A 72,089-nucleotide genomic window follows, 5' to 3' on the forward strand; every position below is an offset into this window, starting at 1 on the left:
CCTTTCCATGCTCCTACAGGAACAGGTACAAACACATATTATAGCACTAATCACATTTTCATTGATGCCTTTGTCTCCCCACAAGGCTAGAAACTTCTTAAAGGCCCAGCACTATGTCTTACCTTGAAACCTTGGCACCGAGACATGTATGGTACACAGCAGGAGCTTAATAAATGTTTGCTAATGAGTTCTCCAATGACCTGTTTGGGGCCATATCTCAGAAGTGCGGAAGCCACTCTTCCAGAACTTCTGAGCAGAGATCCAGAGATCCCTTTTTCCTACCTCATTGTCTCATCTGCTAAAAACGTTTGCACAGTGATTTCAACGTCACTTTTAGCGCTTAAAAATTCTAAGGCTTTTATAAAGCGATTTTGTGGAGTAAATCGGTTTCATAAATCCACCTACTGCAGTGTTCTCATCCAGGAGCCACAAAACTTAAGGAGCTGCATTGGGCTGCCCTCTGTGACCAGGTATTTAACAAGAATATTACCTCGGTAAGGTTGATTTTCATCTTGTCTTCATTTTTCTGTGGCAACGAGAAGCGGGCAAGTATTTTTCCTGCTTTCATTCCTGACACTATATCTTAATAAACTATATGTTCTGAGAACTTAAAGTGCAAGGGTCTACAAACCAGGTTAGCCGAAAACTAGGTTCGAAGTTGACAAAGTGAGGTCACTCAATCACTTAGTCCCGCCCCCCCCCGCCCCCGCCCTCCCGCAGCCTTTTCCTGCGCCCAGGCCAGGTTGCAAATTAGGTAACTTCTTATCATAATTACCTAGTCAGCCTTAATGGCTTCACACACTCCCCTCAGTCTCTCTGGTCCTGCAGGGCCGCTTTTCAATTGTTAAAACAGCTGCTGAGTTTCAAACCCGAGGAGGCTCGGAGTGCGCAGAGGGGGAAGCGCTCCCCGGCTGAAGGCTGTGGTAGGCAGGCGGCCGGGTGAAAAGTGGGACAGGAATGCACAGTTTGCACACTCTGCTTCCGCCTCCAACCTCTCCATTTAGCTCGTCTCCCCACCCCGCCCTCAAATCAACCCGAGTTCCCCCTTATTGTGCACCCAGGTCTCCCAGACAGGGCGATGGTCCCGTTATGCGTCTCTCTGGGTTTCGTAGCTTTGAGGGGGTCTCGGTGGGCCTCCCTCTGCTTCCCCGCGGCTGTCTGGGAGGTACGGAGGGGAGTACGCCTCCCGCGACGCCGCCCGCGAGGGTCCGTTTGGGAGGGGGGGGGAGGGTGTGTGTGTGCGTGTGTGTGTACGCGCGCGCGCGCGCGCACGCGGTGGCGCGCAGCGGGAGGGAGGGAGGAACGGAGCGGGAGGCAGCGGGCAGAGAGGGAGGGGGCGGGCGGGCAACGGTGGGGCGGGAGGGGGAGCGGCTCCGGGCTTCAGCAGTGACACTCGGGAGAGATCACACACTCCCAGCTCCGAGCCGCGAGAGAGCGGAGCGAACTGAGCCGCTTACACGCCGCCGCCCCGTGCGCCCAGCTCTCCCCGCGCGGCGCTCCAGCCCGGAGCCGGTGCCCAGAGCGGCCGCCCGTGGAGCCCGCGCCGTCTCCTCTCTCAGCTGCAGCATCCTCCCGCCGCCCGGCCCCCGCACTCTCCCTGCCTCTTAAAAGGACCTTCCGCCGCTCCCTCGCTCTGCCCCGGGATCCCCCCAGTTCTGCGCTTCTCCCCGCGCCACTTCGCAGCAACTTCGGCGGCCGCGCGCCGCCAGCCCCCGCCCGCCTTTGAAGTTTGCAGCGCCGGCCGCAAAGTTGGGACACTTCGGCCCATTTCATTTTTCTCCTTTATCCGCTTCCTCCGCCACCCGCCTCCCACAAGTCCCTCTGGTTCCTGAGTACTGGTGCTTAGCATCTTGGCCGGAGCCGGGGACGTGGCCCCATCACACCTCGGGAAGGGATATTTCCTCTTCCCCGCAGGAAAACATTTTTTGTAAGGTAAGTTGCGAGAGAAAAACCCCCGACGTCCGACGCCTTAGCCCGCCACCCGAGACCTGGCGCAAGAAGCGTTCGCACCCGAAGGCTCGTCTGGGATGGGGGGTGGAGGCGCGCGTCTCCTCACTTGGTGGGGCCCCGCTAGGTTCTCGGTCACAGCAGGGCGAAGGCGCCGGCTCCCGAGGAGCCGAGGGCGTGAGGGGCGTGGAGCAGGTCTCCCTCAGTTCTCCAGGCTGGCTTCGTGGCTGGGCGGCCCCAGCGGTGCTGGGAGGAGACGCAGAGAGTGCATAGGCCGGGGGCACGGGGTCCGGTGCCCAGGGGGCGGCGGAGTCCGGGGAGCCGCCCCCGAGCCCTTATCCCCGACTCGGCCTGGACACTTTCTTTGCCCGCCCGCCGGGAGGGCTGCTGCCTCCCTCCCCTGGTTCATGCCCTCCGCCGGCCGCTGGAGAAAGCCTGCGGGGCTGGTGGGGTCTTGCAGGGCGCGTCTGCGTGTGAGGCGAAAAGCGAGAAGTCAGGACAGCGCGCGGGGCTCGCCCGCCGGCGGGGCGGCGCAGGTTCCTGGCGGGCGGTCCGGAGCCGTGCAGCCCCCGGGGGCGTTGGGATCTCGCCGGCCTCGCCCGGCGGACCCCCCACCGCTCTGGCTCCTCGTTTGTCCTCTGCGTGGTAGGCGAGCATCGTTAGAGAAACTTCCTGGAGCTCAGCGGGGTGGCCTGGGACCCGATCCTACTTTTACCGGGAAAGCAGAGCGGCCACCGAGGGGACGCTCCTTCCCGCCCCAGATGGAGCGACAGGGCATCCGGCCGTAGCACCGTCTATGAGGGAGTCTGGAGCTATCTTCAGGACTGCAGGCGGGGCAGCTCCGACCCTCAGGAATCCGAACGATTGGCTCTAGGTCCCAGCTGTTCTCTTGGGGGCACTTCGCAAACTGCTGAATTTGGGGTGCTGTTTCGTTTCCTCCTGCGCCCTTCCTACCCCTTCCTTGCTGCACACTCCCGCCCCCAGAGGTCGAGGCGGGAGAATTCCCCGCAGCCCCCAGCCCCCGCTCCGCGCGGGTCGCCAAGGCCCTTGGAGCTCACCGCGGGCACGTCGGCGCTGCCGCTGAGCTGTCCTTCGGGCCAGGTCGCGGTTCCTCTCCCGGTCCCCTTCGGGGCGCTGTCCATCTCCTGCTCTGTAAAAGTAGTTCCCTGAAACCACCAAGACCTTGAGCGGGAAATGAACCTGAGAAAATGTTTCTGGGTTGGTTGGTTTGTGTGTTTTTAACAAAGTTCTTTTTAGCAACTTAGTTGGGTTGTAAATGTTTATTCCTCATCCCTCGATCCCGCTAAATCACGCAAAATACATATGTGTATATATTCATTTCGTTGCTGATCGCTCCGAACACGCTACCCTCTCTTCCCCCCGCACCCCTCCTCCTCCTCCCTCGCTTCCTGAACCCTTTTTCTTTTCTGAAGGAGGGAATCTCCGCACCTCCTCCTCTCTTCCTCCCACCCGATCCCTGAGCGCCTGTGAGAACCAGGGGAGTTATCAATGGAAATAAATAGGACCCCGCTCCATTCTCCGCCCCCTTCAAACAAGTAAAATCCTCCCTGGGCTTGCAGAAGTAGAGATAAAACATCCCTCCCGAGGGAGCGGTTTTGAGGATTTGATGGGATTGAATTGTGTTATTATCCTGAAAGACGTGATGGATGGATGCGAGAGCAAATATGCGTGCAGAGCAGAGGGTACTGAGGGCGATCAGTATTTATTATTACTCATTATCGTTTATTAAGAGTGATAATAAGGCCGTAACCCTGGCTGAAGACTATGTTTATATTTGGTTTTAATTTTACGTCAGTCTCTTATTACAGTGGTTTCAGAAAGTGAAAACACCAAAAGGGTATTAATTCCTCACACTCATGCTGCACATGGAATTAATCAATGTCAAAAAGATACTGTCGTTTTACCAAAGTTTTAACCCATGAACTTTTATAAGGTTGCAGTCTTATAAATGTCCTCATTTGCCTCAATCTGTCTCCTTAAAGTTCAAAAAACTTGGCAACATAATTAATTATGGTCCCAATTCCCATTTTCAATCTAAACCTATATTCACGATTATATTAAACTATCCCATCATTTATCCTTTAAAAGTGACTCTGATGAGTTTAAATTCTTGGATGGGGAGCTGGGAATGAGGGCCCCAGAAGTTAGAGAAATTAATACTATTTCAGATTTCTCTCAAAAATCCTTCACTAATTCCTTAAAAAAAAAAGAAAAAAGAAATTACAAGTTTTTTTCTCTGCACAGTTCTTAACTTCAGTGAATCTACTTAATCTTTACCACACACTGGGAACATAACAGCTTGCAGCTTTGTCTGTATTATTGTTTTCATTTTTATGTCAGGCTGTTTTATTCATTAACCTGTATGTCGAAGTCACAGGCTCAGCGTGACAGTAACACTCTGTTTTAATTAGTAGCTATCATAAAAAAAGAAGCTAGAACTCTGTAATGGGCCTAAATTGGTATGAATTATGTGTGGTTTAAATTACGCATTTATTTCAGCAGAAATGAAACCATGAATATAAAACATCTTTTAATCACTTGCAGATACAGCTTTTATCTCTTTAAAATGTAGCAAAATATATAATTGAAAAATACCCTTGTAAGAATGAGGGAAGCCCCCGCCCTCAGCTTATTTGTCCTGGGTTTATTGAACATCCATGTGGTGAAGTATGAATGTTAAAGAGTAAAGAATAATAGCATGCTGAGGGAACGCTACATTCGAAGTAGCCACAGTGGGTCAGTCTTCAGATAACTTAATGCAGCAACTCTTTCAGTCGGCTTCATGAGCCTGGTGATTCAGATTTTCGTTTCCTCACTTGGATTTACTGACCAGGATCTCTGTGTGATAGTGGGGGAAATGTGTTGTAAAGCTCCAACAAATTATTTGAAATAAAGGGGGGAAGGGTAGAAATAAAGCGTAAGCTGTCTGTTATCTTCCTATGTTCATTTTCTATTTAGTCTATGTAGAGGTCAGAAGTTTTATTTTAAAACCGATTGTGTTTTTGTTGTCATTGTTAGGACAGAACTTATTTTGCATTTTGCTATGATGGATGAGCAGTTATTGGAAATGGAACGGTTCTGCCTGAATTAGCAGATAGTATGGGAGTCGTGTGATTCCACATAATTTGCATTGATTGAAATTATTTTAATCCCTCTTCCTTAGTCTTCCCAATGATTATGTGGTTGATTCTAGTAACCAAGCAGGGTTCTCTGACAGTTACTTGTTCGTTGTCTTCTTGTCAGGTGTTGCTTTGGGCACCAGCGCATCCATAGTAGCAGCCTTGTATTAACGAAACTTGCCAGGGTCAGTTGCCATCAGCAAGTCGCCAGAAGGAAGGCATTTCCTATGATCTGTACTGGGTCAAAGGCAAGCGTAACCTGCAAGAATCATTCAGAGTATTCATTTGACCTTGAAATGATATCGAATACCTCTAAGTATTTATTTTGGAACGATTATTCTGAAGAATGTAATTTACTCTTCCCCATTGGTTCACAATCATTTAGCAGAAGCAATAGCTTTAAAAGTGACAGTTGAATAGTCAGTCACACCAAGTCTGTGCTTTGAAGACTGTTTTTAAAATTAAAGTCCTCCAGTATTTAAATACCCCATTTAAAGATACTTTGCAATTTAAGTCCTGAATTTAGGCTAAATTCTGCTTTATTTTCCCACTGTATTACAATGCAAATTGACACCTAGGATACACGAAGTTATGTTTCCACATTGTTAATTTCTACCTAGGAAGAAAAGTAAATACTGCTGTTTGTTGTTGTGGTTAAAGAAAAAAAAAAGAGAATCGTATAGTATGACATGGAAAAACAGAATTGCTAATATTTTATTGAATTACACAGTGGTATATTGACCATAAATTCAGTTATATTGCTGGGAAAACCAGCACCCTTTTAGTGTGAATCTGTGTGTGTTTGGTTGTGCGTACAGACTTATGTATCTATTGCCACTTCTGAGATGACACCTGAGATTTGCTGTTCTATATCCCACCAATGCCCAAACCAGTATAGGAAGCAGGTGGTTTCGTGGCTGCTTATTTCCTAAACACGCTTCTTAAACCCAAAGATGCTATATCTGCACCTTTCCCCTTCGTTTTGGTATTTTACCAAAAACTGCAAACCAACAAATCCACACATTTTAGTCTTTTGAAATATTTGGAACATGTGAAATATATAATTTTAATTCACCCCAAATAAAAAAGGCATTGCTTGCTCTGCATTTTAAAAAGTAAGAGTGAAGCATTTGATCAGTATGGAATAAAAGCAAACTAGCAATATATTTCTGCAGACTTTTCCCTTTGGGATGAAGAATCAGATTTGACCACAGAACAGCTGGATATTGGGTCCTGTTACAATGTCAATTTTTTAAAGAACTCATCAAGCTAGATTTGATTTAAAATTAACTTTAAAATCTGCAGACCTCAAGTTTATAAGTATAGAAACTTCCAAAATTACATGTTATTACTCCTTCAATAAGTTCCGGATCCTTTGGAAACTGATTTATTTTAGTAAGTTGGTGAATAGTTTTTGGTTTTCATTTGTTAATTTTTTCCTGTAGCAAATTTGGACATGACATATATTTAATGTTTCATATATCTCTCTGAAGTATTTATTTTTAGTTTCACTTGTAAAAACTCTGAAATGAATCTTTTCTTTGAAAAAGAAAAATGTGGCAGAATGCATATGGTTATCAAATATCTCTTTAAATTATTCTTTTGAAAGAATTTGCTGCCTTTTATATAGTTATGAGAAAAGAAAAAACATTTTTAGAAGTAACGGGGTTATATAAAGCTTGGAAGGAACACAACAAAAAACATGATTACACATGATTGAAAATCAGTTCATTTGAGTGGGACTCTTACACACTGCCTCTGCAGTGTGGAGACTTTATATATAATAACCAAATAACAAAAAAATCAAGTTATGCACTCGTGTCTGTTTTCTAGTTGGAATGATTTCACACAATAGCACAAGTAGTGGAGACCGACTGAAGTAAATGGTGACTACGTAAGATTTTTGTCTGTTAGTGTTTCTATTCCCTAACATGAAATCAAGGTAAACGCCCTCTTCTTCCAGCTGTGTGATCAAAGAGCATATATTCCACAATCTAAAGACATAGCCAAAAAATATGGGCTATATTCAAATGGGTGTTTTACCAACAACAAAAGATTATCATAAGTACATCTTGTTCGCTGAGGCAGGTCCTTATATACACAGATCTAAGTAAAATATAAGACTGAAATTTATCATTTTCTAAAATAATTCGTAAAAACTGAACCCATAATTAGAAAGATCTGTGAGATGTGACACCTTTTTGATTATTTTTAAAGTTATAGAAACTATGAACAAGTGTTTATATGCAAAGATAGATAATACCATATCTAGACAGTTGACAAAATGATAAACATTGTGGTAGTTACTTGGAGATATTATGTTTAAAAGGGAAAAATCTAATGTAAAAGGGCTTGATTTATTTAGGATTAATTTCTCCAATATAGGTGCCTCTTGGAGTATAGATGGTTACAATTTATAGCACATCGCCGTGAAAAGTAAACCCTAGCAATGCATGTGAACCTAGGAGATGGCTTTGATTACTCTCTTTTGTTCAGGTCATATGTACTCTAAGCCCATAGGCCTTGCCAAGTGTAACATTATGCATTTTATTCCAGTAATAAAATGTGTTTCTGATTAAATTATCAGTCATACCAAACACACACACACGAACATAAATGTACTTGATCCTTCTTGGTTATCTTGTTTAAAATACATTTAAAGGTAAATAATAAATACTAGTATATCTATCATGATTTAAATCTAAATATTGTTCATATGTTGATAGCACTCAGTAAATGTTGTAATTTCATATTAAATTACAGCATTCACTAAAATTCACTGATATTATCAAAAGCTTCAAATAGAGATTGATTCAGAAGTAACTGGATCCTGTAATTGAAGAGATATTTGTTGCCAACAGTGGTGACAGAGATCAGAAACAGCAGTGCTGGCTAAAACACCTGGCAAACGGAGAAGAGACAGCAATCACTTACCTCTTGGCCTCTCCAAGTCTCAGTTCTAGGGCTGATCCTTCAAAATTTGCTAAAATTGCTATGAGGGACTTCCCTGGCGGTCCAGTGGTTAAGACTTCGCCTTCCAATGCAGGGGGGTGCAGGTTCGTTCCCTATTGGGGGAGCTAAGATCCCACATGCCTCAAGGCCAAAAAACCAAAACAAAACAGAAGCAACATTGTAACAAATTCAATAAAGACTTTAAAAATGTTCCACATCAAAAAAATTCTTTAAAAAAATTGCTATGAAAATATATTACTTTTTAATGGAAAAATAAAACTGCCTCTTAAATAGGAGATACAAATTTAACACTCTAACAATTGCAGTAGCAGGATTCGGTACTAGTAGATGAACCAACAGATGGGTCTCCTGAGAGATGGCCTGAGAGGTATTGGGACCCTGCCCCAAATGTCAGTATGGTCTCTCATGGTACTAAAACACCACCTGAAAAAAGATGATTTTTCAAGTAATTTTGTTTTTCAGTGTCCCCTATAAATATGAAAATATCCCCAAGATGGGAAACAGGGTAAGCTGCAATTGGCCAACATCTTCCAAAGATGTTAATGGCTAGATAAAGCCAGATTGAAATGAGGCTAGTTTTAGACAGAATTTTAGAGAGGAATGATGTATATCTTGGGCTCTCTTAGCCTCTCCTTCTGTAGACAACCTACCCTTAGTATGTACCTGTTCTCTTCCTCTGGTAATCAATTCTCAGTTTCTTATACTCTAGTATAAGTTATACTCAGGGCCAGCTTCATGGGCTGCAGTTAGGAGGAACCTCTGTGCTCAGTTGAGTACTCTGCTGTTGTCATCTTGAAATTCTTAATTTATGAACAAGAAATCTTGCATTGTGTCCCACAAATCATGTAAGTCACCTTCATTCTCCTTTGGTGTGAATTTAAGACAGAACCTTAATGTCAAGGAATTGGAAAGGACATTTGAGATTATTTTTGCAAGGTTAGGTCCAGTGAATATTTGATTTAAAAACATGTCTTTAACTAAAATGAGAGAGACAGGATACTTCTTTAAACAATTGAGGTAAAGGTTTCCCATTGCCTCCAAAATTATACTGAGTAGTTATCCAGCTTCCAATAGTGTCAGTCTTGTAAAGCAAAATTCCCTAAAACAGAGTGTCCTTTTCCCCTCATTACAGAACACACGGTGTCTCATTATGATGAAAGGAGAAAATATCAGATGCTTTATTTATATTTACTTTTATGTATAAAGAAGGAAAATGTTTTGTTAATATTATTTTCAATATATCTATTGAAAAAGGCACTCTCAGCATATCAGATGGTCATTGAACAATAAAAACAACATGGCAGAGGTGACAGCTTCTATGACGTAAAAAGACAAAGTAAAAATGACATTCTAGTCAGCTTTTACGGGAAGTCAGCCCTCGCCACAGATTAACTAGAAAAAAATTTTAAATATACAATTTCATCCACTATAATTAATTATGATACTTATTCCAGTATAGAATGCCTTAAGTTATTTTATGTAAATGAAATATATCTATATATTTTAATCAGAATTCTAAGAGATTTGGAGACAACCCATTACAGAGCTAGATGTCTTGAGAGGAGGTGGACAGGTAGCTGGAAGAGCCCTCAATTAAATTAGTCACGATTATCTTCAAGGGTATTCTTAGTTATTTGTACAAACATTTCATAAGTCCTCTGTTATCGATAATTAGATATTATACTCCATTATATTCTGAAATTTCAGTATTTTAAGAGTTAAAAAAAGTTATCTAACCTTCTTAATGCTCTCATAATAATGTATATTGTGTTACCTTTTGAAATTTTTATTTGAAATTTTATTAGTTTTCAGTATATTATTAACTGTGTTAAAGTTGTTTCTGTGCTTTGTATTTCACAGAGTGAATGGAAAAGATTCTATTTACTAATAATATTATAGCCCTTGACTGTTTACAAGGTGCTTCCGCATCCATCGTTTTCTTTCATCTTCACAGGAACTCAGTGAGGAAGTTATTATATCCTCTTTCTCCTGAGAAATCTGAGACTCAGTTTCGGATAAAAGACTTACCGAAACACACACTTTTAAAATAAAGTGATAACTCTTTGATTTCAGAAGGAAAGTTGATAGAAATGTCTAAAATTTTTTAATTTAGATTAATTGCCAAATTAATTTGCAAGGACACAATTTGCTTAGAATTTCTTTAAATATAATGATTCAAAAATATCATTAGTTTAGTCTAAATCCACAAGACTTTAATCGTAAGCTTCTTATGTGCTACATGTTTGTTTGTTTGTTTTGATAATAGTTAACTTATTAGGGAATCTTTTAGGGGAAAATGATTACATTTTCCAGTTTTAAATCATTATTTAAGGTCATGCCTAAACAACTTTTCTTTGAGAATAAACACATTCTAGTTGAAAATAGCACAAAGGTCCAACAAGGATAAATAGAAAAACAATGTCCCACACCTGTCCTTCTAGAAGGTTAAAGACTTTTCTTTTAATAAGGAGAATTTTTGAAAGTGAAATGGGATATCGATTTCTGACTATATGTGTAAGTTCTGGTGTAAACCTGCCCCGCCTCCCCACAATCCCAACCTCTGTTTGCACAGATTCTACCCCAATCACAAAAGGCAAAGTAGTTCATCACTTTGCTTTATTAAATCTACATATAGCCATGGAATCAATTCTTGAAGGCAAATCTCTTTTCCTTTCTTCAGCTCTCCTCTTATGGTCTCACTGACCAGCCGTCCAACCCTGGGTGTTAAAATGCCCTAAGATACGCTATTGGTTGCATCTGATGTGTATGTGTGTGTGTCTGTGTGTAAGTGTGTGTGTATAACAGACAAAGTCTTTAACATACTTTAGAGACAAGTTGTCTGGGAAAGGAAACAATAAAACACTTTCCTCAGAAAGTGGAGTCTAATAAGAAAATTAGGGATTAAAATTGAGTTATAAGCGTATTAGAGACATATAACCTATGATTTTGACACATATTCCAAGTATATGTGGCAGGTATAGTACTGAAAAATCAATAAGCTACAGAATCCCTTTTAAAATTAGTAGTAATTAATAGTACTTCACACTACAGTTATTTTATTATTCCATTAATAATGTGACATTTTTGAGAGGTAAGATTTCAAGTTAGTTCAGTGCTAAGATTTTTTTAAACAGTAATTTCCCAAAAACTTGGATGAAATTTTATTTTTCAATGGAATAATGAGAGCTATTATAGACATATATGATAAGATATTCCAAATATCCAAAAAGTTTAAAGCCCTTTAAAACACAGTGAGGAATAAGTAAGTTCAGACAATGAAAGTATTTATACACACCCCCATATTAACACTTCAGCCACCAGATTCAGCCTATAATTGAAAAAATGTCTCTACATTTAAAGTTTATTCACACTTACAAAGCAACGACCACAAAGAGGGAGTTTGGAAACACCTTTTTCTCTTGGCAGGTTCCGTCTTGTAATGAGCACTGAACACTGTTGACCCCCAACACTCACCAGCTGCAGCCTTTCCTCAATGTTTCCCTTAAAAAGTTTTTAATAAGAATAAAAACCACACCTACCTATACATCTTACTTATCGGGGAGGAAAGGAATGAAATAGTTGTGGGTCTGAATACCCATATTGGGTCAGTATTTTGTGATTTGTCATCTCGCTAATTGTTGCAGGCTTATACGTTTGTATTATTTCATCATAATTTGCTATAAACCCTTTATTAAAAGTGACTGTGAGATCAGTCCACATCGTCTGCCTTTTGACTGTCCTGTTCTTCAGTCATCTCTTAATCCAGGAATAATAATGCAGAACATCTGCAGGGACTGAGCCTAACCCTCAACTCTCTAATCTCAGCGCACGCATCTTAAATCCTTTGCTGGATCTAGTGCCTAAAAACCTGGCGCACACTCACCTTTGAATCAGTTTTAATCCAGCTTTGTTTTTATTAAACAATACTGATGTCCTCAGATAAGGCATATCAAGGATAACAAAAAGAATATTAAGAGTTTCTACTGTCTGTGTGGTTGTTTTTAAAAACACAACATCTTGGCCTTTCCTCCGTGTTTCTAGTCAGTCTCTTATTAAGTAGGAACCTAACCTTTTACCTGATAGATGAGGTAAATAAAGGTAGAATAATCTGATGCTGAAACTCCTTCTCGTATCTCATATCTTGTTTTAAGAGCAAGTCAAAACCTGTATCTTTTGCCATTGAATACAATTTTGCAACTCGTTGGGTAGCTGGATTATAGTATTTGTAAATAAATAGAGCCTTCTTTACTTTAAAAGGAGCACTCATGTGAACGATTTTTTAATCTTATAACAATCCTGGGAGTAATTGTCTTCATTTTTTAGATGGGGAAACTGAGACTCAAAGAGATTGAGACTTGCTCAAAGAACGAAAGCCGATAATTGTTTGGTCAAAACTTCTCCAACCCAGATCTTCTTCCTCTCAGTCCAGTGATTGTTTTCTATTTTAAATAGAAATTTAGCAGCCTTTTAACTGTCCCCAAACTTGAATAAATAAATTAATTCATACATAAAAATTACATGACAGGGGGAGAATGGATAAGAATAAAGAACAAACCAAAAATTAAATTCAAGTTTTTGTAAAAATATTCAATCCTGAATTGATAGGAACCCAAGATGTGGGAATAGTCACCTGAGACACTGAGACAGGAGACAGGAGGGTGAGACAGAGAAAGACAGGAGAGAATCTCTAAATTACTAAATTGTCAGGAACCAGTGTCCTTGGAGTATATTACCTCATCTGTCCGAAGACATGGCTCTAAGTTTATAGTTTGTTTTTGGCCTTGGATTTTAAGGCCAAACAGTTTGAAAACTTTAACTTATTTCTTTTTACAAGAACAACATACTCGCATGCCCTCCTTTTTTCTGGAAATAAGAATAATCTAGGGTTAAACCATTTTGACTCTTTACGGTCCCTGGTATATCTATCTCACTCATCTCTCTTTCGATTACGTTATCGTGAGTACAATTATTTCTAAATCACTGTTTTGATCTTGTCCTGGGCTTTGGCACCGGAGACCCCTTCAAATCCTCTTTGGTAGCAGACAGGCTTTAATGCTGTCATATCAAAACAACTGCCAGGGGAGAGGAAGGAGTAAAGCTTTAGGACCATCAGATATTTGGGAAAATACGGGATTGGGTCCATGGAACCACACCTCTTCCTAGTCTATGATATTTATTATTCTATGGTAATAATAAATAATTTCTTCTTGATAGCATTTATTTACTAGGACTGTATTTGCCAACTCCAGTATGTATCACTATATGAACAAATCAGAAACTTTGGAATAACTTTGAACCTTCTCACAATTTCCCAAATGGTAAATGGTCCACTTGTCCATTATTGGGCTTTAAGATGAACCTAGACATATTCCCCAAAGGGAATAAACCTGCCTGTCATTCTTTTTTTTAATTTAAAGGAGGTAGAGAAAAGAGAAAGCTGTGAAATTGTGTGGATATAATAATAGTTCTCAAGGTAAGAGGAAGAGAGGATGTGGACAACCTCTATTTCACCCATGCTTCTCCCTAAATAGATGTTTAAAATGTTAAACTTTGGTAATGAATGAAAATTAGAAATCAGAAAGTTCAAACAATGAAAATCTTGGAGATGAAAATCAGAGTGCTGATCTTACCGGATTAACAGGATTGGAAGAGTCAGAGCTACTCAAAGTACCGTCCCTGAAATATCAGCACCTCCACCTCCAGGGAGCTTGTTCGAAAGGATGAGTCTCAGGGTCCACCCCAGACCTTTGGAATCAGAGTCTGCATTTTACCAGGGAGGCTGGGTGATTTGTGTGCATAATAAGGTTTCAGAAGCACTAGTCTGTACCACTCCTGTTCTCTGATCAGAATGTATCCCAACCAAACATATTTTACGTGTTTACAGAAGACAGAGGCCCTCCTGAGTAATGCACTATGTTATTCTTACCAGGACATTCTTGTGTTCTTAAGGACAAAAGAAATGCATCCTTATACGAAGTCCCTGCACTGCCTAGCACACACCATCTGTCTGTGGCAGCCACACCAGCAGATGTCTGTGATGTCCACCTCAAAGATTATTCTTCCCAACTTTTTAGGTTTCACACAGTAACTGTTATAAGTTTAGCGCCCATAAAAGTGTCAAAAGCATCCGTAACTTATTTCCTATTTAGCTTGTATTATCTCTTGTGAAGCAGATTCCATAAATCAGCAACAACAGTCAATTTTATTATTTTCATTTCCCTTTATTCGTTACACACTCATGAAACATCATGGGCATCTGCTAGGGGTTGGGTTCCGTGATCAGCATATCACTGTTGTAGAGAGAGAGCATGCCACCCTGGGGGGGGCGTCAAGCATACGTACAGAGAATTCAAAATGGTTTGCAATAGAAGTATGAGCGTGGAACATTTAGTGCACAACTAAATTTCTCTGTGGCTATAGATGCTGGAGTCTTGAAGAATGAGTGGGATTTTGCCACCAGAGAGGGGGCAGTGGTATCCTGGCAAAGGAGGTGGCAGCTCCTCCGCGTGCTGGGAATGTGAGCAGAGTGCGGGGAAGTTGTAGGAAGTGAGTTTGTAGAGTGAGGAGGGGCCTAAAGGACCTCGCATGCATGCCCTTCATTCGGTACTTCATGGGAAGCCTCTGACTTTTTTTTTTAAGCAGAAGAGTGAAACGGATTCCATTGATAAAGGGGACGGTACAGCGCTGTGCGACACGATTGAGCAAAGATGCAGGAAATGAGTGTGAGAACAGTCAGGGGAGATGCAGTAAGTGGACAATCTGAGGCGTTGGCCGTTTGGTTAGAGGAGAGAGAGCAACTTTGAGAGAAGATGCAGCAGGGAGATCGTCAGGACTTGATGGGTAACGGGACACGGGGATCAAAATATCAGATAACGCTGAGGTTCTAGTTTCGCTGCTGGCAGGACCGGGCTGCTGAGGTAATACTGATGTGCACTGATTTCAAGGTAGCCCTTCAGCAGCCTCACCAGGAGCTACTGTGCCCTTTCAGACAGCAAACATGGAAACCAAGGCTCAGAGCAGTTCCGCTTACTTCATCTGCCCACAGTGGCAGTGGTACCCAGGGGTTCCAACAGAGGAAGGAACCCAGATTCAGATTGGAGCCTGACTCCTGAGTCAGGCTTGGCGAGGCCAACCTTGAGCCACTCCACACCGTTGAGGGTTAGGTGCCTGGGAAAGGAAGGAAAATGGGTCTGGAGCTAGCAATCAGCCTCGAGGGTTTGGCCAATAACCACCCCCAACTGCCTTGCACAGTTCAGAACATTTAGGGATTTTTTCTGATGGGAGACATTTCTGATTACCTTCCTCTTCCTATAAGCTTCTTGAAAACAGTATAATTAAGCAAATATTTATTTAGTGCCTATTTGATGCAAGAACTAAAAAAGTCTATGCAGGGGATATAAAGAGTAAAAAAGTAATCTTTGTCTACGGGGCACTTTCTTGAGTAAATTCATGTTATGTAAGCCTCGTGAAGAGCTCTTCTTTAGGGACAAGAAAAAATATAAAAATACCTATAATTCAAGTGAGATAAAGTACAGAAGAATCGAAGTCTCTGGTTTCACCGGAGGACTGTGATTCTGCCTTATCGGCCTCTGATGTCCCCAGGGAACTTACAATAGGCACTTAATAAACACTAGCTCATTTACTGACGGTGTACAGAGAGAGCTCAGATAACAAGCCATCTAAGTAAACACCACCCTGCTGCAATCCTATTAAGAATCTCCCTGGGGAAAGTCAGGCAGCATCCTTCCTCTGTCAGAACACCTCCTACTTTTTAAACTGCGCCTTCGCCCTTCAGTTTAATGGCTTTATCAGATAAATCCTTATTTTACTGAGTCCCAATCTCCTTCCCTATAATGCCGTGCCAACCACTGAGACTAGCTGGGCTAGCCAGAGGGCTTCAATCCCTCTTTTATCTGCTAAGGGGCCTTAAAAATATTTGGTGTCACCCTTCCTAGCACACCCTGGGTTTAACATTGGCCAGTTGTCCCCCACCTGATGTGATTGTCACGGGCCTCAGTGCCTGTCTTCTGGTCCCCAAGGGTTGCCAGTTTGGAGACAAAGCCTCTTGGTTGCTGAGGGTTGAAGTTAATGCACAGGTGAGGCAGATTCCCGGATGTGAAGCCCAGGAGATGAAATAGGTCCTTCCCCTCTGTCTTCCTCAGTTTCCTCATCTGTAAAAGATCCCTTCTAGTCCCAACATTCTGTGTCTTGCCATGGCTTATTTTCTCCATTCACGTCCCTGCTGAAATGTCCCTTCCTCAGAGAGGTCCTCCCTGACCACTCAGCGTAGAATCGCTCTGTCCCCCCAGCTTGCCCCTCTCTGTGGCTCCCCTCCAGCCTCGTCACCAGTTTCATTTTTGTCATGGTGCTACTGCTCTCTGGAATCGGTATGTGTAGTTATTTACTTATTCATCATCTCTCTCTTACCCGCCGAAGTGTAAGCTTTGCAAGCATGAGAACCTCATGCACACATCTTGTTCACTACTGTATTTCTAGATATCAAGCGGTGCCTGGTACAGAGTAAGTGCCCCAAACTGTTTGTTGGATCAGCCAATGAGATCTGCATTTCCATCATGCTTGCTGTCCTAAAAAAACTTTCTGTTCTCATTGCCTTGTGGATGAGTACCGCTTTTTATTACATCACTAGAAGCTCTGTTATAAAACATTTCTTTGATCAAAACTTATGGAAGATGCAGCCCATGTGTTCAGCAGACATAGCTGGCAGAACTACCAAAGGCAAGTTTTTTTTTTTAATTTATTTATTTATATTTGGCTATGTTGGGTCTTTGTTGCTGCGCGTGGGCTTTCTCTAGTTGCGGCGAGCGGGGGCTACTCTTCGTTGCGGTGCACGGGCTTCTCATTGCGATGGCTTCTCTTGTCGCAGAGCACAGGCTCTAGGGGGGCAGGATTCAGTAGTTGTGGCACATGGGCTCAGTAGTTGTGGCTCGTGGGCTCTAGAGTGCAGGCTCAGTAGTTGTGGCACACAGGCTTAGTTGCTCCGCAGCATGTGGGATCTTCCCGGACCAGGGCTCTAACCTGTGTCCCCTGCATTGGCAGGCGGATTCTTAACTACTGTGCCACCAAGGAAGCCCCCAAAGCAAGTTTTAAAACCAGGTTTGTCCTGAGAACAGGAATATCTTTGAACTTGAATAATTTAAGTACCTGATTTTGTTAGTAGGGTAAATAGAACTAAAAAAGCCTTTTAGATTTTGAAGTTCCTTTGAGAAGGTAGTATGTCTGCCCTGAGATAGGTGGAAAGGACATAAATAGTCAAGGTTGTTGCTGATGGATGAGTGATGAGATTGATCACTTTTTAGAATCTTTTGTTCCTGCTACAGTATTTTGCTTTTGTCTTTTAGTTTTATCCTTGCTGTCACTAACACACAAAACCAGTAATGGGCTCATTTCAGAAGATGTAGTGATTATTCAGTTTGGCCCATCGGTCAATCAATATTTAGTGAACACTTAATTTGTGTATTACAAAATATCTGAAATGATTGCTAATTTTTCTCCCTTAGACTCTTATCTTTCAGAGCCTGGCGTCTGTCCTGATGACCCTGCCGAGGTCACATCTTTGCTTTCTCTGCTGCCTTTTCCTGCCTGTCGGTGAGCTCACGGCCTGCCTCTCCCTTGCCCATGCCTGTGTCATCAGCCTCCATGTCATATTATCCCTCTGTCTTGGGATTCCTCTCGTGGTGCTGCTTGCCAGAAAAGTGCCTGGGAGCCTCTGCTACGTGACATTTGGCAGGTGTGGGTTCATCAGAAAGTTCATAAGTTTTATCTAGCCTATCCACTGGGACATAGCTTATAAAGGGGTCTGATCATATATGCCAAATGGCAATGGTTTCTTGTCAAATTTTCTTCATAACTTCTGTATCTGTCTCTCTTCGTTTCCTGCTCACTTACCACAAACAACCCCTTACCAGAACTTTTGACAAATTAGTTGACCTCATGCATCCTTTCCTTTGAAGCAACTACTGGTGTGTGTGTGTGTGTGTGTGTGTGTGTGTGTGTGTGTGTGTTGCCTTTCCCCAGTATGTCTCACCACCTTCCCTGTATCCAGCAGATCCCATTTCCCACCCTGACAACTGAACTCCTGCTACTTCCCACCTTGGCCTGCGCTCCTTTATGTTTCTCATAACACGAAGAGAACACCTTCCTCTTTTCTCCTCTTTTCTAATACTTTATCCAGTATAAGAATTAGCTTTTAAAAACTGCATCAAGATGGCCAGCAACTCAAAAATTATTTGATGCCAGCTAGAAATTCTGCTTGACTTGTCTCATTGCCCTCTGTTTTCTTCCATCTCTTCATTACTTAGGTTTTGTCATTTTATTTTACCTGTGTTACTATAATCAAGGTGTTATCTTCGATTCCTCTCTTTTCCTCACTTCTTACCTCCAACTCACCTGCACGTTCTGGTGGCCCTGCCTGTAAAACATATTCCCAGTCTCTTCACTACTGTCCATCTCTGCCACGAGGTTTAAGCCATCAGCGTGTCTACTGTGGACAACTGTAGTAGCCTTGCCTTCATCTGATCTTTCTGCTTTTACAGAGATGAGCTTGGTTTTTGCTTTGACAATGATCCCTTCCCTAAAACCCATTTTCTACACAGTAGACAGAGTTACACCGAAAAACCATGGACCGGATCACGGTCCTGGCCTGCTTAAAGGGCTTTCCATCACACTCAGGATAGAATCCTAACTCCTTCATATAGTCTGCACGGCTGTGTGTGATCTGCCCTTTGACCTCCACTCTCCCCTTCACCCACTCTGTTCCACGCTGATAGCCTTTCCTCTCCGTAGTGCCCCAGGCGTACTACCAACTTAGGGCCTTCGCACCTGCTGTTTCTCTGCAGGAATGCTCTTTTCCCTGCCATTTGTTTCACTGCTTCCTTTCCTTCATATCTCAGAGTAAATGTCATTTTCTCCAAAAAATCTTCTCTAAATATACCATCTAGAGTGGCCCTCACCACACTATCTTTCACACAGGCTTCTTTTAATTCTCTGCATAGCAATGACTACCAGCCAATAGTGCTTTCTGACTAACGCATCTGTGTCTTGCTATCACCCCCATGAGAACATGGATTCATGAGATCATCCCTGGCCCCAGAAGAGGGCCTTGCGTGTGGCAAGGACTCATTACATATATGTTAAGTAACAAAATAGTGAATGAGTGATACGGACATGATTGGACTCTGGTGTCTGGGTTGTGTAACTTTTGTCTTTATGAGTACATTATAAATTCCTAGGATATTTCTTTTGAGCCCTTATGTCACCCAGTTCAGTTTAGAATATGGAGTCAGTGCTTGGAAAATTCTTATTCTCTTGATTTTTAGCTCTTTTGACCATATTTAGTTTTTGGTATCCTAAGAAATCTATAGAGTATCTTACTGAAAAGTTCCCTTCTTGAATAAAATAACTGTAAAAATATCAAATCTATAATTCATATACTATAGTCCCAACCTCCAGGAGGTCTACAACAACTCACCTCCAGTGTTTTAATGATTATTTCCAAGAAAGTAGAATTGGGTTTACTTGCCAGTAGAATTTCACATTAATATTCTTCTGTGGTGTTACTATGGCTGTGGAAACCCTTTCTCAAGGTTAACCTACAACAGTAACCATTCAATACATGAAATGGATGGACATGTTTCCGTAAAGGTAGGTTGATTTTTCTTTACTTCTGTCCTTAACCTGTTATTTCTTATCTTAGAATTAGATACAGTGGAACCCAAGTTGCATTGTGTCCTTGAGGAACTTAGTTTCTGCCCTATGCTACCAGCTTTTGTGAGAAACAGGCTGAACTAACCCTAGACTCAGGGGCTCACAGCTACAGGGTACCCTGGAGAACACCTGAGCCAACAAGCCATCAACATGAATAGTTCTCCTACCTGCAGTAGAAGTGTCTTGACTCTCAGTCTGTGATTTTTCCACTGAACCATGCTTCTTGACCTTAGGGGTGGTGGGAGACTTTGTGAGGAAAAGAACAGTGATCTTCGAAAAAGTAGCTTGTCTTGAAGAAATATTTGTCCTTGCCTCTGGACTCTTTCTCTGTGATCTTAGGGACGTGATGTGAAATTTTAAGGACCCTCTTCAGAATGCAGTTCCCTGCTGATCTCTCTTTACCTCTGCCTAAGAATACTTTCTTCCTTACTTCTTACTAGACCATAAATACCTCAAGAGGAGAGGATGTCTTGTGTTACTGGCACACCGTTCTGTGTCCAGCACATGGAGGGGGCTCAAATGACATTTGTTTACTGATGCAGTTCTACTTCTCTGCCTCAACTCCCTGACCTCCCCACCTCCATCTCCCTTCCCCAAATCTAGTTCATTCTTCTCCCTTCATCCTACTTCCACTCTGATTCCCATTCTGTCCTCACCAGCTCTTGGTGATTCTTCACTCCAACTCTGTTAAGCACTTACTATCTCAGCTACCCTTTTCCTCTCCGTACGTGTTAGCTTACACTGGAGGGCACTTTTATGCATGATTAATGTCCGCTTGACTCGATGGTAAAGAGTGGGACGGTATGGATGTGTATTCAATATTGTACTCTCAGTGTATTTTTGGCGTGTTTCACACAGCAAGGACTCTGCTGACCGTGACAATTCACTTTTGAGGCTGATATGTGCTGCTGTTAGATGCTGCTGGTACATTGCCATGTTCCATCTTAGCTAAGTTTCTGTTGAGGATGGCGTGTGTCGTTTATTAACTGCTTTGGAGAACATTGCACAGGAAGTCATTTCCATTTTGTTGCAGATCAACAGGAAATAAGGCTTAGTTGCCAAACTAAAGTAAGAAAAGCAAGCGAGCATATTCCTCCTCCCTTAGGGGCTTTCATTATTCCAGGAATCATTAGCTTTCTCCCAAGACAGTGAAAATGAGCCCAGGTATCTCATTGCACCTACAGAGGAAATTTGGAGAGGAGGAGGACATTCAGTGTCTTGTTCCAGCTTTATTTTGCATTATCTTCTAAATTGCTTTTGAATTTATCATATCTTCGAATCACCTAACTAACAGATGCATTTTAAGAGATCTGCTCCTTCCTTTAGTAAAATGAGTGTGGCTTCCTGAATCAAAGACTACTCTCTATCTGTAGTACATTTATTTTGGCCATTTCTATTGTTCATGATTCTTTCCATTGGCATTAATTATGGTAGGAATACAGGGTCACTTCCTTTCAAACCTTATCCTCTTTCAAGCTGTTCTTATTATGTAGGCTTGGCCATCTTTTAAAATTAGAGTGCCCTAGCCTTGGCCCTGCTGTGAACTGCTCACCATGAGGATCAGAGGGAAGGAGATGACAGAATGGAAACTGTATTCAGATCTTTGGCATGTTTTAATTTTACATTGCTTTTTCATACTAATTTAATTTCCTTCCAGAATGAAAGTTGGCAGTCATTTAGAGAAGTAGTAGAGGAGGTTGGAATCATTGCAGCTGAAATGCCTGTGAAGGTCCCTAATCCATAGATTATTGACATAATGAACTCTAAAACCCTTAATAATCATTCCACTCTGTAATGACAGCCTGCATTTAGAGAGCTTTAGCCTATGTGTTCTGTGCCCAAGGCTGGCTCTGCTCTGTTGGGCTATAGGCGTTAGAAATATTGCAGCTCACCCAGCACGGGCAGGAAACCACTCCTTAGCGCAGACCAGAAGCCCTTGACTTCTACCTGCTTCTTTCACCCTTTTCAAATATGGAAACATACCAAACCACAGAATGCTCTATTTCCCTCAAATTTGCAACCATACTAGAGGCTGTTTGTATATGTATAGGAACAACCAACTAATTTCAGTTAACATTTTCATTGTTTGCAAAAGACGGCAGAACAAAACGACTTCTGGGAATTCAGCTTTTTTCATTTTTTTCTGCCTTGAGGGAATCTGTAGGTCCAGGCTGGGCATTCTACTGACAGACCCCACGCGCCCGCCCCGCCCCCCGCCCCCGCCACCTCTCCTTGCTCACAGATCACGCGTCCTGGCAGGCACGCGGGCCATCCCCCCTGACCAAGGCTACATTTTTTTTTTTTCTTTACAGCTAGATCAGATGCTTCAGATTTATTATCAGATGTGGCATGGATGATTCAAACAAAAACAAATGCCCTTGAGTTTAAAAATAGAAGTTAAAAGACTAAATATTTGCACTTAAAAAGGAAAAGAAAATAACAGAAATCTCTGTGGCAGACCATTCCTTGAAATTATCCTCACTAAATTATAATCATACACTTTCCACTCTCTGTAATTAAACATTAGATTTTATTTATTCCAGATGCATTTGTCTCAAGTAAATTCAGAACGCTCCATCCTTCTTTTTGGTCATTGTAAGTTTATTTCATGTTTGTGGCCTACACATGATTGGGCGCATTGGATAGTTTTTAAGTGCATCTTAATGACTATGAATTTTCTTTTTAATGGTATGCTATGTGTGGCCTGTTTATCCTGATGAATCTGATCTTATTAAGTTTTATACCATGTAATGTCTATAGGAGCTCGATGACATTTTTTACAAATACGTTTCACATGTTCTACAAGGAATTTGCAGAATCTTGGTGGTTGGTGGTAAAAGGGATGGAGGAATTTGCTTTGATCATATTTACTCACAGGTATGTAGAGCTGCTGGCTGCTGTTCTAAGAAATCTACAGAACTAGGAAAGGTTGCAATGCCTTAATTTATATGATATCTTCTATTCACAGAGCCTTGGAAGTTCCATGAAAACCTTAAAGAACTTTTTATTTACCAGCCTTGCAAATTTCTTAGATTAGTGAAATAATGTAACTAAACAGCAGTCTATAAATATTAAAGGCAAGCATTTTAATGGTTTGAAATATTCCCTACTCTTAAGACAAGATTCTCAATTTAGGATTTGTGGTTAAATTCATTTAATACATATTTCAAAGTACAAAAAAAAAATTAACCAGATTATTTACTTACTCTCATTGTTTACACAGTTTCAATAATAATTTTTTTTTTTTCTTGTGATACGCGGGCCTCTCACTGTTGTGGCCTCTCCCCGTTGCGGAGCACTGGCTCCGGACGCACAGGCTCAGCGGGCCATGGCTCACAGGCCCAGCTGCTCTGTGGCATGTGGGATCCTCCCGGACCGGGGCAGGAACCCATGTCCCCTGCATCGGCAGGCGGACTCTCAACCACTGCGCCACCAGGGAAGCCCTCAAATAATAAATTTTTATTTTCACTAAGTGAATCAGTGGATTAACCAAGATGATAAGTTGACTATGTAACTGAAGATAAATTTTGCAAAATGACGGTAGTAGAGCTGCTGCTGACTTATTTGCTTTTAGGCCTATTGTGGTTTTTTTGTGGTGATACAGGTCATCCTGGGTGGTTAGTTGGTACACTGATAAATTATTCCAGCCCCTTTAATTTTTTTTCTTTCTTACCATTTGACCATTTTACAATTCTCAAGCATTTCCACAGGTTTGTGGGAAAAGGTTGTGCCAGGTCAGTTTGACTGTTTAAAAGCCATGTAGAATAAAAAGTTTGGGCTTCCCTAGTGGCACAGTGGTTAAGAATCCACCTGCCAACGCAAGGGACACGGGTTCGAGCCCTGGTCTGGGAAGATCCCACGTGCTGCAGAGCAACTAAGCCCGCGAGCCACAACTACTGAGCCCAAGTGCCACAGCTACTGAAGCCCGCGCACCTAGAGCCCGTGCTCCACAACAAGAGAAGCCACCACAATGAGAAGCCCGTGCACCACAATGAGGAGTAGCCCCCGCTCGCCCCAACTAGAGAAAGCCCACGGCGTAGCAACGAAGACCCAACGCAGCCAAAAATAAAAATAAACAATTTTTTTTCTAAAAAAAGGTCCATGTTAATGCTGAAAATAAAGTCTTAGAATTATTTATGTGTTTTCTGTTACCACATTAGCTGCTCTACTCCCTACCATTTTGGGACAAATACAAATGCTTTATATCTCTACATTGGCATTTTGTTTAAAACTGGTCTTCAATTCACCCACTGCGATCCACGCTCCTGCGTTCTCCTCTGTGGGGTAGGGCAGCAGAGAGCCCAGCAGGGAAGGATGCAAATGGGAGTAGCAGCTCCAGTCATCACAGCCCTCAAACATTCAAAAGCAGCCCCCCTCCACCCTTCTAGAGCTGTAGTGTTCACTCACTTGCCAGAGAAGGGGGCAGCAAATATAAAAATAAAATTGCATATTTAAAAGGTTCTTTTAGAACCATTGCTCATGTACCTTTACTCTAACATCAACTAATTGGATTCATATAGTGTGTCTAAATAGCTTTAATTTAGATATCTGTGTGTGTGTGTGTGTGTGTGTGTGTGTGTGTGTGTAGTCTAAACTAATAATAGTTTAGTTTATTAGTTAAACTAATAAACTTTAATAATATTTAAAGTTATTTACTTTTCAGTGCCCAAACCTCTCTCTACCTTTCCAGGTATAGAATACATTGTTAATCTCAGTGGACAATTATATTTCAAAACAATTTCTCCTTTTAATCTAGGACACATTGGCATTCCAAAGGATAAAACTACCTCGTATCTCCAATAATCTGGATTCCCAATAATCTAGATTAAAGTTTGAGGTATATCAAATCATTAGGTCATTTTTGTTTTCTCACTTCAGTTTTGGTAGGATAGGAAGGAATGTTCAAATATGGGGACGGCCTCTGACAATATGAACAATCTCAGAGTTTTAGATTAGCATCTATGAACATGATTCACCAGAACTTTTCAATCGAAACAGTCAAAGTCAATCTTCTCAGTAATAGGATAACACCACCTAGTTTTTCTGGGCTGAAAATCATTGTGCAACAAAGTTGATTGATCTGCCTAGTAAAATAAAAATATTTGGAACCATCCTAGCAACTTTCTACTTCTATTGGAACTAGACCCTTGACTGTAGAAAGATAGCAAGATTTCTTGCTGTGCAGACACATTTCCTAGATTATCCACAAGATGTCCATGACAGAAGTAATAATGCTGAATGAGAAATTCTAAGAAACGTTATTTACTTTAAACTTCAAACCTAGATAAGCTCTAGATACCTAGAAGTAACAAAAAGAAATGAGAGGAAAAGTTATGCCATTAGAGGGCACTTTTGTAATCTTAGAAGAAAAGTCTGTTCTTATAGACTGGATTGCCCAAGGCTTATTCTTAAGCAGAGTGTATTTTCAGTTGTTTATTTAAAAGTGACTAATTCTTAAGCTGAATGTCTAAGAGAGAACATTTTTTTGGTAGGGAAAAAAATCTGTAAAATTCCATCCTTTAAACAATACTTACATAAAGCTTTAAATTTGAATAAGTGAATATAAATTGTGAAAACATGCACAATATGTCTGCATAATAGTTTTTTGATTAGCTATATTCAATGCTTCTTTTAAGTACATCTTGTTAAAAAAATGCTGCCTGTAACCTGATCAAATTGAACAAATTATTAGGCTTCCCTAAAAACGGAGTATGTTTTTCCCCAGCAATACATGGATGTTATTAGATAACATTTTGAAAACAATAATCCTACAGAATATAAAGTCCTGTGTTTGGGGAATCATACTAATTTTTTCCAGTTTTATTGAAAAATGATTGACATACATCACTGTATAAGTTTAAGGCATACATCCTGATGGTTTGATTTACATACATTGTGAGATGGTTACCACAATAAGTTCAGTTAACACCCATCTTCTCCCGTAGATACAATAAAAAGAAAAGGGATCGTACTCATTTTAAACACTTTTCTGAAAAGTATCTGTTTTGCCCATAGTTGATGTGGCAATTTAAATAGCTAAAATTGTTTCAGAAACGGAAAGTGTGACCTGATAGAATTTTAGCTGAGGATATATGATTTTTTTTTAAAGAAAGCAAAAGATAGTTTATTCCCTATTGGTGATTATCTAAATAAAAATGTCTACCTGAGCCAGTGAAGTCAATAAGCCAGTATAAATAATTTAACAAATAAAATCTTAGTGTCAATAACTGTGAAGAGTATGAGATTTTACCCTCCTTGCAAGCTAACAAGTTAGCCTGCCGTAGTTTCGCGGATGCTGGATGGCGTGAGGACTCCTGGGTCAGCGACAAAGGGCTTTATTACGCAGCAATAGCAGAAGCTACAGATCCACAGCAGCAGCATTTTCTCCCACTGCCTGACCCCCCCAGTTCTTGTAGGATGATTCAAAGAGGGCTGATGGCATCAGCCCATATAGTGGGTTATTATAATGAAAGCAGCCCTGGGGCTTCCCTGGTGGCGCAAGTGGTTGAGCGTCGGCCTGCCGATGCAGGGGACGCGGGTTCGTGCCCCGGTCCCGGGAGGATCCCACATGCTGTGGAGCGGCTGGGCCCGTGAGCCATGGCCGCTGAGCTGAGCGTCCGGAGCCTGTGCACCGCAGCGGCGAGAGGGCACAGCAGTGAGAGGCCCGCATACCGCAAAAAAAAAAAAAAAAAAAAAAAAGAGCAGCAGCCCTGAGCTTAGGGAACCCAGCTTTTTATAATGGGTAACAATCGTGCCTGCTCTTTGCTCCAGAAGCCTTCATCTTCCAAGGCTGTTTACTATACAAACATCCTTGAAAAGATAATCTGGAACAAAGGCAAGTCAGTTCTTCTGCTCCCCCACATATGCACAAACAAGCACAGAAACCCATGGAGAATTGTCTTTTTAAACACTTACCCTGCATAATCCTATCATCTGAAGTTGTTCACGTTACTAAATATCACATGGCTAAGTAGCTGACGTGGGGGAATATATAATAATCATATTTACCACACTCCTGATAGTTTATATTTCTCATATCATATTGTATTCACTATGTGTTCTTACGTGTCCAAGCCTCAGTTTGATCATTTTTGAGATGAGATGAGATAAATAATAGGGCCTACATCATAGGCCTTGTTGCTGGCATTCATGAGATAATAGACATGAAGCACTTAGAAGAGTGCCTGACATGCAGCACATACACCAGCAAATTTATTATATATGTTATTAACCTCAAAATTCATCTCTTCTTATTAGCTGATTTAATAAAGAGAAAGTTCCTCCCACAGGCAGCTGGGGATGCTGGGAAAATTCCCACCAGTCATAACATGCTAGCTCTCTAACTCTGGGGCTGACCTAAATATCCCAAATACCCAGGGGCATTGGGCAGCTTGTCCTGTTCAGCTGTGCAGTGGTGCTGTGCAGTTGGCAGCTTTGCGGGCAAATATGGGGCTCGTGAGAGAAGGCTGCCCTTGAGCGGTTCTGGGGCAAATACGCCCAAGTATCTCACGCTCAAGTGCCGCTATGGCATGTTTGCTCTAAGTTCCTGATAAATATGGAAAGCCAAATTCTAACCCTTTCTAAAGAGACATATTTTATTATCTGGCCTCTTCTGCTCTCAGGAGGCAAACTTTCAGAGATGCTACTACAAAGTAAACTGAATGTGTTTTATTATGCTGAAATAATAAATATTTCTTTATAGGGGCAGCATATCAAATTCTATTCAGATTTTCCGTTTCTGTTGGCTGCAGGATGAAGGGCATCAGAGGAGAGGGACTGAGGGTCGTGAGTGGCGGTCCCATTCAGTCTACTCCACCATGTCCCTATTTGTTTTGAATAGGTTCACTGAGCTTTGATTTTTGATCCCTCCAGCCATCTTTTGTAGATATAACCTTTGTTTGCTGTTAGTAACTCCCATGACCTCTCGTTTACATCCCCAGCTTTCCTTGGGTTCCACCTTGACAATCACCTGGATATCTGAGGGACAGGTTATTTAATGAAACTCAGGGAGGCCTGTTCTTATTCCTAAACTGCTAGCTATTTGGGAAGAGGGTTTCAGTGTTCAGTCTCAGAATCACCATTTGTTTTCAGAGTTTAGAGATCATCCATCCAAACCCTTCGTAAAATTGAGGTCCAGAATTTTAAGTGAATTGCCTAAGATTACACTTCTAGTTAGCAGCTGAAACTAAAAAGTCAAGTTTCTTAGCTCTCAGTCAAACTCTCATTCAATGGCAATACAATTGAGAAATAGGATGGGAAATAAATGTTTGGGCTCTGCAGTCAGATTCACTTGGGTTTATATCCTTTCTCCGCTTATGTTAAAGGAGGTTTATACTTATATAAGAATAGCACCTACTTCACAAGGTTATTGTGGATATAAATGCAACTTCGCACCGTGTTTTGCACATAGTAACTCCTAATTACTGCAGATATTTATATGGAAAATTGCAGAGCACGTGGCAGAAAGCAAATCTTGAAAAAGTAAGTTAAAGGAACTTTCTGAGCAAGCTCACTGGGAAAAATTGCTTCTCAAACTCTCATAGAAAAAAGAAAAGCTTATTCCCTTCAAAAAAATATTTTCAGTTGTATGAATCTATTTTTGGTAGCACTCAAAGAAAACTTAAAGTCAAGTGATGGTTTAAGTAGAGGTGACCTCATAGCTATAGCAATGACTATTTAGAAATAAAACTGGCATTCTCTTCATTTCAAATTATCGCAAATATTTGCATTTGACTTTCTCACTATTTAAAGTACTTCAATGTAAAAACACTATATTTCCCTAATGCTTGAATTCCCTGATGTATGTCGTCAAAGAGATAAGGGAAAACAACTCCTTACCTAGTTTTTTCTGTGAGGAAAACAGGCACCAAATCCTCAAAGGAAGCAAAGCCTTTCATTAGCACTTGAGGTGAAAAGAACTCGCCTACCTGCGTCTTCCTGTTGGGAAAGGGAAACATGTAGAAGATGGTGTCCTTGAAACAATCCCTAAAGCAAGGTGCCCTAGAGAATGATCCATGATTGCTTATAGGATTTTTAATTTTATTTTTATTTTTTTGCGGTACGCGGGCCTCTCACTGTTGTGGCCTCTCCCGTTGCGGAGCACAGGCTCCGGACGCGCAGGATCAGCGGCCATGGCTCACGGGCCCAGCCGCTGCGCGACATGTGGGATCCTCCCGGACCGGGGTACGAACCCGTGTCCCCTGCATCGGCAGGTGGACTCTCAAGCACTGCGCCACCAGGGAAGCCCTGCTTATAGGATTTTTTATGAAAGTCAGTGATAAATGTCAAAGTGTAACTCAATGAAAACTGGAGTGGTAAATATATAACTCTGCTGGAGGTTAAGATAAATGACCTAAATATAGAACTTTCCAATGGTCTTTTTTTTTTTTTTTTTGGCTGCGCCACAGGGCATGTGGGATTTTAGCTCCCCAACCAGGGATGGAACCCTCTCCCCCTGCATTGGAAGCGTGGAGTCTTAACCACCGGACCACCAGGGAAGTCCCCAGTGGTCTTTCTTGATTTGAAGTGGGAATCCAAGCCCAGTTTTTAATATGGTAAAAGTTTATATATAAGTGTTGTGTTGAAGAGTCTGGTAAATCTGTAATATTAGACACTGGCAAATAACTCACCTTGGGATTTTAGACAAATTGCTTATCCTATAAGAAAGTTAAGCTTTATAATCTCTTAAAATCTCTGATTTATGAAAATCTGATTTGCAGAATAATTCTATATATGATCCTTAATCAAATTTTAAGGAAGAAGAAAAGTAACTGTGTAGTGGTAATTTTCAGGCTCTCAGTGGGTCTCTGTGACTTATGTTATGGTTTAAGCTTTGAGACATTTGTATGGAGATGTCTACAATGACCATATTGGCTTCTGCCATAATGAAGGGGGAACTTTTCTCTCTGAATACCCAAGGAAGTTAATGCACCAAGAGTCCTTTTGTTTCAAAATCTTTTTAATATCTGAAATTCTGGTGAATTCATTATCAACTTGTTGAAATAACTTTGAAAAAAAAAGAACTGGAAAGTCGCCTTAAAGCTCATGTGCATGTATCCAAAATACATAATACAGCTCTTTCTGTCAAAACCAAATAGTGTGAACCCTTCAGAGAGTTCGCAACTTGCCCAAGTGTTTTGCCTGTAAAATTAATGTAAGCAATTCTTTTTTGTTGCCCCAGGATGGTGCCTCTCCACTGGTGTATGCTGTGGCTGCTGTTACCACTCAGCTCCAGGACCCAGAAGTTACCCACTCGAGATGAGGAACTCTTTCAGATGCAAATTCGGGACAAGGCATTTTTTCATGATTCGTCAGTAATTCCAGATGGAGCTGAAATTAGCAGTTATCTCTTTAGAGACACACCTAAAAGGTATTCTCCCTGCAGGACTTCCTTTATCAATAAGCTCAGAACGGGTGTCTCTGAAAAAGAAAGTGACCTTTTAGACTTAGTTTAGGTAATTGGCAATCAACCTCTGGATAGCATTGCCTATTTTTCTCTAAGTAAGAAAATAAAACTGCAGTGCAACGTCCAGCCATTAGACATCTCTTTGATTCTCGCTGATTGTGATCTTTTGGGTGGAGAGAGAAGTCCTTGCATGTCTAACGTTTTGGAATGGTCATTTTCTTTTCTTCAGGATGGTAGGAAATTTCTAAGAATGACTCTACAGGATTAATGCAATTAATTGAACACATACGATTCTTCAAGGGTTTGTGTTGGCTTGTAAGGATAGTATTTCTTTGATCAATGACTGGTTCTGAAAGCATCAAACCAAACAGAGATAAAAACTGGCCTCTCACTTATCTTCACTCCAACATCAACATATTGAACTCACATAATGCTTCTAAATATTTTGACCTTTAAAACTTACGTATATCAACGTATAGAAATCAATCAATCAATCATAGAAATGAATTATATTTAAAGTTACTTACTTTGCAGTACCCAAACTCCTCTTTATCATATTTCAAAAACAGTTTCTCCTTTTAACCTAGGGCACCTTGGCATTCCAAAGGATAAAACTATGTCATGTCATCAATACTCCATTTTCCAAAGATTGAGGTGTATCAAATTATTGTCGTCTTTCTCTTGTCACTTCAGTTGTTTTTTTTTTTTAATTTCTTGGTACGCGGGCCTCTCACTGTTGTGGCCTCTCCCGTTGAGGAGCACAGGCTCCGGACGCGCAGGCTCAGCGGCCATGGCTCACGGGCCCAGCCGCTCCGCGGCGTGTGGGATCCTCCCAGACCGGGGCACGAACCTGCGTCCCCTGCATCGGCAGGCAGACTCTCAACCACTGCGCCACCAGGGAAGCCCCGTCACTTCAGTTTTAATTGACAATAAGAATGGAACGTGGTGCTCCTCTTCCACTGAATGGCAGAGACACGTTACCATCCGGTGTGAGAGTAGATAATCAGTTTTCATATTTTGACTGGTGTGACCTATTGTTTGGGTATCATTTCAACACCATCTGAAAGAAATTATTTGTTTGAATGGATGTAATAGATTAGGAACTGATTTGTCAGTAATATATAAAAGAATTATGACTCTTTCAGTGACATTCCTAAGAGTGAAGGCACAAAATGCAAGGATGATTACACTAAAGGAACTTGATGTCTTAGTATTTACAGAGACTTTGTCTGTGAAAACAAGGAAGGGTAGAGGAGGCAGTTTTAATGATTCAAATTAGTCTTAAATATCAGCTGAATTCATGCCGAACCATTTTGCTTGTCATGTTCTTTTGTCTCTTGAAACTTTTGAGTGAATCCAAATTTTTCTTTAAAAAATTACTTTGATTTCCCAAATGTACTTGTGCACTGCTTTGCAGTGTTCTTTAAAATACAGCATTCCTCATTATGTAATCATTTCACTTAATCAAATAAATGGTTTATCTTTGATCTTCCAGTCTCTTAAAAATTAAAGAAGTTTTGGTTCTAAGCGCTGTCTTAAAATTACATTTTTTTTTCTTTGAAGCAACATGTTTTTATTATAAGACATTTCAAAACAACACATGCTCCTTTCCTCCTTCTGTTTTTATTTCTTTCATTTGTTCATTCTTTTGGGTTTTTTTTTCCCCCCCACAAATCATGATTGGAGACTTTGATATCTACATTTGGATGCAATGTTAACAATAGTTACAGAGTTGTGGCCACAGTCATTTCTAGGGGTAAAATATGTGATGGGAGAACCCACATAGACATTGTTGATGTTACAACTAAAGATGAAATTCCAGATAAAGTTGGAAGCAGAGAATAGCAAAAGAAAAACAAATTCATTAATTATTCTTATGTTTATACATAAATTCCAAAGTCTAAATGGTTCACAGAGTGTTTGTGCCTCAACTCTGGCCTTATAATATGGAGCACATTTTTCACATTTCTGTCTCCCTCACTAGCCAGTAAATACCTGGTGCTCATAGATCGTGCCCTATCATCTCTGATTGCAGCTGCCTTCCACGAGTGCACTGTGCATGGTAGACAATAAATGTTTGTCAAATTGTTAAAGTTTATTCAGATTGTCTTTTATCCCTAATCATAAGAGCTTCCATATGAAAATGTTGACTTAGAGGGACTCTCTGATGTTTTATATGTATAATGATTACCCTGTGGAATGCAAGCATTGTTTTCTCTGTTATTGGTTGCTTATGGCCTGTATTAAAGTTACTAAGACACAGTTGCATACTTTTGGAAATAAACTACTTTCTTGATTGAAATGAGAACAGAAGATAATAGGTGAACGTGCACATTGATTTCAGCACTGGTTAGCTCTGCTACCCACAGAAAAACCAAAAACAAACAAAACTAAAAAGTTTTGAATACTTTTAAAATTACACGATGCTAAATAAATTATTTTGTCTTACCTAATTCTTTGTAATGTTCATAGGTTCAGTCATGTTTATGTGGTTAATATCACCTATGCAACCTGGCCAAAGGAACAAAATTCTACTCTCCAAAAGTTGACTGAATTTGAAAATTAAACCATCTGACACCTGTCTTTAGGGATGCTTAAGTCCATAAAATTTCCATACAGTAAAGAGTGCAACCGTCTAGTTATTTTGTTTGGATGATTGCCTAAGTTTACTATATTCCGAACAAGCTTTTTTTGCTTTTATAGGGTCTTCACTTTATTTGTCCTTCCACAGCCCTATTTCCACCCTCCAGCTCCTAATTCATCTTGGAATAATGAAGGGGGGGAAAGCACATATATTTCCATTCAGATTCCGTATCTTCAGGTAGAAACAGACTAAGTGTAGTATCCTAAGGCTAGAATAAGGTAGATGTTATGATTCTTGGGTTCTGTTTATTCATTTAGTAATGCATTCATTAAGAAGAGTTTATCAAGTACCTTCTACCCGCAGAAATCTGTGCTAAATGCTGAGAATAAAATGACATGGAAAATGAACCCTAAGTGGGCCTTTGTTGGGAAAATGACGTTAATCGAATAATAATATACATATATAGTAACAAATTGCAACAGGTTCCCAAAGTGAAAAGTATAGGACACTCGGAGTATGTGAGAGAACCTGAGCCAGAACAGTTAGAGAAGGCATCCCTGAAGAAGTGACATTTAAATATTAGTAAGGGCATACACATCAAATATATGTCAATTAAAAAGTTATTTATTTACAATTATTAATAAGGACTAAGGGGTGTATTTCAGGCAGAGCAAACAACATCCCAATGGCTCAAAGAAGCCCTACGTGGTTCGAGCACGGAAAGCAAAAGGGATGATGATATGACAGTGAGGTAGGCGGAGGCCCCACTGCTGGGAAAGTTGTAGACTCTCTGAACAATTAAGGACTTTTTTCCCCAAAAGTGAAATGCTAAACTTATTCATTAATCCAACAAATATTTATTAATAATTATTTTAGTCTCTAAGTCTTCATCAATGAACTAAATGCCCTGCCCTCTTGTAGCTTTCATTCTAGTTGGGGGAGGTGGAAAAATAAAAAAACAAGCAAAGGTATATATAATACATCAGGTAGTGATAAGTGCTTCGAAGAAAAATGAAGAGGAGTAGAAAGGCTTCACGGGTAGGAAGGTGATGTCTTACGTAAGGGGCCAGAGTCGGTCTATGGCGAGATGGTGACCGACTCTAGAGAAGAGAGTTGGTGCAGTGACTGAGCACGTAAGGTCAACAGCTGGAGGACGAGCATCTCAGATGGAGAAACCGCAAGTTCAGAGGCCCTGAGGCAAGAGTGTGCCATAATCACTCCACAGAGAGCAAGGGGCTGAGTAAAGAAGGGAGAGAATAGAGGAGACGAGTTTAGAGCTTTGGTTGGGGACGCAAATCATTGCAAGTTCTGAATGAGACAAGAAGCTCCTGGAGGGTTTGCAGCGAGTGTGTTCAGACTTAGGTGTACATGGATATCTCCTTCTGGAAGGAGGTAAATAAACTAAGGGGGTCAAAGTGGAAACAAGGCCAGTCAGAAGGCTATTGCAATGCTCAGACAAGAAAAAATGGTGGCTTGATCTGGTGGTAACAGGGAAAGTGGAACAAAGGGTTGGACTCTGGGTATATTTTAAAGATGAAGCCAAAAAAAAAAAAAAAAAAATGACTGCTGATTCAGTGTATGTGGAGTGGAAGAGTAAGGAAAAGTCAAGAATGCCTCTAAAACGTTTGTCCTGAGCAACTGGAAGGTTAGGGCTGTCATTTACTGAGTAGAGACAGACTGCAGGAGAAGTTGGTTTGGCGAGAGAATGAGAAGTTTGGATTAGACATCTTAAGTTTGAAACTTTCAGTAACCTCTAAAGGAAGATGGTGAGAAGATAGTTGTCTCTAAAATTTAGCTAAGAGTTCAGGCTGACAATTTACATTTGAGAATCATTAAAATAGAAGAGCTTAAAGCTGTGAGCCTGGGTGAGATCACACAGGGAAAGAGCACGGGTAGAAAAGAGTGTCCTAGCACAGGCCCTTGGTTCACCCCATGGGTTAGAGGTCCGGGAGGTGAGAAGAGCTGCAGAGGAGACAGATGGAGCAGCTGGCCACGGTGGTCAGTTTGGAGAGGGTGTTGGGGTAGATATAGAGAGAATCGAGAGGCAAAGAGGTACCCAGGAGGTGCAATCTCTAGGAGGTGAAACTTGCTTATTTTTTGCCGTGAAACCAGTGAGGAAACCACTGTTTCCTCCCTTGCAAGATTATGGGCTTTGAAAGATAAATGGAATCATCTAAATTATTCAGAGTAAGAATATATAGCATTGTTATACATAGGCAATATTTTTATTCTACTTAAAAGTTCTTTTGAGACATCATTTAAAAAATCTAAGGGGAAAGCATAGAGGAGAATGTTTTGTTCTTTTAAAATGTTTTCAAATCACTAGGTTATTAATTCAACAGAAAATCTTGGTGACAGAGAAATGTGTCTTTCCACTGACTGACACAGTTATCTTTACCTTTTAAAAATATTTCTCAAATGGTCATTAGATACCTCTCTCCAAAAGGATACGGAATAGTAAAACTGTGAACAAAAAAGTCAAGGTTGTAAAAGCCTGAATACAGTGTTATTTTGCCAGAGACCAACATGCATTTTAGAAGGACATTGCTGCGAAAATGATCTCTTGGAATGGTTGGTGCTTTAGAGTGCCCTTGGGGTAACTTATAAATTTATCGCCAAATTTATGGAAAATGCAGTTACCTGTAGGGCAACATACCTGGAAATTCCTCTTGGTTGTGACTTACTTTGCACTGGTGTTAAATAACACCCCCAAACTGGTAAGTTTTGATTCTTAACTCGAATAACACCCAAACTCCACATTTTGGTTCAATGTCTTTCAATTATTTCCGACCGTGTCGATGGTAAATCTGGTCGCAGAACCTTGGGCTGTTGGACTTCCACGGTTACAGCTGAAAATATCATGATTTATGTCAGATAGCCAGTTTGATTTTCTGTTAAGTGAATACAAATTAAACCAAGCGATTTTTTCCCACTAATCTTGGTTGTAAGTGTTAGGATGAATTACCTCGGTCTGAAGTGGTCCACTTTCACCCAGGTATTTCTTTGTGGTTGAAGAAGACAACACGCCATTGTCAGTCACAGTGACTCCCTGCGATGCGCCCTTAGCGTGGACGCTGAGCCTCCAGGAGCTGCCAGAGGAGGCGAGCGGGGAAGGCTCAGGTAAGCGGCGCGGCAGACCTGGCCCCAGACCTCTGGATGGATAGCTGAAAGGCTTATGAGACAGACAGCCTCCTCTTAGTAAGAAAAACCAGCATGGATGCATGGGGGAAGCTGGAGATTTGGGGTTGGAGATGAGGGAAACGGAGGATGACATCAGATGGCGGTGATTTGGTGAAATAAGAGGTTGAGAGAGACAGGTGTGTGGGCTGAAGGAGTGAGGAAAGGCAAGGGGTGAGCATCGGCTTCCCTGGCTGTGGTTTGCAGTCTTGCCTAACCACTGGACTCACCACTGGGGGCTGTATATGCTACTGACGCCTTCATCCTACCTCCAAGGTTGTGATTTAATTGCCCTGGGGTGGAGTCTGGACATTGGGATGGTAAAAGTTCCCCTCCGTGTGAATCTAATATGCACCCAAGGATAAGAGCCTCTGATCTCTGGGGAGTAAAGGGTAGCCACAAAGAGAGAACAAAAGAGCATTGAGCACCACGGAAAGTCCAGGATGAGAAGAAAGTCAGGAGGAATAGGTCAGGCATTTGAAGAAGATGCAGATGGTGGAAAGCAAATGACAGATACAAAGAAGTGAGTAGAGTCTGTATGAGGCGCTGGGTTGACGCTGCCTCCCTTTAAGGGGCAAAGGCATCCTAGCTTGAAGTGAAGGCTTGAGATGGGTGCCATGACAGGATGTTAGCAAGCTAGATACTTACAGTGATGTGGGAACACTGTAATTAGGAAAATATTGAAAGGGCATATGGGCAGTGAGGAGACTGAGATAGAAGGGGTAGTCACGTGACGATTGTGTTAATTGCGTGGTTTAGGAGTATCAAGTTCTACATACCTCACTCTCAACCTGCAGTGATCAGCTGGAAAAGATCCATTCCCACTCTGGCTACACAGTCCTTCTCTGGGTCTTCTAACACCGATATCTGTGTGACATCTGATGTTAATAGTAACAAAAAATAGTTACTATTAATTGGAAAACATTATTTTAGTTTCAGTACTTTCCCTATATTCCTCCTGAGCACGTGTTCTACACATTGAAAATTAGGTCCTCTTACTGGTGCTTTATAGTCTATATTTTAATGAGATTGTCCAGTCCTACTAACAAAAGTGAAATTAGTGAAATGGCTAGCCATCCAAGTGCAAACTGACAGAACCCTTCTGGTAAAAACAGATTGACAGTAGGGATTAGTCTCTAAGAGGTTTGCAGTCTTTGACCTAAAAATTCTACCAGCTGGAATCTATCCTGAAGAAATAACATAAAATCAGAAAAGCCTTACATATATAACAGCATTATTATAATGGTCAAAAATTAACCAACAGTTTCATTTTTATGATATAATATTAAGTGAGAAAAATGAAGGTTTCTCTAGGTACATATATGCATGATAATAAATGTTACAAAGTTGCAGAGAAAAATAAGAGAAAATAATAACAACTGCATAAACATGTGTAGAAGGAAGACTGATAGAAATAGACCAAACTGTTAATAAAGGGCTATATGGATTTGTATTAATGGATGATTTTTTTTTTATCTTGTTCTCTATCTCCCAGTTTTCTACTGGGAACATGTATTCTTTTTATAATGGAGAAAAACTAAATTAAATTGTCTTAAGAACACAATTTAAGGTTGGCAAGCCACAGCACATGCCCTGACGTGTAGGCTGTGCTTCTCTTGTGTCTTTTAGGTGATCCAGAGCCTCTGGCTCAGCAGAAGCAGCAGATCATTAATGAGGAAGGCACAGAGTTATTCTCCTACAAAGGCAACGACGTGGAATATTTCGTATCTTCTAGTTCTCCATCTGGTTTATATCAGTTGGAGCTTCTTTCAACAGAGAAAGACACACATTTCAAAGTATATGCCACCACAACTCCAGAGTCTGATCAGCCCTACCCTGAATTACCTTATGACCCAAGAGTCGACGTTACCTCCCTGGGATGCACCACGGTCACTTTGGCTTGGAAACCGAGCCCCACGGCCTCTTTGCTGAAACAACCCATTCAGTATTGTGTGGTCATCAACAAAGAGCACAATTTCAAAAGTCTCTGCGCAGTGGAAGCGAAGTTGAGTGCAGACGACGCTTTCATGATGGCACCAAAGCCCGGTCTGGACTTCAGCCCTTTTGACTTTGCCCACTTCGGATTTGCTTCGGATAATTCAGGTAAAGAGCACAGCTTCCTGACAAAGCCGTCTCCAAAACTGGGGAGGCATACCTACTCGAGGCCCAAGGTTGACATTCAGAAAATCTGCATAGGAAACAAGAACATCTTCACCGTCTCGGATCTGAAACCCGATACGCAGTACTACTTTGACGTCTTCGTGGCCAACAGCAACAGCAACATGAGCACTGCTTACGTGGGCACCTTTGCCAGGACCAAGGAAGAAGCGAAACAGAAGACAGTTGAGCTGAAAGATGGGAAAGTTACGGATGTGTTTGTTAAAAGGAAGGGGGCAAAGTTTCTACGGTTTGCTCCAGTCTCGTCTCACCAAAAAGTCACCTTATTTATTCACTCTTGTCTGGACGCTGTCCAAATCCAAGTGAGAAGAGATGGGAAACTTCTTCTGTCTCAGAACGTGGAAGGCATTCGACAGTTTCAGCTGAGAGGAAAACCTAAAGCCAAATATCTCATTCGACTGAAAGGAAACAAGAAGGGAGCATCTATGTTGAAAATACTAGCTACCACCAGGCCCAGTAAGCAGTCATTTCCCTCTCTTCCTGAAGACACGCGCATCAAAGCCTTCGACAAGCTGCGTACCTGTTCTTCAGCCACCGTGGCTTGGCTGGGCACCCAGGAAAGGAACAAGTTTTGCATCTACAAAAAGGAAGTGGATGATAATTACAGTGAAGACCAGAAGAAAAGAGAGCAAAACCAATGCCTTGGACCAGATACAAGGAAGAAATCAGAGAAGGTCCTCTGTAAATATTTCCACAGTCAAAACCTGCACAAAGCAGTGACCACAGAAACAATCAAAGGTCTTCAGCCTGGAAAATCTTACCTGCTGGATGTTTATGTCACAGGACATGGGGGCCACTCTGTGAAGTACCAGAGTAAAGTTGTAAAAACCAGGAAGTTCTGTTAGTTACCTTGTATAGAGATATATCACTTAGAACTCCAGGAGAGACATTAAATCACTTTAAGTATAAACTGACTACTCCCACAGCTGAGAGAAGTTGTGACCTGTACTTGTACTATGGAAGAAGGGATATCAACTGGTGTATATTGATGTTTATATAAGTAATTTTTGGAGGAGACTTGGTCTAGTGTGCCCCAATGGTACCTAGTGTGTATCTGATATCCACTGATGTCAAAGAGAAAGGACATCTTGAAGGAACTGCTATCCCTTGCTTTGGCCACTGCATGAACTGCTTCTAAATTATTTTATCACCTAAAAATTTTGAATATGCCATTCATTGCACACATCCACAAATGCAAATTATTCCTCTCAATAGATGCTAGAATATATATAAATTATTTTATAAAGTCTTGTTTTAAATGTCAGTGTTTCTATGATTGTAAACTATTAAATTCTTTTCCTGTTAAAGTACGGATCTATTCTAAGTATATTAAGTGGACAACCCTTTAGTCAGTTCTATTGCTATTGTAAATTCTTTTTTTTTTTTTTTTTTTTTTGCGGTACGCGGGCCTCTCACTGTTGTGGCCTCTCCCGTTGCGGAGCACAGGTTCCGGATGCGCAGGCTCAACGGCCATGGCTCACAGGCCTAGCCGCTCCACGGCATGTGGGATCTTCCCGGACCGGGGCACGAACCCGTGTCCCCTGCATTGTCAGGCGGACTCTCAACCACTGCGCCACTAGGGAAGCCCTATTGTAAATTCTTATCTGTTGAGTAAAATGTTTAAATACTGTATGTATCTCATGTACAAAGTTGACATACATTATATTCATGTATATAAAATTAAAGATATTAGATTATATACTGTTCATTTTCCCAAGCAGCTACCTTGGTGTATTCAATTTCTATTCTGTCCCCCAAACTGCGCCTTTATGTAATTTTGCACCAGGTTTGACCCTTTTTTAATAGTTAAAAGGCATGCTGCATCTCTCTAAAGTTACTGTGGCATTAGAGACAGTTACTGAAATTTGTATTTTGACACTGAATAGGAGCTAGCTGTTGTGAGAATTGAGAGCGCACCAATGGACTTGGAATAAGACAAGCCTCAAAATACTGTAGCTCGATAAGTATTCAACAAATCGTCCTTAACAACCTAAAATATATTACCTCTATTTTAAAAATAACCATCTATTTTAAGTACAAAATTGGGATATGCCAAATATTTTCCAGCTGCTTGAATATTAGCAAAATAATTGTTTTGATTTCTAGTGGGAACAACTAAGCAACCACCAATTAGGACTTTAATTAGTAATGAGAAAAATATGGAAGCTGCTGTTTTGTAACATTAACAGTCTGTTACTTTTAGCTTTGATTTTTCATGAATCTTCAAAAAGTAATTTAGGTGTAAGATAAAATTTAGGCAAATAATAATAGGAACCTTCATTTATCAAAAACTCTTTACAGAGGGCAGTTTTAGATAGTTTCATTCTCCACAGGTTCTATACATGATGTGTCATGAAAACACTGGAGGATTTAGAAGAGTCTGGGATTTACAGTCAACTAGGCTATGTGGCTTTAGGAAAATCCGCTACCTCCCCTTGTTCCTCTTTCCCAGTTATAAAATTAAGTGGTAATAGATTTGGATAAGATGATATTATAGGATACCTTCTATCATGACACATTATCTTTTGTAGAATTCTATGATTCTAAATTAGAAAGTGTTTCTGTAACTACAAGTGGGGCAGGTGTAATTCCTTAACCACTACATTTCCCCTATGTGCTGGCACCACCTTTCATATGGTGGGCATACATGAGTAGCATTCTTTTTTTTTGTGGTATGTGGGCCTCTCACTGTTGTGGCCTCTCCCGTTGCAGAGCACAGGCTCCGGACGCACAGGCTCAGTGGCCATGACTCACGGGCCTAGCCGCTCCACAGCATGTGGGATCTTCCCGGACCGGGGCACGAACCCGTGTCCCCTGCATTGGCAGGAGGACTCTCAACCACTGCGCCACCAGGGAAGCCCGAGTAGCATTCTTATGGAGTATAAAGTCACTATGGCTTGGGGAGTGTAAGTGGTGGTCCTTATGAAAGGACCACCATAGGAGAAAATATCCCCTCTAAAAATGTGTCATCCAATTCATCAGTGTTAAGATATCAAAACAAAATTTATCATATCTGTATGAAGCATTGTGACACCTGAAACAATTTTTTAAAAGGAAGAAAGAGCATGTCCCCAGTGGCCACATAACCAACCAACTTGGAAGGAGAACTTTAAAACTGACAATATCCCAGAGACCTTCTTATCCTAAGTTATAAATACGGTGCCTTTGGAAGGAGAATCAACTTTCTCATATTATTCACAAATATATTATTACAGAGCAATGTGCTAGATGGGACTACAGTGAATCAAAGAGTTATTGCAGCTTCTGAAGGTGACGGACTTAACTCTCAGATATTGCTAAATGCCTGGGAAACGCTGGGAGCCAGGCCAAATCAATTTAACCAAGCTTTTATTTTTTAGCCAACTGGGATGGCGGTTTCTATGTAGTCTGGATATACCAGAGAATTCTTTCATGGCCCCAGTGAAATTTGCCTTTTAAAAATTATGGGAAAATTAAACACACATTGTAAAACTTCTATCACTCATAAAGGAAGAGAGAAACCTATTAAAAACAAAGCTCTCTTATTTACTAATGTGTTTAGATTTTAGGAGCATTCAGGTGAACTGAGGACAAGAAAGAAAAATTTGTTCTTAGTTAACAAAAGAACTAGAAAGCTAATATGAAAGCACCACCTTTTCTCCATTAAGCTCCGGGATAGCTGTATTGAGAACAGGGCATTTAGAATACCAAGTATAGACATAGTATCATTGAGGAGGGAGGAATCTCTGAGGACATTTTATTTGAGTTCACTATCTTTATTTTTCAGGTGCAAAAGGAAATTGAATACCAGAGAAATAAAAAGAAAGTTCTCATAGTCGAAACAAATAAGTAATAGAATTGCTTGGACTCCAAAATCCTTACTAGAATATAAATCACCAATTCTTAGGGAAAGGAAGTCACTTATGGATTATTTTCCAAAAGGAAATAAAATTTTTGTCTTATTTATGACTTCAAAGCAACTCATTCTTAAAGACCATTTCAAATTTCGTTAAGACTGTGTGTGTAACCCATAACTGACAACTTCAAACTTGTAAGAAAAAAAAAGTTATGATTATTTTTAGAGACAGACGGTATTCTAATCTAGGTTTGCATGTACACACAAACTGAGGCTGTTAAGTTCATTAGTCGATTATTTTAATCTGAAACTATTCAGAATCTATATAAGTTTATAGCAGATGATTTTCTTGGTTAAGTTATAATCAATGTCTAGATTAATTTTTTAAACATGCACCAGAGGATTAGTGCTGGAAAGGATATATGCATTGATTATTTTAGTTACTCCAAATACACTTGGAAAAGTTGTGATCTTTGTATCCTGAAAAGCCAAATGAAGCAACTTCAAATAAAAAATCACTTAGATGAACTTTAGAGTTTGAAATCAGTTTTAATGGTTTTTAATAGTTTGGGAGATCCAGACACCATTGAAAACACACACACACACACACTCACGCACACGCACACACACACACACACACACACACGTTTTGAATACAATTCAAGGAATTTGTTGGACCTGAAACCAACAGGAATCTCTTCCAACACATTACTAATGCCTCTTAGAGATCATCTAGTTCAACTATCTCAATGTATAGATGAGGAAATTGAGGCTTAGCTAAGACTAGAACCCAGATTCCTGTACTCCCAGTTTAATGTTCACTCCAGGAGTTCATTTTAAACACTTCTTCACTCCAGAAGACATGCAGCCTCTCACCCAGACTGTGCACCTTTGTCTCTCTTCACTGGCTGGCTTCAACACAAACACCAGCATCTAACTTGAAGAACAAGGTCATTTGGAGCATATCCAGCCACTTCCTTCCCCACTTAGATATGGTGCAATAGAGATAAAGTCAGCTGGGAACTTGCCTTTGGGTCCTTCCCCCAGGACCAAGCAAAGTGACTGCAGCCCGATTTCAGCTGTACTCTGTTTGAAGTTGTCCGCAGGACCTGGGAGACATCAGGGCACACTCATCATTGTGTTTTTCCCAGAGAGTTTTGGTCAGAAAAATATGCAGTAGCTTGGGATTTGGGTCTTTGTTGTTGTTGTGAAGGTGGGAAATGGGAGAGAGGAGAACAGAGAGAGGAAAAGGAGCATGGAGCAAAGTATAGTTTTATCTAATTTCTTTCTCAAAGTGGTCTGAGAGATCAAGGGAAGTGAGAGATCTAATACAGCTTAATTTTATTAAGGTTTTGGATTCTCTTCTACACACAACCTGACACCGGAAAATTTAATAGATCACCATCCACTCTATTAAAATTGCATCCTGCTATTTGCTAGGAATGGTTGATCATGTATCTGGGTAAGATTTCCTTCGTTTCTGTTTCTTTGCATTCTCCTCCCTCAACCTTTGAGAAATAAACTTAGTAATCAAAGTTTAGAGATGAAATTACTTAGAATGGCTTTTCATATCCACCCTTATACCTCTTTCAAAGATATTTTACAATATTCTTTCAAAGTATAAAATATATAGAAGGCTACTGATCGCCATCACAGAAAAATAATTGGTTCCAAGATGGAAGAGTGCAAGGCCTTAGGGGTGGTTATGTTGCTATATTGTCATTATTCAGATTCTAACGAAGATAATGTAGCATCAAGTGTTAGAGGGGGAAGAGAGTAGTGCCGGGAGGGACACTGTATCCGAGCGAAGGACCGCTTAGAAAGCAGAGAGAAGAATGAATGTAACTTGTCATCCCATTGCCCTACAGGGGAGAATTTTCAGAAAAGTGTAAGGTTTTCTGGAAACTTGTTAGAAACTTAGAGTCTAGAAACTTTGAAGCAGGGACACGTCAAGCAGGCTCCCAGGATGTGGACATGTCCCAAGACTCCAGAATTTGAAATAATTTTATGAACTGAGACTAAGGTGTAAAACAAAGAAGTTACAGCAGATGGGTTCTTGTTATGGGTGATGAGATCCAGACAGAACAGTTAAAAAAAATAATAATAATAACCATCTTACAACTAAGAGAAACGGTGAATGCGTTGCTTTGTTTTTGAGTCCACTGCTATTGTCAGAAAGTGAGCTTTAAGAAGCAATTTCAAAATGTTTCAGGTCTCTCTCTGCTTGTGTAAATACTTGCCAATATTAATATCCAATCAAATTGTCATAATTTGGAAAGGAGCAAATATCCATTTCTTGTCTATAGTTAGGCCTTGGCATAATCTTTCCACATTGTGTAAATAAGCCAGCACAGAATCATATAAAGAGTTGTTTTGAGATACACTTGACAAGACTCCCAAATGTCCATATTTAATTATAATTCTGACAGGATTTTGCTTCTGAGAAAAATTATTTGTAATAAACAGAACCAAGTACATTAATACATAGCAGGGTTAGAGGTTTGACTGTTCAGTCTCATCCCTTCCTATAAAATGAACTCTGACCTATTAAATAAAATTAACATATTGCTACTTTTACCATGCAGGTTGGAAAATTTCCCCAATGCCAAATCAACAAGCAGTTTTTAGAAGCAGTTTGTTACCCTCAAAAGCCACAGAGATGTCACACAGGCCTCTGCATTTGACTGGCCAATTTTGTGCCCTTCTGTGGATCCATATGGTTAAAATGCCTGGATTGTGGCTGAACCATTTAAGAGTTATAACCACAGATATAGTTCGCTGTGTGAGCAATTTGCTAAGAGCAACTGGTGTAGTCACAAATATGGCCCATTTCCAATGGTTGTGTTTCCAAGTATCAGAGCAGCCACAAGTAGCCTTAGTGACATTTAAAGTTTCCTGGTGCTTCTGGATGTAGTAAGAACTTTGCTTGAGACCAGCAAAGAGGCAAGTGAAAGAACTGAGAGAGACAAATAAAGGTACATATATTTTTAAAATAACCAAATAAAATTCAACCAATTTTACTATGGTAAAATGTCATTTTAAAAACATGTTTTTAAGGAAATAACAGACTCTTTTAGCCTGCGGGCCTCCCACTGTTGTGGCCTCTCCCGTTGCGGAGCACAGGCTCCGGACGCGCAGGCTCAGCGGCCATGGCTCACGGGCCCAGCCGCTCCGCGGCATGTGGGATGTTCCCGGACCGGGGCACGAACCCGTGTCCCCTGCTTCCGCAGGCGGACTCTCAACCACTGCGCCACCAGGGAAGTCCTCTTTTAGCTGTTTTTAACGGTAGTATTGAATATCTCCTTCCTGCCAAATAAAGCTTGCCATGCTTCCTCAAATAAAGAGGCCAAGGTCTAAATCACAGGTTGCCCAATTTTGACTTTTTCCATCATGCACATGATCACAGGTTCTCTTGGCTTATCCACAGGTGATCTTCAGGTATGGAAAAAGATGACAAAGATATGAAAGCAGGGTAAGATCCCAGCACTTACATTTAAGTTACTTGCATTTTGTGCAAGTTCCGTTGACTAATGTAAGGGAGCTGGGCTTCAAATACAGCTGTGTGCTGAGCAAACTTCACTGCTCTGAATACTGAGCTCCAATTCCTTTGCCGATTCGATGGGCAAGCATTCCTAAGGCCTGAGTTCAAATGTGCAGATAAATACTCAGTGCTGGAGTTTTTGGTGCCAAAGCATACAGAATACTTACGTTCTGCTATGGAAATCTTGGAAAAACAGAACTTCTGTTTTTAATATCTCTGAGGATTTTAAACGGTTCTCAGACTACTTATTACCTTTCATAAAACTTACTCCTCCTTTAAAAGTCTCTTGGTGGCTTACCTATATTAAAAAAAGGAAAACAATACTTTTTGATTCCACTGAGTTTTCTCTTCTCTATTGAAGATAAACAAGCTAATAAGAGAAAGGACAGCAGTGGAAAGAGTGTAGAAATGGGACTCAGGATGTGTGGTTTTTTTTAACTTCTGTGGTCTTGAGCTTTTCTCATTTGTAAAACAAGAAGGGTGATGATCTCTTAAGATTCCTTTTGGTAAAGCAGGGAAACTAACAACTGAGTGCCAGCATGTGAGATACAATTATTTAATCCCCATAACAACTCTGAGATGAAGACATTATTGCAGTCTCATTGAACAGACAAGGATTCCAAAGAACAAAGAAATTACATAATGTGCTCAGGGTCACAAATTGAATAAAAAATGGATACATCTGGCTCCAAATGTATGCATCTTTCTATTTCCATTTGTGTGGTGTGAGCTGTAGTGCTTATTAGTGAACTTACAGAATAGAATACATGAGGAGACAATTGATAAAAATGTGGAAAATTTAAAACATATTCAAAGGTTGGCCTGGACATTTATCAACAAATTATCTTTGACATGGATAAATATGAAGAGCTAGAGATAAAAGAGAAATAATTCACAAAGGATCACTAAGTTCCTTTTACTGTGTAGGATTTCTCCATTTAATGATGTCTTATACTATATCACAACAACCTTTCTTTCTATTTGTTTATATATCTCATTATACAGAATTTGCTGTAATGCTTGCATAAGATAAAATGTGTCTGTAATATGATGCCAATAAACCTTTATTTAATGCTTTTGTGTTTTAGCATATGGAGTTATCTGTGGTTGTTTGGGATTTTGTTTTGTACATATTTGCTTTCTTTTGTTATAGGTTTTTTAACTGCAGATACTTGCTGGGCCTTCATTTATATGCCAGCCCCCAAGCTGAGGTATATTGTGATAATCCACACGACAGTCTTATGAGGTAGATACTATTATTCCACATTTTACTGATGAAGAAGCCAAGGGTCAGAGAGGTTGAGTAACTTCCCCGATATCACACAGCTAATAAGGGGTACAACTCAGTGTCAAATCCAGGGTTATAGATAAAGCCAGTGATGGAAAGGGTGATTCTCATTTCCTGCCTTTGGGAAAGATCCTCTGGCTTCCCATAGAACCCACTGGCACAGATTTACTTTTAAAGTTTGCTGGACTTGTGCTCATTCTACTAAGGACTTACTTTGTGGGCACATTGAGTATTTGATACTGACATTCTCCTGATTCCCTCTCTTACACCTTTGTTCCCATATAAATTTTTCCCTATGTACCTGGCATTTAAGAAGCTCACACAGCCACTGCCTGAGTCGCAGGCTGAAAGCTGGTGAACTCTGTGTCCTGCCTGGGGAAAGAGCAGCTGACGACAGGATTGAGTATCACCTTTGGGGCCAGTGAGTTAGTTGATATGACTTCTTTTGTTGAACTCTTTCCTAGGCAGTGTTAAGGAGAGATGAGGGCTCTGTTGCCCCCTTAGCCCCTCCCCCATTTAAAAAATATTTTTTTCCTAACTGCTAAGGTAGTGTTTGTTATAAAAAGAAAACTACAACAACTAAAAAATTACTCAAACCTATACCATGAAACTTGAACCTTCACTCTAATTCTATTCCCCAATGAAAACTATTTTTAACAATTCTGTTTACATTCCAATACTTTTTCCTTCCCTGTGTATAAACTATTATTACCATTCAGTTTTACAAAATATGGAATTATACTAAACACACAGTTTTGCAACTGGCTTTTTTCATTGAATTTGATATTTGGGCCCACATTCCATGTCAGCTTGATCCCGTTTAAACATCCTTTCTTCCCATTCTCCTCAGATATGTAAAATGTGTATCAATATGAACACACAGTGATGGTCTCTATCAGTTACGTGTTAAACCATCCTCAAATTCAGGACTGAACCATCGCTGACCTCTCCCGTGTTCATTGTTGCATACGGGCGTCCTCTCCCAGCAAGTGACAGACTCTCTCCTTGACCTGTAGTCAGGCTGGTCTGAGCTGCCTAGGCTTGGATCTCAGTGTACATCCTGGGAGGGCCTGCATAGCCCAGTTTTAGCAAGAATCCTGCTAAGTCAGTTTAACCTAAATCCCCCACCCTGGAATCTGATGACTCTGGACATTTGGCCAAGTCTCTCATCCCCTACCACCCGCCTCAGATAATATTGTATCACCCCAGCCTGCCTTCAGCAAGAATCCCGTTAGGTCAGTTTAGCAAGAATCACCATACTCTCATCATAATTTTTCATCCACTGACTCCCTCCTCCCACCCTGTTCTTTGGCTGTAAATCCCTACTTTTCTGTGTTGTATCCTGAGTTAAGCCCGATCTCTCCTTGCTGCAAAACCCCATTGCAGTCGTCCCTACACCTATTGCAACAGTCCTGAATACAGTCCACCTTACTATCTGAACAAGTATCAGAATACATTTTTTTAGCACAAGTAAACTACTTCCAGACCTTGTCTTCATCTTCAGCCTTGTCAGTATCTCTGTGGGAGTGCTCATCCACCATGTGGAATACTGCTTAGGGGTTCATGCACACATGATACCCACAATCGGGCAAATATATTCAAATGTAAGTTCAAAGGAAATGTTTCTAAAGCCCAGTTGACATGATTGTTATATTCACATTTATATTTAACACTCTTGGGAGGATCTGTGCTTCTGATCCACACTACTCAAGTTGACATTGGCAAGGAAAGCTGAGATTCTACGTAGAAATTGTCCCTGAGTCCACGTGACACAGAAGTTGGGTTAAAAGCAGGTCATTCCCTGGCTTCTCTTTTATGATCACCCTCATAAACCTCTACCCCACCCCAGCCACTTAATACCATGAGAGCAAGGAACCAAGTCCTTTCAATCAAAGCTTCAGTCTACATGTGTCTTGGATCGTAATCAGTTTCCCCGGAGGGGTGAGAATAGTGAGGCCGGAAAGTCTCTTATCTATTCACCCAGCGCTCCCAAACAATTCTGTCAGAGATGGAAACGACACACATCTTCAAGCCACCCTGAGGCTTTCTCCTTTGCAGGCAGCTCTTTGGAGCGTTCAGGTAGGGGGCTGAACGGCAGGCACCAACGAGGGCAGAGACTGGTTCAGTATCTGGATCCTCTCGGGGTTAAATGTCATGACACTCTTCTCTGACAAGAGCTTGAGCAAATACCTTTAAAATTCCCATTTCATGCTCATTACAAATTCAGGTTAAATGAAGTAACCATAAAAAAGTAAAATGAAACTACTCTCAAGGGATCTATAGAGGACTGAACTAAGAATTGGAAAGTACTTTTAAAGACTATATAATAAAAATGATTATTGCATTTTGGGTAAGATAAAATACAGATAAAATACAAAGTTAATGCCAACATCTGGTTTGTAGTACAAGTCCTGATTTTACATGTATTTACAAAAATTATGTATATTTTATATAAATACACAGAGAATATAAAGTTATTTACAAAACCGTATATAGACTATAACCATAAAATATAAAATATGCTTTCATGTCCCAGAATGAGAATGCCTTCTAATTTTTCTTTCTCAGACTGCCTTTGTCTGGTTTTCTTATAAAGGTTTTCTTTCCTTCACAAAATTGATTGGAAAGCTTTCCTTCTCTCTCTACCCTCAGGAACAATTTGTATACTATTAGGAGTTATTGGTTTCTTGAATACTTGATAAAACACACCTGTGAACCATCTGGTTCTATTATCCTTTGGAGCGTTGTGACTATTCTATTTATTTACTGATAGTATTCTCTCAAGTTTTCTATTTTATCTTACATCAAAAATTTATATTTTCTTTAAAATTTGTCATTTTACTTAAATTTTCAAATGCACTGCTCCAAATTTATTCATAGTATTATGTTCTTTAAATATTTTACATACTTTTAATTTTATTTCCTTTATTATTTTTAAATTATTTGTCTTATTTTCTTAAATCTTCCCAAGAGCTTGTCAATTGTTTTCTTTTTCTCAAAAAAAGCAGCTTTTGGTTTTATTACTCTTTTAAATTGTTTCTTTGTTTCATGTTTTGTTAATTTCTAACGGTATCTCTATTGCTTTCCTCCTTCTGCTTTCTTTGCATTTAATTGCATGAGTTGACCACTTAGCTTAAATATTTTCACTTTTTTATTTTCTAACTGTACAGTTTAATGTATGCAAATTTTAAGAAATCATCTAGGAGGCCAGGGGATCCCAAAAGGGAATACAGATTTTGGCCAGAGGATCTAATTGTATTACAAATGCATGTGAAACCACACCACTGAAGGGGATGGTTTTGCTGAGGGCGGGCGGGAGGGGAGGGAATTGCTGACCTAAGTAACTTTGGAAATGAAATGGAATTTGTAAAACTAAGAGCAAAAGAAACTTACATGAGCACTATAGTCCAGTTGACAAAGTTGTTTCCCATGGGGGTAAGTATTAACAATTCTGGTACTGCTATAAGTATATACTGGAATTATACAATTGGGTAAATGTATGGCAGATGGGGGAAGCCGGTTTTTCACCATTGGAATGGGAGATTACTGATAAACAAGGAGAGGAGGCTACAGTGATCCATGTGATGGTGATGAAATAGAGCTGGAGATGCCAGTATAAACTCATATTTAGAATAATATAAATACAGATGGTTATGTATAGAAAAGTTTATCAATATGTGTATATACACGGATTAGTATACACACATGTATTTCTCTGCTCTGTCAATGAGAGAGTGTAGAAGCAGTGACACCCCAGTAGCAATAAACACAGCTCTCACTCAGATCTTGGTTTCTGTCTTAGTGAAACAGAACAGAACCCTATGGTCCCTGCCCCTCATGTCCTCAGCCTGCCTTTTGTCTGTGGAAAAACTTTAGCTAAAGAAGAAGTTTAATCAGAGAAGTGAGAAAATGCAGAAACAAAGGAAAACAGTCCAACAAGACTAAATAATAATACTTTAGTCATTAAGCAAAGTCAAGGACCTTTAGTTCCTCTTCAAGGGCTATAGATAATATTCCGAGCCACATCCTGTGAGCAGTCGTATAGATACTGAAACCCCTCACCAGGTGGAAGCAGTTAACTACATGATGACCAGACTGCAGCCACGACATAAGCTGCCACGATTCTGATGACTGTGAGAGCTGACTGTGCTGTTTCTGTATGTAGCCCCCTCCCTCCATCGATAAAACTCTTGCCGACATCTGAACTACAGCATTTTCCTTTCCACCAATTTTGCCTCTTTATTGGCTTTTGAGCAGCGAGCAGCCGGACCCCACTTTCAGGAACAGCTTTTGAGTCCAACATGGGGCTGTAGCGCTCTCGTGACATCTGGCTCCCTGGGGGTTTCCCGAGCCGCAGCCATGATGAGACGCCTGGACTGGATGGCCGCGTGGAGTCTGCTCCTCGTGGCTAGCTGGCCCCGAGAGGGAGATTTTGGGGGACATTCGTAGGAGCTGCTGAAACCATTTGTTTCCGGGATTCTCCCTGTTTCTCCCTTGCTCGGCACTGGTTGCCAGCTTACACTTCTCCTTGGTGGAATGGAAACGTGCATCTGGACCAGCTGATGAGCTCCAAGACCGAGTAAGTCCACCGGTGTGCACCCGGGCAAACTTCACTTTTGAGCCCTGAGTGTCATTTGGGCATTTTGCCAATTGGTTCTGACTGTGGCTGACGTCGAGGGCCATTTGTGAGCACTGAACTGCTATTTGGGCGTTTTGCCAATTGGTTCTGACGTGTGTCTGACCTTGAAGGCCATTTGTGTTGGGGAGGTGTTTGTTTGGGACTCCTCTTAGAGCAGGGGTCCCCAAGTCCCGGGCCACAGACCAGTACCAGGCCGCAACCTGTTAGGAACCGGGCTGCACGGCAAGAGGTGAGTGTAGGGCAAGTGAGCGAAGCTTCATCCGCCGCTCCCTGTCACTCGCGTTTCTGCCTGAACCTTACCCACACCCCCCTCTCCTGCCCACCCCCGCCCCGCCCGCGGAAAAATTGTCTTCCAGGAAACCAGTCCCTGGTGCCAAAAAGGTTGGGTACCACTGTCTTAGAGGATTTGTGACAGTTCTGTCTTTTGGTGTGCCAATGTGTATTCCGTTTGTGTGGTTGGTATTCTTGTTGGATTTTGTAAAATGAGAAATTCAGGTTCTGTTCATGAGAAAGATTTTAGCTATGAAACTGTGACTAAAGAAAAAGATAGATAATTTGTTTAAGCACCGTGTGGTCACCAACATTATCCTTCCAACTCCAGAGAAAATTGGTTAAAATGAAACTCTTCTGAAACTCCCAAACTGGTTCTTTTTGCATATGCAGTTATAGAAAGCCGGCTTGATAAAATACTTTTTGCAGAATTCTGACTCTGAGAGAATAAAAATATTGCTAGGAGAAAGCTTAAAGTTAACTCTCATCATGTCCTTGAAATATAAACACAACACACTTTGCCTGAGACCCTCAGACTTCAACCTTCGGTTAATTAGTAGAACTTCAAGCCAGAAAAAAAAAAAAAAGAAGAAGAAGAAAGAGGCTTTGGGTTTGTTAAACATGTATCTTGTATCACATTAAAAAGAGATATTGTGCTATGAGAAAAATGTACGTTTTTAAAGGTTATAAAATATGTTCTTAAGTTTGCCAATCAAAAAATGCTGGTATGACAGTTCAATTACCTGTTTCTTGGTTTTGTTAAGGTTTTCAAGGATTAAAATTTTTAATACATAAAAATGATAAGGGAAGCATTTCTGTATGTAAAGCAAATAGGACATGTTTTGCCGGCGAGAGAAGATAGAAAGACTGGAGACACTTTTGTTGAGGGGGAAAAGAAGGAGAATAATTTTGTCCTAGGTCTGGTTACTTATGTATGGAGAAAATAAGGGACAAGTTAATATGGATCCAGAAAGTAATAAAATGTTTGTGAAAAAGGAACTTTGAGAAAAGAATTTTGTATGTTGTCAGGATTAAGATTAGATTGAATTTAATTAGGTAGATGAATTTTGTTACTAGCAGTAAACCGATGCAAGATTGAATTTGGTTTTCTCTCTATGGGAAGAAAACAAAGTTTTCCTGGAATACTGAGCTGCTTTTGTTAACAGATTGTAAGTTTCTTTCTCTAGCTAACTGAGTTTTCCAGAGGGCCCCTGAGGCATCTCAGAGAAAAATATTAGTAAGAAATTTTAAAAACTCTAATGGAAACCTATTGTTTTACTTCTAACCATACTTTTGACTCCAATGTTCAAGATGAAAAAATTGTCTACTGACAATTTATACTGAATATAACTACTTATGATGTGTATCACTTCTGGCTTTAAGTTTACTGCTTGAAGCACATGTACAAAGTCTGTGTGACAATTGGGTATAACTGATAAAATGTATAGCCTATAAAATGTTTCCCCATCAGCATACATCTTTATACTTGTATGTTATGTCTGATTAATTTTCCCCCAAAATAAATGACTAGGCAAACATATAAACAAATAAGTAGGCCTAGTACTGACGGACATGAATTGAGCCACTGAGTGGAAGCTGAGCCACTCTGGCAATGCTGGAAAAATATATTAATTATCAGTGCTTTCTATGAAAAGATTTACAATTAAAAGGGGAAAATGATGGACGAAATTTTCACTTATTGAGGTATGGGGAAGTCATTCTGGCTTATACATGACTTAATTTGAACTTTAGGCTAACGAAAACATCCTGTTTGTGGCCTATTAAGTATACATTGTACACCTGCTTTAACCATTAAGAAAAAAAAATTCAGAGAACAATACAAAGATGAATTTTGATTATTATTCTCATTGTAATAGGTCAACTCATTTTCAAATGTTTGTCTAGGTACTATGACAAAGTAATCGAAGAGAGAGGTAATGTTTTCAGAATAGAAAATATTGATACTAAGCTTGGAACTTGAGATTTGTTCCAACTCTGTGTGCAGTCCCCAAATTAGGCAGCATTACCCCCCATTTCAGCAGAAACTAGCCAGAGCGGTCATCGTCCCATTCCCTCAAAGAGCTGGGAAAAATTGAAATAAAAATGGAAACTAAAACCAAGTTCCTCTGCCTAGTTTATGAAATGGAACAGGATCCTGTGGTCCTTGCCCCGCAAATCCTCAGCCTGCCTTTTCTCTGTGGAAAAACTTTAGCTAAAGAAGAAGTTTAATCAGAGAAGTGAGAAAATGCAGAAACAAAGGAAAACAGTCCAACAAGACTAAATAGTAATACTTTAGACATTAAGCAAAGTCAAGGACCTTTAGTTCCTCTTCAAGGGCTATAGATATATTCCAAGCCACATCCTGTGAGCTGTCTTAGAGATACTGAAACCCCTCACCAGGTGGAAGCAGTTAATTGCATGATGACCAGGCTGTAGCCATGACATAAGCTGCCACGATTCTGATAACTGTCAGAGCTGACTGTGCTGTTTCTGTATATAACCCCCTCCCTCCATCGATAAATGCTCTTGCCGACATCTGAACTAAAGCAACTTTCCTTTCCACCAACTTTGCCTCTTTATTGGCTTTTGAGCAGCGAGCAGGCAGACCCCAATTTCAGTAACATTAGTCTGTCTGGACTGCTATAAGAAAATACCATACTTGGTAGCTTATAAACACTTAAATTGATTTCTCACAATTCTGGAGGCTCTTAAGTTCTGGAGCCCTCTTAAGGCTTGCAGACTGCCAACTTCTTGCTGAGTCCGCACATGGAATGAGCTAACTTTCTGAGGCCTCTTTTATAAGGACACTAATCCCAGTCATGTGGGCTCATGACCTAATCTTTCTTTTTTTGTTTTTTAACATCTTTGTTGGAGTATAATTGTTTAACAATGGTGTGTTAGTTTCCGCTTTATAACAAAGTGAATCAGCTATATGTATACATATAACCCCATATCTCCTCCCTCTTGTGTCTCCCTCCCACCCTCCCTATGCCACCCCTCTAGGTGGTCACAGAGCACCGAGCTGATCTCCCTGTGCCTTGTGGCTGCTTCCCACTAGCTATCTATTTTACTTTTGGTAGTGTATATATGTCCATGACACTCTCTCACTTTGTCCCAGCTTACCCTTCCCCCTCCCCATATCCTCAAGTCCATTCCCTATGTCTGCATCTTTATTCCTGTCCTGCCCCTAGGTTCTTCAGAACCATTTTGTTTTTCTTTTTTAGATTCCCTATATATGTGTCAGTGTACGGTATTTGGCTTTCTCTTTCTGACTTACTTCACTCTGTATGACAGACTCTAGGTCCATCCACCTCACTACAAATAACTCAGTTTCGTTCCTTTTTATGGCTGAGTAATATTCCATTGTATATATGTGCCACATCTTCTTTATCCATTCATCTGTCGATGGACGTTTAGGTTGTTCCATCTCCTGGCTATTGTAAATAGAGCTGCAATGGACATGATGGTACATGACTGTTGTTTTTTTTTTTTTTTAATTATGGTTTTCTCAGGGTATATGCCCAGTAGTGGGATTGCTGGGTCATATGGTAATTCTATTTTTAGTTTTTTAAGGAACCTCCATACTGTTCTCCATAGTGGCTATATCAATTTACATTCCCACCCACAGTGCAAGAGGGTTCCCTTTTCTCCACACTCTCTCCAGCATTTATCATTTGTAGATTTTTTGATGATGGCCTTTCTGACTGGTGTGAGGTGATACCTCATTGTAGTTTTGACTTGCATTTCTCTAATGATTAGTGATGTTGAGCATCCTTTCATGTGTTTGTTGGCAATCTGTATATCTTCTTTGGAGAAATGTCTATTTCAGTCTTCTGCCCATTTACGGATTGGGTTCTTTGTTTTATTGACATAGAGTTGCATGAGCTGCTTGTAAATTTTGGAGATTAATCCTTTGTCAGTTGCTTCATTTGCAAATATTTTCCCCATTCTGAGGGTTGTAATTTCATCTTGTTTATGTTTTCCTTTGCTGTGCAAAAGCTTTTAAGTTTCATTAGGTCCCATTTGTTTATTTTTGTTTTTATTTTGATTTCTCTAGGAGGTGGGTCAAAAAGGATCTTGCTGTGATTTATGTCAAAGATCATTCTGCCTATGTTTTCCTCTAAAACTTCTATAGTGTCTGGCCTTACATTTAGGTCTTTAATTCATTTTGAGTTTATTTATGTGTATGGTGTTAGGGAGTGTTCTAATTTCATTCTTTTACATGTAACTGTCCAGTTTTCCCAGCACCACTTACTGAAGAAGTTGTCTTTTCTCCATTGTATATTCTTGCCTCCTTTATCAAAAATAAGGTGACCATATGTGTGTGGGTTTATCTCTGGAATTTCTATCCTGTTCCATTGAACAATATTTCTGTTTTTGTGCCAGTACCATACTGTCTTGATTACTGTAGCTTTGTAGTATAGTCTGAAGTCCAGGAGCCTGATATCTCCAGCTCCATTTTCCTTTCTCAACACTGCTTTGGCTATTCGGGGTCTTTTGTGTTTCCATACAAATTGTGAAATTTTTTGTTCTAGTTCTGTGGAAATGGCCATTGGTATTTTGATAGAGATTGCACTGAATCTGTAGATTGCTTTGGGTAGTATAGTCATTTTCACAATGTTGATTCTTCCAATCCAAGAACATGGTATATATCTCCATCCGTTTGAATCATCTTTAATTTCTTTCATCAGTGTCTTATAGTTTTCTGCATACAGGTCTTTTGTCTCCTTAGGTAGGTTTATTCCTAGGTATTTTATTCTTTTTGTTGCAGTGGTAAATGGGAGTGTTTCCTTAATTTCTCTTTCAGATTCTTCATCATTAGTGTATAGGAATAAAAGAGATTCCTGTGCATTAATTTTGTATGCTGCTACTTTACCAAATGCATTGATTAGCTCTAGTAGATTTCTGGTAGCATCTCTAGGATACTCTGTATAGTATCATGTCATCTGCAAACAGTGACAGCTTTACTTCTTCTTTTCCGATTTGAATTCCTTTTATTTCTTTTTCTTCTCTGATTGCTGTCACTAAAACTTCCAAAACTATGTTGAATGATAGTGCTGAGAGTGGACAACCTTGTCTTGTTCCTGATCTTAGTGGAAATGGTTTCAGTTTTTCACCACTGAGAATGATGTTGGCTGTGGGTTTGTCATATATGGGCTTTATTATGTTGAGGTAAGTTCCTTCTATGCCTACGTTCTGGAGAGTTTTATCATAAATGGGTCTTGTATTTTATCAAAAGCTTTCTCTGCATCTATTGAGATGACCATATGGTTTTTCTCCTTCCTTTGTTAATATGGTATATCACATTGATTGATTTGCGTATATTGAAGAATCCTTGCATTCCTGGGATAAACCCAACTTGATCATGGTGTATGATCCTTTTAATGTGCTGTTGGATTCTGTTTGCTAGTATTTTGTTGAGGATTTTTGCATCTATGTTCATCAGTGATACTGGTCTGTAGTTTTCTTTCTTTGTGTCATCTTTGTCTGCTTTTGGTATCAGGGTGATGGTGGCCTCATAGAATAAGTTTGGGAGGTGTTCCTCCCTCTGCTATATTTTGGAAGAGTTTGAGAAGGATAGGTGTTAGCTCTTCTCTAAATGTTAGATAGAATTCACCTGTGAAGTCATCTGGTCCTGGACTTCTGTTTGTTGGAAGATTTTTAATCTCAGTTTCAATTTCAGTGCTTGTGATTGGTCTGTTTATATTTTCTATTTCTTCCTGGCTCATTCTTGGAAGGTTGTGCTTTTCTAAGAATTTGCCATTTCTTCTTGTCCATTTTATTGGCATATAGTTGCTTGTAGTAATGTCTCATGATCTTTTGTATTTCTGCAGTGTCAGTTGTTACTTCTCCTTTTTCATTTCTAATTCTATTGATTTGAATCTTCTCCATTTTTCTCTTGATGAGTCTGGCTAATGGTTTATCTATTTTGTTTATCTTCTCAAAGACCAGTTTTATTGATCTCTGCTATTGTCTCCTCCATTTCTTTTTCATTTATTTCTGATCTGATCTTTATGATTTCTTTCCTTCTGCTAACTTGGTGTTTTTTTGTTCTTCTTTCTCTAATTGCTTTAGGTGTAAGGTTAGGTTGTTCATTTGAGATGTTTCTTGTTTCTTGAGGTAGGATTGTATTGCTATAAACTTCCCTCTTAGAACTGCTTTTGCTGCATCCCATAGGTTTTGGGTTGTCGTGATTTCGTTATCATTTGTTTCTAGGTATTTTTTGATTTCCTCTTTGACTTCCTCACTGATCTCTTGGTTATTTAGTAGTGTATTGTTTAGCCTCCATGTGTTTTTATTTTTTACAGAATTTTTCCTGTAGTTGATATCTAGTCTCATAGCATTGTGGTGGGAAAAGATACTTGATACAATTTCAATTTTCTTAAATTTACCAAGGCTTGATTTGTGACCCAAGATATGATATATCCTGGAGAATCTTCCACGAGCACTTCAGAAGAAAGTGTATTCTATTGCTTTTGGATGGAATGTCCTATAAATATCAATTAAGTCCATCTTGTTTAATGTGTCATTTAAAGCTTGTGTTTCGTTATTTATTTTCATTTTGGTTATCTGTCCATTGGTGAAAGTGGGGTGTTAAAGTCCCCTACTGTTATTGTGTCACTGTCGATTTAGCCTTTTATGGCTGTTCGCATATACCTTATGTATTGAGGTGCTCCTATGTTGGGTGCATAAATATTTAAAATTGTTATATTTTCTTCTTGGATTGATACCTTGATCATTATGTATTGTTCTTCTTTATCTCTTGTAATAGCCTTTATTTTAAAGTCTATTTTGTCTGATATGAGAATTGCTACTCCAGATTTCTTTTGATTTCCATTTGCATGGAATATCTTTTTCCATCCCCTCACTTTCAGTCTGTGTATGTCCCTAGGTCTGAAGTGGCTCTCTTATAGACAGCATATATACGGTCTTGTTTTTGTGTTCATTCAGACAGTCTATGTCTTTTGGTTGGAGCATTTAAACCATTTATATGTAAGCTAGTTATCGATATGTATGTTCCTATTCCCATTTTCTTAATTGTTTTGGGTTTGTTATTGTAGGTCTTTTCCTTCTCTTGTGTTTCCTGCCTAGAGAAGTTCCTTTAGCATTTGTTGTAAAGCTGGTTTGGTGGTGCTGAATTCTCTTAGCTTTTGCTTGTCTGTAAAGGTTTTAATTTCTCTGTCGAATCTGAATGAGACCCTTGCTGGGTAGAGGTTGTAGGTTTGGTTGTAGGTTTTTCCGTTTCATCACTTTAAATATGTCCTGCCACTCCCTTCTGGCTTGCAGAGTTTCTGCTGAAAGATCAGCTGTTAACCTTATGGGGATTCCCTTGTATGTTATTTGTTGTTTTTCCCTTACTGCTCTTAATATTTTTTCTTTGTATTTAATTTTTGATAGTTTGATTAAGATAAGTCTTGGCATGTTTCTCCTTGGGTTTATCCTGTATGGGACTCTCTGCACTTCCTGGACTTGATTGACTGTTTCCTTTCTCATATTACGGAAGTTTTCAACTATACTCTCTTCCAATATTTTCTCAGTCCCTTTCTTATTCTCTTCTTCTTCTGGGACCCCTATAATTCAAATATTGGTGCATTTAACATTGTCCCAGAGGTCTCTGAGAGTGCCCTCAATTCTTTTCATTCTTTTTTCTTCATTCTGCTCTGCAGTAGTTATTTCCACTATTTTATCTGCCAGGTCACTTATCCGTTCTTCTGCCTCAGTTATTCTGCTATTGATTCCTTCTAGAGAACTTTTAGTATCAGTTATTGTGGTGTTCTTCATTGTTTGTTTGCTCTTTAGTTCTTCTAGGTCCTTGTTAAACGTTTCTTGTATTTTTTCCATTCTATTTCCAAGATTTTGGATCATCTTTACTATCATTATTCTGAATTCTTTTTCAGGTAGACTGCCTATTTCCTCTTCATTTGTTTGGTCTGGTGGGTTTTTGTCTTGCTCCTTCATCTGCTGTGTGTTTCTCTGTCTTCTCATTTTGCTTAACTTACTGTGTTTGGGGTCTCCTTTTCACAAGCTGCAGGTTCGTAGTTCCCGTTGTTTTTGGTGTCTGCCCCCAGTGACTAAGGTTGGTTCAGTGCATTGTGTAGGCTTCCTGGTGGAGGGGACTGGTTCCTGCTTTCTGGTGGCTGAGGCTGGATCTTGTCTTTCTGGTGGGCAGGACCACGTCTAATGGTGTGTTTTGGGGTGTCTGTGATGTCATTATGATTTTAGGCAGCCTCTCTGCTAATGAGTGGGGTTGTGTTCCTGTCTTGCTAGTTATTTGGCATAGGGTGTTCAGCACTGTAGCTTGCTGGTCATTGAGTGGAGTTGGTTTTTAGCGTTGAGATGGAGGTCTCTGGGAGAGCTTTATCTGTTTGGTATTACGTGGAGCTGGGAGGTCTCTGGTGGACCAGTGGCCTGAACTCTGCTCTCCCACCTCAGAGACATAGGCCTGACACCCTGCCAGAGCACCAAGATCCTTTCAGTCACACGGTTCAGGAGAAAAGGGAGAAAAAAAGAAAGAAAGAAAAGAAAGTTATTAAAATAATTTTTTTAAATTAAAAAGTAATTAAAAAAAAGAAAGAAAGGGCTTCCCTGGTGGCGCAGTGTTTGAGAGTCCACCTGCCGATGCAGGGGACACAGGTTCGTGCCCCAGTCCGGGAAGATTCCACATGTCATGGAGCGGCTAGACCTATGAGCCATGGCTGCTGAGCCTGCGCGTCCAGAGCCTGTGCTCCGCAACGGGAGAGGTCACAACAGTGAGAGGTCCGCATACCGCAAAAAGAAAGAAAAAAGAGTGCAACCAAACCAAAAAACAAGTCCACCAATGATAACAAGCGCTAAAAAGTATACTAAAAATCAAAAACAAATAAAAAGGGACAGAGAGAACTCTAGCACAATTGGTAAAAGCAAAGCTATACAGACAAAATCACACCAAGAAACATACATACACACACAAAAATAAAAAAGGAGAAATATATATATATATATAAAAGAAAAAAAAGGAAGAGAGCAACCAAATCAGTAAACAAATCTACCAATGATAAACTCTAAATACTGAACTACGATAAACATAAAAACAGAAACAAAGTAGATACAGAAAGCAAACTCCAAGTCTACAGTTGGTCCCAAAGTCCACCGCCTCAATCTTGGGATGATTCGTTGTCTATTCATGTATTCCACAGGTGCAGGGTACATCAAGTCGATTGTGGAGATTTAATCTGCTGCTCCTGAGACTGCTGGGAGAGATTTCCCTTTCTTTTCTTTGTTCGCATAGCTCCTGGGGTTCAGCTTTGGATTTGGACCCGCCTCTGCGTGTATGTCGCCAGAGGGCATCTGTTCCCTGCCCAGACAGGACAGGGTTAAAGGAGCAGCTGATTAGGGGGCTCTGGCTCACTCAGGCTGAGGGAGGGAGGGGTACAGATGTGGGGCCAGCATGCAGCGGCAGAGGCCAGTGTGAAGTTGCAACCTCCTGAGGCGCACTATGTGTTCTCCCGGGGAAGTTGTCCCTGTATCACGGGACCCTGGCAGTGGCGGGCTGCACAGGCTCCCAGGAGGGGCAGTGCGGAGAGTGAGCTGTGCTCGCACACAGGCTTCTTGGTTGTGGCGGCAGCAGCCTTAGCATCTCATGCCCTTCTGTTGTGTCCCTGCTGATAGCCACGGCTTACACTGGACTCTAGAGCTCATTTAGGCAGTGATCTGAATCCCCTCTCCACGCGCAGGTGGAGACAGGGTCCAGGCAGGTCCAGACTTTTCCCCAGACTGCCTTCAGGCTAGCTGTGGTGCACTAGCCCCATTCAGGCTGTGTTCACGCAGCCAACCCCAGTCCTCTCCCTGGGGTCTGACCTCCGAAGCCTGAGCTTCAGCTCCCAGCCCCCGCCCGCCCCGGCGGGTAAGCAGACAAGCCTCTCGGGCTGGTGAGTGCCGGTTGGCACTGATCCTCGGTGCGGGAATCTCTCCCCTTTGCCCGCCGCACCACTGTTGCTGTGCTCTTCTCCGCAGCTCTGAAGATTCCCCCCAACTCACCCCGTTCTCTGCCAGTGAAGGGGCTTCCTAGTGTGTGGAAACTTTTCCTCCTTCACAGTTCCCTCCCAGAGGTGCAGGTCCTGTCCCTATTCTTTTGTTTTGTTTTTTCTATTCTCTTTTGCTCTACCCAGGTACATGGAGAGTAGGGCAAAAGAAAAAAAGCCTTTTGGGAAGTCTGAAGTCTTCTGCCAGTATTCAGTAGGTGTTCTGTAGGAGTTGTTCCTCATGTATGTGCATTTCTGATATATTCGTGGGGAGGAAGATGATCTCCACTTCTCCTCTGCCATCTTGAAGGTCTCTCACAGCTGTTGATATCTCTGTAATTAAAATCCTTATGGGGAGAGCAGAAAGCTGGGCTTTTACATCATTTTCTCATTATTTTGGTTTTTCATTCCTATTGGCTCATTGTTTAGGCTTGTCACAGGGGAACTTTCATTAGGATCTTTTGGCTGCAATGTTGTTTTAGCAGAACAAATGGGATTCAAAAACCCAACAAGTATCTTCTCATCATTTTCAATTGATAAAAGAAAGATGCTACCAAACAAAACAAGCTTTAAAGGTATTATTTCAACTGTACTTAATATTTGATCTACAAGTTTAGGTAAAGACTATTGTTTAAGAAAATTTTACAAATATTAAGTCAAAATTTTAAGAGAGTCAGTTGAGTTTTCTACTAGGTATAGAATCTAAATGCCAGAAACTTAAGAATGTGGAAACTAACTCTATGTTGTTGCGTTTCTTTCCTTGGTTATGACATTAGCCTCGAAAGCAGATTCAAAGATACAACTGAAAACTGCTGCTTTGGGGGCATTGAAATCCTTTGATTTTTACTAATTTTGTCCTCAGCCATCTCTTTCCAAATTCAAATATGATATTTGAATGCCTATTTAGGTATGTATGTATCTATAAAATACATGTCTATATATCCACCTCTAAATTTTCATCTTTTGTGGAAGCCCACTTCCAACTCTGGCTAGATGTTTTATTGCTAGGTCAAACAGAACAGAGTAAAGGTAGCTGCTTCCCCCCCATAATTCTGCTCTGGTCTGACCTTTATCACCCAGACATTTAGGGAAGCCTGGTACCAGGATTTCACACATAGTTAGATTATACCAAGGAGCCATAAATAAACTCAAGGTTGCTGACACCACTGCAGACATCAGGATCAAAAGAGGAAATTGCATTGAAACTAAACCTGAGTTCAGATAAGAAAACCTTAGCCTTCAATTTTTTTTGTTGTTGACATTAGTCTTACTAAGGTTTCCTCTTATACTACCTTTGCCTACTTATAAACCAGAATGGAGTCCCGGAAAAACACAACTATAACACAGTCTTGGAAAGCACACACATTTTGAAACTAAAAATTCAATGACTTCCCATTGCCTATATCACAAAATAACCATAGAAAATTTATTAATTTGATAATGGAAGAAAAAGTTTGTGTTAGTAATAATCTATGTATCGGGAGCTGGCAAACCTTACCATTTAAATGTGTTATCCAAGCCATATACTCTACCAAGGGCCGACGAAAAATGTCTGTTTGCAAATAAAAGGTAAATGGCCCTCTTCTGGGTCTGCTTAATGTCATGACTTGAGCTTTTGTGATTAGTTTCTTTAACACATGCCTGTTCTAAGAAGCTTATGCAATGGTCCTGCTGTTTCAGTCCTCACTTATTAAAAACATTCTGTGATCCTCCACATTTACAAAATAGATAATGTGGGTGCCTTGAAACAAGGGCTGTAAAACTGCAATGTTATGAAGCAGATGGGCTCAAATGATGAGAAATGAACAATTTACCCCGTCAACAACCCAGAAACAGAGTGGAAACAATCTCACCCCTCCACACCAAGTAATTTCTAGCAAGTCATAAAACCACAGAGAGACCACTATAGATAATTAATCCTAGAAGAGCTCTCTCAGCTAATCCAAACATCCTAAGTTTAAAGTTAACAAGGCAGTCTCAGAATGATGAAGCAGGTTGCCCAGGGTCGCACAGCAAGTTACAGAGCCTGTTCTTTGATTGCTACTGAAAGGCTTTTTTCTACAATATTTCCTTTGTTTGGCGCCTCCAGTCACTGGCACAATTTCAGAATTAGTTAGCAAACTTTGACCTGATAGTCATAATTATTTCTCAGAAGTATTTTCAATAATCAAAACTTCATGCAAATATAAATTTCAGATTTCAGTGGTAAATGTGATGGTCAGGAGGATAGATTTCTACTCCCCTACATGTTTCCAACTTGCAATAACATTGATCATTAAAACTACCTGGAGCAGGACTTCAGAAATAGCATATACCAATTAACAAAAGTAACATTAAAATGAGAGATTGGCCTATAAATCAGTTCTCCTTTTAGCTGCCCTTTAAGACATTCCACGTCTAATCAAAGTCTATTTTCTTTTGGTAAACAAGTTCTGACCCACTCTTACTTATTGAGGGGCTGAGGAGAAATAAACATTAATAACAACTGTGTGAAACTTAAAAGGTACCAGTTGTTTGCAGGCTTCTGGGTGAAACTAAACGCATTGCTTGCCAAAGCTATAGGCAATGAGGCTTGATAAATGCCAGAGCTGGTACAGAACAGAAACTCTACATCCTCCATCGTTCAAAGTAAGAACGAGCCACAAGCAACACAAAAGAAGGGTGGGCTTATCAGAGAGGATGCTGGTGGGTTTGGTCACATGTGGAATAATGCAGAGGACTTCCAGAGAAGCCAGACCTTGCAGAGCAAGAGCAGGATGAAGCCAGCGCAGGGCTCTTTGGGGCACCTCTGAGTCTCCCACGCTACAGTGGTATCAGCGGGAGCTGTGAAACGGGCCAGCGCTAGTTTCTTACACCATTGTAAACAGTCAGGAGTGAAACTGGAAGGCTCGGTTGTTTGCTTTGTTTATTTTTCCCATCTCTAATATATAGATTTGAGGGATTTCAAATAAGAGTATTGGGTCAAATGACAATCTTAGTGATAAGCTAATGGCATGGGCTGCTTTAAAAGTAAGTATAAAAGCTTATAGTACAAAAGCTATCTTTTATTTCCTTCTAAGTGAAGATACAAATCTAACCTAAAAGGAGAGTTGAGGGTGAGATGTTTTATTGCTCTGCTCTTGAATGTCAGAGCTGGATTGTTAGAAGGGAAGCGCTGGAATAAAGAGGCAGATGTAGAGGATGGACTTGAGGACATGGGCAGGGGGAAGGGTAAGCTGGGACGAAGTGAGAGAGTGGCATGGACATATATACACTACCAAACGTAAAACAGATAGCTAGTGGGAAGCAGCCGCATAGCACAGGGAGATCAGCTCGGTGCTTCGTGACCACCTAGAGGGGTGGGATAGGGAGGATGGGAGGGAGATGCAAGAGGGAGGGGATATGGGGCTATATGTATATGTATAGCTGATTCACTTTGTTATACAGCAGAAACTAACACACCATTGTAAAGCAATTATACTCTAATAAAGATGTTAAAAAAATAAATAAATAAAGAGGCTTAAATTAAAAAAAAAGAAGAAGGGGCGCATTGGGTGACAATGCAACTCGGACCAAGAAAGACAAGTTCTATTAGGAAAACTTTTAAAAACTTCAACCCCAGAAATATTAACATTTCTATGGGAAAATGATGTTATCTAACTGATGTTATCTAACAGTGTAACTGTTGTTATCTAACAGTGTAACTGTTAAGTTTTCATTTCCTGTATCACGGTGGGGGGGTGGGGGGGGGCCTCTGCCCCAGGGATGCGGTGAAACTTATAAAAGGGCATAAACTGTTGAGAGGCTGGGCTGAATTGGAACAAGGCCTAAGCTGGCAGTGCTGATCTGGGAGCCTAGAGCTGAGGGCTCTGCCCAGGTGGAAACCTCACTGGCTGTGGGTGAAAGTGACTTCCTTTTTCAGGAGCTTCACTTTCTCAATGCAAAATGTGGGGTTAGATTAGAGCTTCCCTAATGTTCCTTCTAATAATAAAATTCTATGATTCACAGCATAAGTAACTCCATGTACTCTTTACTTGCCTGAGATCACTGAAAATTATATTTAGTGAAAATCAAAAAGCAGAACGAAAAAGCAACGTTTTATGGATTCAACAATACTTAAGTCAAAAAGAATTCATTATAGCTTAAATTGAATAGAATTCTTAGCAAATTAGGCAGAAATTAGGAAATCACTTTCAGGAGTGGTAAAAATTAGATATCTTTCCTAGATAATAAAAACTTCCACTATGAGTGTTATCCAAATGTTCTTTCTTGTTTCCAATTTTAAGTAATAAAAGAGATCTTGGATATTTTAGTGTCTAGGTTCCTCATCACATAAAACTTAAGACACAATTTTACATTCAGTTAGCTCTTCATGCTATTAAGCAATTTCAATAAAAAGGATTTAAATATTGCATCATTCAGTACTTCCTATAGACACAATTTGTCATAAAAAATAATTTGACAGTATTATTCTTAGAAAAGTCCACAGTAATCACACCTTGTATATTTGTACAATGATTTACACTTCAGAGCAGTCATATACTCATTATTTTACTTAGTTGTCACAGTCATCTTGTTACATAAGTCTTTTATCCCTATCCTTAGGTCGGGATACTGAGGCTCAGAGACATTTAGTGACTCGCTGGAGGTCACACAGCTGCAAGTAGCAGCCTTAAGATTGTGCTGACAGTTCTATTGTCAAAGCCAGTTTTGCTTCTCTTTTAATTTTTAGTAGAGTGCTATTGTCTTTAGAATGTGAGCTCCACAGGGCAGGGAGTTTTCTGTCTCTTGCTCCCTTCTCTTTCCCTGATGCCCAGATGAGTGCCTAGCTGGCAGGCACCCAACAAGATTTTATTGAATGTACTATTGGTGATGTTATTATTAAAAACATAATACATAGTTAACATTTTTTAAAACAGAGGAATTGAAAAGAGGTACCAATATTCAACCATTCAGACATAATCACTATTACGTTTCTGATAAATTTGCTTTCATTCTCTATACACCTTTATTCAGATTTTAGTTTTATGTTGTATTCTGTGATTAGGACAGGATGTATTAGATATATGTGTGTATGGACGTATATGTACATACACACATATATACATATATAAATTTTTTCCAGCATATCTTTTGAGAAACTTCACCATTCTCAATCCATACAGTTTACATGGGTTGATTTTTCTCCTTCAAGGGCATTTAACCCTAGTCATGGTGATTGGTTCAATAATCATTTAGAAAAACAACACCACCAATAATAAAGCTAATATTTATTTTGTGCTTACTATGTTTCAGGAACTCTAATAAATATGTATTAGTAATTTGCATTTAAAATCTCATTTAATTCTCATTTAATTCCTCATTAAAAAATAGTAATTATTTTTACCTTCATTTTCAAAATGAAGGTCTTCCCTGGTGGCACAGTGGTTGAGCGTCTGCCTGCTGATGCAGGGGACACGGGTTCGTGCCCCAGTCCGGGAAGATCCCACGTGCCATGGAGCGGCTGGGCCCGTGAGCCATGGCTGCTGGGCCTGCGCGTCCGGAGCCTGTGCTCCACAACGGGAGAGGCCACAACAGTGAGAGGCCCGCGTACCGCAAAAAAAAAAAAAAAAAAAATCAAAATGAAGCACCTGAAAGACAGAAAATATAGGAACTTCCACAAATCACATGACCAGTAAGTGGTAGATCCAATATTTAAATTGCAGAGTCTGACTACAGAGCCCACACCAGGCAATGTGGGAAGAGCCAGCTAGAGACTAGAGCCAAACAAGGAGAGCTGGGGCTGGACAGAGAAGCAGGCTCTGCCATCATTTTTTTTTTTTTTTGGCCCCAGATCCAGCGATTCCTGAAGCCATATCCACCTCTAGTTCGACTGGCACACGTGTGGAATATTCAAGGGAATTCATGGCTTTATTACTTAATAACAAAAGACCAGAAATAGCCCAATGTCTACCAATAGAAGACTAATTGTGATATTGTGATTTATAAGAAATATATATTTGGTCATTCAGATAACCAAAATATATTTCTCATATATATATCTGTTCTTCATCCACAGTTCTTGGTTCACAGCTCCAGAAACCTGTGGAATTTCCCAAGTGTTGACAGTGATAAAATTGTCTTTTGTTATATGAATGATGCGACTTTTGGAAAGCACCTAAGGATGGGGGCTGATTTGCCAAGAGAACCAATCATGTGATTAGAGGGTTGGAACTTTCAATCCCACCCCCTGACCTCTGGGGAGGGGAAGGAGCTAGAGGTATAATCAATAATGCCTATGCAAAGAAGCCTCCATAAAAACCCAAAAGGACAGGGTTTGAAGAGCTTCTGGGTTGCTGAACTCATGGAGGTGTTGGGAGAGTGACTCAGAGAAGGCATGGGAGCGCCACACCTCTTCCTCATACCTGTCTTATGCATCTCTTCCATCTAGCTGTCCCTGAGTTATACACCAGTTTATAATAAACTGGTAATCTAGTAAATAAAATGTTTCTCTGAGTCCTCTGGGCCTCTATAGCAAATTATTCAAACCCAGGGATGGAGTCTTGGGAACCTCTGATTTATCGCCATTTGGTCAGAAGTACAGGTAATAACCTGGGCTTGTGACTGGTGTCCAAAGTCTTAACTGGGGATGGAGCAGGCCAGTCTCGTAGGATTGAGCCCTCAATCTATAGAATCTGATGCTATCTCCAGGTAGATAATGTCAGAATTCACTTGAATTCTTGAACTCCCTGCTGGTGCTTGAGAATTCCTTTATTGGAGGTATGGGGGAACCGACCACCACTTCCCACATTAGAAACTGGATGCTCAGAACATTAAAAGAAGAGTAAAAAAAAAATTTTTTTTTGAAGTATGAAAAGAACAGTAAAAAAAAAACAAAACCTGGAACCCAGCAACTCTCTACCTTAGGAAGGAGAATCTTATAATCTTTTGATCTTTATGGGAGAATTTTTTTTTTTAGATTCCCTTGGTTAATCCTGATTTCATTTGTTTGCACCTAAAATTAAGAAATAAGGATTCCCCTGGTGGGGCAGTGGTTAAGAATCCACCTGCCAATGCAGGGGACGTGGGTTCCAGCCCTGGTCTGGGAAGATCCCACATGCAGCGGAGCAACTAAACCCATGTGCCGCAACTACTGAGCCTGCGTGCCACAAATACCGAAGCCTGTGTGCCTAGAGCCTGTGCTCCGCAACAAGAGAAGCCACCACAGCGAGAAGCCCATGCACCGCAACAAAGAGTAGCCCCCGCTCGCCGCAACTAGAGAAAGCCCATGTGCAGCAATGAAGACCCAACGCAGCCAAAAATTAATTAATAATTTTTAAAAAAGAAATTAAGAAATGTTAAGCAGGTTATATTATCATAGATCAAAATTCACCGTTAGAATATGAATTTCTATCAAGTTGAATCTGCCAAATGGTTAATCACTCTCCCCTGAGACAATCAAATCACAAGAGTTAGAGAGCAAATATTTACTCTGAGGGCAGGTAACCTTGTAGGATAGGCCATGATGAGGCAATGCTCCCCAATCAAAGAGCTGATCTCTTCAGACACTCACATAGAAATGAAAACAAGTTAAATATTTAGCCATAATAAAACTGGAGACTCAATCAAAGCAGAATGATCCAGAATCTCATGATAATTACCTACCTGGTCACTACGCTAAACAAGCAGCAGTAACTAAAACTACTGCACTCGTACCACTCAAAGAGATTCAAAAAAGGCCATTCTTTTTTTTTTTTTTTTTTGAGGTATGCAGGCCTCTCACTGTTGTGGCCTCTCCCGTTGCGGAGCGGACGCGCAGGCTCAGCGGCCATGGCTCACGGGCCCAGCCGCTCTGCGGCATGTGGGATCTTCCCGGACCGGGGCACGAACCCGCGTCCCCTGCATCGGCAGGCGGACCCTCAACCACTGCGCCACCAGGGAAGCCCAGTAGCCACGTTTTAATGGAATCACCAACCTCACAGGACATCTTTCTGAACAGCTATACTGATGATATCATTATAATAGGCCATTAGGAGTAGGATGTAGCTGTAACTTCCTAAACACCTTAGTGAAATAGTCATGTGCAGAAAGAGATATAACCTGGGAAAGTGCAGATTCTTTCAATCTCAGTGATTTTTTTTTTTTTTGGGAGTCTGGGACATATCAGAAATACGATCTCCAAAGTGAAGATACGAAACAAAGTGCTGCATCTTGCCCACTCCACACTACCACCAATAAGAAGAAGCATAAGGCTTGAAAGGCCTTTATAAAGGATTTGGATTTTGAAAGAAGCATACGTCACATTTGTGATGTATGTTCGTGAGTGTGTGTGTGTGTGTCTATAATATGCATATATATATGTATGTGTGTGTTACTCTCTCTCAGATAAGCCATAAAGCTGCCAGCTTTGACTGGCCCTGGGCATTAGAAGTCTTTCCAGCTGGTTCAGTGTAAGCAGTTTCCAAATCAATGGCTGCATACCATATGTTAACAGCAGTGTTGTCAATAGAGCACATCTGGAACAGCAATTATGATTTGAGTCACCGCCTTATTAATTTCAGAAAAATTCCTTTTTATTCTCTAAGACAAAACCCAAGTTAAAAGAGAACATGATAGGAAAAGCCACTTCTACTTATTTCAAGTGTTTAACGATGACGTTAACATCTGTAATCACCCAGAAAATCTATATTGCATTTGGTTAACCCTTTTGATAGGGAAGGGTGATTACAAATGCTTCCTCTTGGCACTTACATCAAAATAGGCTTTACTTCAGAAGTTAGTGAGCCAATGTATGTATTTTGCTACTTGCCAAATGTTCCTATTTTAAAATCTATATTCATAAATGGGGGAAATAACCAGGGTATGTTTGTGGAGCCATTGCGTCAAGATAAAAAAACTCCGTTTATCACCTGAGCTCCGTAAGCCCCAACTGTAACTGGTAGAAAGCAGTGGTATTTAAGCAGCAAGCCTCAGCATCCAAATAGAGCCCAGGGGCTTCCCTGGTGGCGCAGCGGTTGAGAATCTGCCTGCTAATGCAGGGGACACGGGTTCGAGCCTGTTCTGGGAGGATCCCACATGCCGCGGAGCAACTAGGCCCGTGAACCACACAACTACTGAGCCTGCGCGTCTGGAGCCTGTGCTCCTCACAAGAGAGGCCGCGATAGTGAGAGGCCCCGCGCACCGTGATGAAGAGTGGCCCCCGCTTGCCACAACTAGAGAAAGCCCTACGCACAGAAATGAAGATCCAACACAGCAAAAATAAATAAATAAATCAAATAGAGCCCAGTAATTCCTGAAAAGTCTAGATAAACAACTTCAATAAACAGTCACAGGTTCTTTTAGTGAAGTACAGCAAAAATATCTACAAAACAAACTTTATGCCTTATTAGAGTCCTTTGCCTTTAATGTACTCTTCACTAATGAAGCTCTGCAAATTGCATGAGAAGCCATTCCTCTCTACTGAGATAATTCAAGTCAGGCTGCTGTATTGGTTAGGTCTAGAGTATTGTAGAAGATTTTGGGTCAGTTGCCTTTCTATTTCAGTTTGAGGACGTCCATTGACCCAGTAGCTATTGCCCAAGTTTTTTGCAGTAAAACCTTTCTGATTACCACTTTACCCTGATGCCTACTGTGATAAACCATGCGTATCTTAGCTCTGGTGACTGAGAGTTGCCATTCAGCCTTGCACCATCAAGCCCATTTCAACAGCGAATTTTTCTAACTTCATCCCTAGGAAAAGGAGAGGGAGTTTCCTCCACTTTTGACAAGCAAGGTGCAGTGAAGCTTGGGCTCAGGTGCTATAAGTAATCAAAATCCCCCTAAGTGTTCCATTCCAATTTTCAGCTCCCCTCTCTCCAACCAATACTCTAAATTTCATATAAGAGCCAGGAAAGACCATGAATTCAATTTACTTTGTGAGGTTGGACTCTATATCTGATCTTGGTTATTCCAGCAAAGAAGCACCAAGAGAGAACGCCTTTTTAAAACACTCATAGAAGGTCCCGGTTCTCTGCCTTTTTAATTGGAGTAAGAATTTAAAACCCTGAGCTTTACACTTCTTAAATCTCTAGAAATCAGAAGGAGCCAGCCCACCCCTCAGTCCTTGTATTCCATCCATAATAGCCCATCACAGCAGCCTCTCAGCCTGTCCAAGCCTTGCCTTCAAAGGCCTTTATTCCAGGGGACAATTTAAATAACTATTTTGCTGTTTGCTGTGTCCCCCTTTTCCACTGATAACTGGATTGTCCTCACTGCAAACCCAAATAAATCAGATAACCAAACTTAGTTTACTGTACTTGAGGTTTAATTGCTGCAACTATTTTGAAACTCACGACTGAATGAAACAAGGTCCAATGGCAGAAAACCAAAACTATTCTAGCAGTCATGAAGAGAAAGGGATTTAGCTGTTTAAAAATCTTAAAAAAAAAAA

General features: G+C 40.5%; 1 protein-coding gene across 1 annotated transcript; it reads left to right on the forward strand.

The window, feature by feature from the left end:
- The first annotated feature begins 1,390 nt into the window (after positions 1–1,390).
- NDNF (neuron derived neurotrophic factor) lies at positions 1,391–39,847 on the forward strand. The gene is made up of 4 exons (XM_032631710.1): positions 1,391–1,932; positions 29,965–30,153; positions 35,769–35,893; positions 37,580–39,847. Exons 2-4 carry the CDS (start codon positions 29,966–29,968, stop codon positions 38,971–38,973), a joined length of 1,707 nt encoding a protein of 568 aa, XP_032487601.1. The 5' UTR covers positions 1,391–1,932; position 29,965; the 3' UTR covers positions 38,974–39,847.
- Positions 39,848–72,089: the final 32,242 nt, after the last annotated feature.

The sequence above is a fragment of the Phocoena sinus genome, chromosome 5 (genome assembly GCF_008692025.1).
Source record: "Phocoena sinus isolate mPhoSin1 chromosome 5, mPhoSin1.pri, whole genome shotgun sequence".
Lineage (NCBI taxonomy): Eukaryota > Metazoa > Chordata > Mammalia > Artiodactyla > Phocoenidae > Phocoena > Phocoena sinus.

Excerpts from the sequence above, each read along its gene's own strand:
- NDNF (XM_032631710.1), top strand. The coding sequence starts at position 29,966 with ATGGTGCCTCTCCACTGGTGTATGCTGTGGCTGCTGTTACCACTCAGC. Across the intron at positions 30,154-35,768 it reads TTTAGAGACACACCTAAAAG|GTATTTCTTTGTGGTTGAAG; the intron begins GTATTCTCCCTG and ends ACTTTCACCCAG. Across the intron at positions 35,894-37,579 it reads GGCGAGCGGGGAAGGCTCAG|GTGATCCAGAGCCTCTGGCT; the intron begins GTAAGCGGCGCG and ends TGTGTCTTTTAG.